The 72,089-nt window shown below is 46.5% G+C and overlaps 1 protein-coding gene and 2 pseudogenes across 3 annotated transcripts; 1 reads left to right on the plus strand and 2 right to left on the minus strand.

Annotated features, from left to right (window-relative positions):
• Positions 1–4,084: 4,084 nt before the first annotated feature.
• On the minus strand, positions 4,085–4,627 carry LOC308536197 (protein SPO16 homolog; the record flags this gene model as incomplete). The annotated part of the gene is made up of 1 exon (XM_081115277.1): positions 4,085–4,627. One exon carries the CDS (start codon positions 4,625–4,627, stop codon positions 4,085–4,087), a length of 543 nt encoding a protein of 180 aa, XP_080971403.1.
• Positions 4,628–18,908: 14,281 nt separating this feature from the next.
• LOC308511783 (elongation factor 1-beta-like) lies at positions 18,909–24,464 on the plus strand (annotated as a pseudogene). The gene is made up of 4 exons: positions 18,909–18,967; positions 21,209–21,385; positions 22,900–23,572; positions 24,390–24,464. The product of its transcript is annotated as an elongation factor 1-beta-like (transcript).
• Positions 24,465–41,858: 17,394 nt separating this feature from the next.
• Positions 41,859–42,638, minus strand: LOC308511194 (ER membrane protein complex subunit 10-like; annotated as a pseudogene). The gene has a single exon. The product of its transcript is annotated as an ER membrane protein complex subunit 10-like (transcript).
• Between the last annotated feature and the right edge of the window lie 29,451 nt (positions 42,639–72,089).

Consider the following 72,089-nt stretch of genomic DNA (forward strand, 5'->3'; position numbering starts at 1 on the left):
TGCATGTCTTCACGCCTCTGGATCTCCTAGGCTATAAAGGACCTGTCAGGGTTGGCGAGGAGCAAAGGGAGACCACTTGATGGCAGTATGGTACCGCTGATGTGAATCTCGCCTTTTCCTGGCACCATCCGCTTGTATTCCCTCCGCCCTTCGCTACCACAAAAAATGATACACAGGTATCATATCTGAACCACAGGCCAGGGCTCACCCAATTGGCTTCTCTGAGGGTGATTGGGAAGAGTACACACAGTGCCAAGTGAACTTTCATGAATGGGCTACTGAACAAATGAACGTCACGGAGACTTTGTGACTCAGCTGTCAGGGGGTCCATTGGATTGAGTGCTGCACGTGATAATTAAAGTGCTGCGCCAAGGTTGGCCTGAGCGCCCGAAACCCCTGGATGTGGGAAGGGGCCGGGCCCTGTGCCCTGAATGCTGACCAAGGCCGCCTGAAGAGAACAGAAGACAGGCCAGGGTGCCAGGAGAAGAGGGGACCATCAGATCCCTCTGTCCAGAATAAGCCGTGATCCATGTCGCATGGCCTTTGAGCATTGGGGCAAGATCGGAGAAAACCCTTGAGGATACCCAGAGAAGACCCCTGAAAATACCGTTCACTAGTGGGCTGAGAGGGCAAAGTTCCCTCTCCCTGGGTGGGAGAATTTGGTGGCCGAGAGAGATGAAGAGATGGATCCGAGATGCCAGTACTGCTTTGGTGGCCTTTCCAAGCCCCTTTCTCCTGGGGACAAGACCCCAAGTGCTCCCCAACATCCCAAGTCAAACAAAGGTGCTGGATAGACTTGTAAGGCTCTGGCGCCTCTTTGCACCTTTTTTGATCCACAAAGGGCGGAGGGAGAGGACAGGCTCCCCGAAGGATGGATCTGTGGAGCCACAGTGCCATCCAGCGGAATCCAATTCCAGTTGCAGCAGCAGCGCAGGGCCCCTGCGTCTGCGGAAGGCCTATGGCGGGTCGTCAGGCGGGCTGGGTCTGGAAACCACAGAGCACTGTGGGCCGGGTCCGGGTGACCGGCACACCTGCAAGTGGCCAAGAAAGCCACAGGGTGGGCTCTGGAAGCAGAGGTGCTCGCCCTACAGGGCGCCTGGGCTGCCCTGGGGTGAGGGGCGTGGCCTCGGCGGCAGCCATGTTCTCAGCTCAGCTGCTCCAGCTCCTACTGAGGATCGTGTCAGGGGGCTTGTACTGGTTGCGGGAGCCAGGTCTACCTGTGGGCTCCAAGTTGGGAGCGCCCTCCAGAGGCCTGGGTCCCGACCAACATGGATTTGGGGATAGGAGAGGAGGCGGGATCCCAGTGAGGACACCCTATTCTTGAGTCTCTGGAGCAATTTCCCTGGGCTGGTATGCGTGTGCGCGCTCACGAGGGTGTTGGTCCCAGACAAGGCAGAGTCCAGTATGAGCAGGGCAGGTTAGAATGAAGAGGTGTGTGTGGCATCTTTGGGCTCGCGCCTAAAAGTGATTCTTCGTCCCTGGCCACACAGTGTCCCACACGGGCCCCTCCTGTTCCGTGGGACAGAGAGTTCCCACGCCCACTGGGCACTGAGTGCATACCTTTGGATCAGGTCACAGGCTGCAAGGATGCGTATTTGGATAGGAAATCATCCTCTGGATTAAGGTGATAGACATCAGCTCCCTCACTTCACTGCCAGAACGCCCCGTGCGTAAGCGCTCCGCGCACCGCCTCCCTTGGAAGACACCCCTCCTCCAAGGACGCCCTTGGGGACACACACACACACACACACACACACACACACACTCAGGACCATGCGCTCAGCAGGTTCTTGATCTACAATGGTGTGCCCTGACTAGAGGGTCAGTCTGAGACCACTTGGGGCTGAGGTCCAATCCGAATCTCCAGCTCAGCACCTGGCTGTAGGACTTGGCACATGACTCTGGTACGGACCTCAGGAAGGACTTAGAGCACTTGATGCACCACCTGTAGGAAACCCACAGGACAGGCCAATGGCCTTTCTGACAGCTTTCTCTAATCCCGCCCAGACATGGCGGCCGCCATGGTCCTGAGTCCTGGCTTCTTATCAGGGACTGGGACCCGAGAGCCCTATTTCTTGTGGTCAGAAGTCCGTCTCTACATCTTTCTATGTTGGCCATCACCTGGCCAACCTCTTCACCTCCTGGACAGGAACCCATAGACTCTGTGCATGTCTTCACGCCTCTGTGGATCTCCTAGGCTGTAAAGGACCTGTCAGGGTTGGCGAGGAGCAAAGGGAGACCACTTGATGGCAGTATGGTACCGCTGATGTGAATCTCGCCTTTTCCTGGCACCATCCGCTTGTATTCCCTCCGCCCTTCGCTACCACAAAAAATGATACACAGGTATCATATCTGAACCACAGGCCAGGGCTCACCCAATTGGCTTCTCTGAGGGTGATTGGGAAGAGTACACACAGTGCCAAGTGAACTTTCATGAATGGGCTACTGAACAAATGAACGTCACGGAGACTTTGTGACTCAGCTGTCAGGGGGTCCATTGGATTGAGTGCTGCACGTGATAATTAAAGTGCTGCGCCAAGGTTGGCCTGAGTGCCCGAAACCCCTCTATGTGGGAAGGGGCCGGGCCCTGTGCCCTGAATGCTGACCAAGGCCGCCTGAAGAGAACAGAAGACAGGCCAGGGTGCCAGGAGAAGAGGGGACCCTCAGATCCCTCTGTCCAGAATAAGCCGTGATCCATGTCGCATGGCCTTTGAGCATTGGGGCAAGATCGGAGAAAACCCTTGAGGATACCCAGAGAAGACCCCTGAAGATACCGTTCACCAGTGGGCAGAGAGGACCAGGTTCCTGCTCCTAGGGTGGGGGAATTTGGTGGCCCAGAGAGATGAGGAGAGGGATGCAAGATGCCAGAACTGCTTTGGTGGCCTTTCCAAGCCCCTGTCTCCTGGGGACAAGACCCCAAGTGCTCCCCAACACCCCAAGTCAAACAAAGGTGCTGGGTAGACTTGTAAGGCTCTGGCGCCTCTTTGCACCTTTTTTGATCCACAAAGGGCGGAGGGAGAGGACAGGCTCCCCGAAGGATGGATCTGTGGAGCCACAGTGCCATCCAGCGGAATCCAATTCCAGTTGCAGCAGCAGCGCAGGGCCCCTGTGCCTGGGGATCCTCTGCGGAAGGCCTATGGCGTTCGTCAGGCGGGCTGGGTCTGGGAACCACATAGCACTGTGGGCCGGGTCCGGGTGACCGGCACACCTGCACAGTGGCCAAGAAAGCCACAGGGTGGGCTCTGGAAGCAGGGGTGCTTGCCCTACTGGGCGCCTGGGCTGCCCTGGGGTGAGGGGCGTGGCCTCGGCGGCAGCCATGTTCTCAGCTCAGCTGCTCCAGCTCCTACTGAGGCCTGTGGCCTTGGCACATGAGCTGATTGTGGGAGCCAGGTCTACCTGTGGGCTCCAAGTTGGGAGCGCCCTCCAGAGGCCTGTGACCCGACCAACAGGGATTCGGGGAAAGGAGAGGAGGGGGGAACCCAGTAAGGACACCCTATATTTCAGCCTCTGGAGTCCCGTTCTGGTGTGTGCGTGCGCGCTCACGAGGGTGCTGGTCCCAACAGGGCAGAGTCCAGCATGTGCAGGGCAGGTTAGAGTGAAGAGTTGTGTGTGGCATCCTTGGCTCGCGCCTAAAAGAGAGCCTGTGTCCCAGGCCACACAGTGTCCCACAGAGGTCCTTCCTGTTCCCTGGGACAAAGTGCCCACGCCCACTGGGCACTGCCTGCTTTCCCTCAGTTCAGGTCACAGGCAGCAAGGATGCCTATTTGGAGTGGGAATCATCCTGTGGCTTAAGGTGATAGACATCAGTTCCCTCACTTCACCGCCAGAACCACCCGTGCATAAGCACTCAGCACACTTCCCCCATTGGAAGACACCCCTCCTCCAAGGACTCCCATGTAGACACACACATGCAGGCTCATGTGCTCACTAGGTTCTTTTCTTTTCTTTTTTTCCCCCCAATTTTATAACTATATATTTTATTTTTAAATCTTTAAATCTTTAAAGTAAATATATATATTTGAACATTATAATTCAACAAGTCTAACTTTAATAATCTTTCAAAAGAACATTTATTATTGATACTCTAATTTGGGTTAAATGAGTCACTGAGATTTATCTGTTGAAGTGTTTTCCAAACAGGACTTTGCTCAATGATGTAAGCTTTAGTTGTTATCATTCTGTAGCAGATGCTATCTATGTATGGTTTGGAGGCGATCTTAGCTATAGTGCACATAAGATCAATAGCATTTACTGCGTTGTGCACTGGAAGTATCCATAAGTTACTACCCAGGAATCTCTGCTGAATCCTGAACATCAGTTTCCATTCCTCAAGTCCATGGAGGGCAACAGACAGAACCAAAAAACTATTTTGGTGAATGTTAATAAACTTCTCAATTTTGGCTAGAAATGTTTCTTCAGCTGACATAAAGCATTCTTTAGCATCCATCAATAAAAATGCAACTCCAGTACAAGAAAATATAATTGATCCATTTTCCACTGAAGCTGAATACCGAACCTTGTGACTTCGGTTTTCCAGAGCAGTTGCAATTTCACAACTCTTAAGAGATGAACTAATAATAATGGTGGTTGTCCATTTTATATTTTCTTCTTCAGCACTTTCAGCCATCTGTCTTTTGATCAATCCGTTTTCTAATGGTACCACAAACAGGTCCGTAGGTCCTTGAAGCCAGCTCGCTGCTCCCAAGCTTCCAGAACTTTCTATTGGAGCGAGAAGCACAGCCTGCGGAGCAGAGAGGCCGGAGAGCCTCTCTAGCCCACGGAGCGCCTTCTTCACTCCTCACTAGGTTCTTGATCTACAATGGTGTGCCCTGACTAGAGGGTCAGTCTGAGACCACTTGGGGCTGAGGTCCAATCCAAATCTGCAGCTCACCACCTGTCTGTAGGACTTGGCACATAACTCTGGCACAGACCTCTGGAAGGACTCAGAGCACTTGAAGGGGCACCTGTACCAAACCCACAAGACAGGCCAATGATCTTTCTGGCAGTTTTCTCAAATCCCGCCCAGACATGGCGGCCACCATGGTCCTGAGTCTTGGCTTCCTATGGGGGACAGGGGACCAAGAGCCCTACGCCTTGTAGTCAGAAGCCCATCTCTATAGCTTCCTTTGCCAGGAAGAACCTGGCCAACCTCTTTACCTCCGGGAACCGGAACCATAGACCTTGTGCATGTCTTCATGCCCCTGTCAGTCTCCTAGGCTGTAAAGGACCTTGCAGCATTTGCGAGGAGCAAAGGGAGACCACTTGATGGCAGTATGGTACCGCTGATGTGAATCTCGCCTTTTCCTGGCACCATCCCCTTGTACTCCCTCCGCCCTTCGCTGCCACAAAAAAAGATACACAGGTATCACATCTGAACAACAGGCCAGGGCTCACCCAATTGGCCACTCTGAGGGTGATTGGGAAGAGTACACACACTGCCAAGTGAACTTCTCTGGAATGAGTTACTGAAGAAATGAATGTCAGGGAGACCTTGTGACTCAGCTGTCTGTGGGTCCATTGGATTTCGATCTGCATGCGATAATTAAAGTGCCCCGCCAAGGTTGGCTTGACCCCGCGAAACCCATGGGGACCACAGAGCACTGTGGGCCGGGTCTGGGTGGCCGGCACACCTGCACAGTGGTCAAGGAAGCCACATGGTGGGCTCTGGAAGCAGGGGTGCTTGCCCTGCTGGGCTCCTGAGCTGCCCTGGGCTGAGGGGCGTGGCCTCGGCAGCAGCCATGTTCTCAGCTCAGCTGCTCCAGCTCCTACTGAGGACTGTAGCCTGGGTGCTTGTGCTGGTTGCAAGAACTAGGTCCGCCAGGGGGCTCCAAGTTAGGAGCGTCCTCCGGAGGCCTGTGACCCGACCACCATGGGGATGGGGAAAGGGGAGTTGGCTGGAGCCCCATGAGGACACTCTTTTCCTGAGCCTCTGGAGCATTTCCCCGTGCTCCTGAAGAGTGCTGCTCCTAGACAAGGCAGAGTCCTGCAGGAGCAGGGCAGGTTAGAGTGAAGAGGTGTGCGTGGCATCCTTGGGCTCGCCCCTAAAAGGGATACTGCTTCCCGGTCCACACAGTGTCCCACACGAGCCCTTCCTGTTTCAAGGGACAGAGAATGCCTACGCTCACTGGGCACTGCCTGCTTACCCTCGGATCAGGTCACAGGCGGCAAGGATGCTTATTTGGAGTGGAAATCATCATCTGGATCAAGGTGATAGACATCAGTGTCCCTCACTTCCCCTCCAGAACGCCCTGTGCCTAAGCACTCCACGCACCGCCCCCCCCCCGCCCCGGGAAGACACCACTCCTCCAAGGGCGCCCTTGGAGACACAGACACACAGACACACAGACACACAGACACAAACACACACAGACACACACACACAGACACAGGCTCATGCGCTCAGCAGGTTCTTGATCTACAATGGTGTGCCCTGACTAGAGGGTCAGTCTGAGACCACTTGGGGCTGAGGTCCAATCGAATCTGCAGCTCAGCACCTGTCTGTAGTACTTGGTAATGACTCCTGCACAGACCTCAGGAAGGACTTAGAGCATTTGACAGGGCACATGTACCAAACCCACAAGACAGACCAATGGCCTTTCTGGAAGCTTTCTCTAATCCCGCCCAGACATGGCGGCCGCCATGGTCCTGAGTCTTGGCTTCCTATGGGGGACAGGCGCCTGAGATCCCTACGCCTTGTGGTTAGAAGCCCGTCTCTAAATCTTTCTATGTTGGTCAGCACCTGGCCAACCTCTTACCCTCCCGGACCCGGACCCATAGTCCCTGTGCATGTCTTCACGCCCCTGTCAGTCTCCTAGGGTGCGAAGGACCTTGCAGCATTCGCGAGGAACAAAGGGAGACCACTTGATGGCAGTATGGTACCGCTGATGTGAATGTCGCCTTCTCCTGGCACCATCCCCTTGTACTCCCTCCGCCCTTCGCTGCCACAAAAAAAGATACACAGGTATCATATCTGAACCACAGGCCAGGGCCCCACCCGATTGGCCACTCTGAGGGTGATTGGGAAGAGTACACACACTGCCAAGTGAAGTTCTCTTGAATGAGCTATTAAAGAAATGAACGTGCCGAAGCCAGTTTGGCTCAGTGGATGCAGTGTTGGCCTGTGGACTGAGGGGTCCCAAGTTGGATTCTGGTCAAGGGCATGTACCTGGGTTGCAGGCACTTCCCCAGTAGGAGATGCGCAGGAGGCAGCTGATCGATGTTTCTCTCTCATCGATGTTTCTAACTCTCTATCTTTCTCCCTTCCTCTCTGTAAAAAATCAATGAAATATATTTAAAAAAAAAGAAAAAGAAATGAATGTCAAGGAGACCTTGTGACTCAGCTGTGTGCGGGTCCATTGGATTTTGAGCTGCACGCCATAATCAAAGTGCTCCGCCAAGGTTGGCCTGACCGCGCGAAACTCATGGGGACCACAGAGCACTGTGGGCCGGCTATGGGTGGCCGGCACACCTGCACAGTGGCCAAGGAAGCCACATGGTGGGCTCTGAAAGCAGGGGTGCTCGCCCTGCTGGGCGCCTGGGCAGCCCTGGGCTGAGGGGCGTGGCCTCGGCAGCAGCCATGTTCTCAACTCAGCTGCTCCAGCTCCTACTGAGGACTGTGGCCTGGGTGCTTGTGCTGGTTGCAAGAACTAGGTCCGCCCCGTGGGCTCCAAGTTGGGAGCGCCCTCTGGAGGCCTGTGACCCGACCACCATGGAGACGGGGAAAGGGGAGGTGGCTGGGGCCCCATCAGGACACCCTCTTCCTGAGCCTCTGGAGCATTTTCCCGTGCTCCTGAAAGGTGCTGGTCCCAGACAAGGCAGAGTCCTGCAGGACCAGGGCAGGTTACAGTGAAGAGGTGTGTGTGGCATCCTTGGGCTCGCGCCTAAAAGGGATCCTACTTCCCGGTCCACACACTGTCCCACACGAGCCCTTCCTGTTTCAAGGGACAGAGAATGCCTACGCCCACTGGGCACTGCCTGCTTACCCTCGGATCAGGTCACAGGCGGCAAGGATGCTTATTTGGAGTGGAAATCATCATCTGGATCAAGGTGATAGACATCAGTGTCCCTCACTTCACCGCAAGAACGCCCTGTGCCTAAGCACTCCAGGCACCGCCCCCCCCCCCCAAGACACCCCTCCTCCAAGGGCGCCCTTGGAGACACAGACCCACAGACCCACAGACACACAGACACACACACAGAGACACAGGCTCATGCGCTCAGCAGGTTCTTGATCTACAATGGTGTGCCCTGACTAGAGGGTCAGTCTGAGACCACTTGGGGCTGAGGTCCAATCCAAATCTGCAGCTCAGCACCAGTCTGTAGGACTTGGTAATGACTCCGGCACAGACCTCAGGAAGGACTTAGAGCATTTGACGGGGCTCATGTACCAAACCCACAAGACAGACCAATGGCCTTTCTGGCAGCTTTCTCTAATCCCGCCCAGACATGGCGGCCGCCATGGTCCTGAGTCTTGGCTTCCTATGGGGGACAGGGGACCAAGAGCCCTACGCCTTGTGGTCAGAAGCCCATCTCTACATCTTTCTATGTTGGTCAGCACCTGGCCAACCTCTTGACCTCCCGGACCTGGACCCATAGTCCCTTTGCATGTCTTCACGCCCCTGTCAGTCTCCTAGGGTGCGAAGGACCTTGCAGCATTCGCGAGGAACAAAGGGAGACCACTTGATGGCAGTATGGTACCGCTGATGTGAATGTCGCTTTTTCCTGGCCCCACCCCTTGTACTCCCTCCGCCCTTCTCTGCCACAAAAAAAGATACACAGGTATCATATCTGAACCACAGGCCAGGGCTCACATGCGATAATTAAAGGGCCCTGCCAAGGTTGGCTTGACCTTGCGCGAAACCCATGGGGACCACAGATCACTGTGGGCCGGGTCTGGGTGGCCGGCACACCTGCACAGTGGCCAAGGAAGCCACATGGTGGGCTCTGGAAGCAGGGGTGCTTGCCCTGCTGGGCTCCTGGGCAGCCCTGGGCTGAGGGGTGTGGCCTTGGCAGCAGCCATGTTCTCAGCTCAGCTGCTCCAGCTCCTACTGAGGACTGTAGCCTGGGTGCTTGTGCTGGTTGCAAGAACTAGGTCCGCCAGGGGGCTCCAAGTTGGGAGCGCCCTCCGGAGGCCTGTGACCGGACCACCATGGGGATGGGGAAAGGGGAGTTGGCTGGAGCCCCATGAGGACACTCTCTTCCTGAGCCTCTGGAGCATTTCCCCCGTGCTCCTGAAGAGTGCTGCTCCAAGACAAGGCAGAGTCCTGCAGGAGCAGGGCAGGTTAGAGTAAAGAGGTGTGTGTGGCATCCTTGGGCTCGCGCCTAAAAGGGATCCTACTTCCTGGTCCACACAGTGTCCCACACAGGCCCTTCCTGTTCCAAGGGACAGAGAATGCCTACGCCCACTGGGCACTGCCTGCTTACCCTCGGATCAGGTCACAGGCGGCAAGGATGCTTATTTGGAGTGGAAATCATCATCTGGATCGATATGATAGACATCAGTGTCCCTCACTTCCCCTCCAGAACGCCCTGTGCCTAAGCACTCCAGGCACCGCCCCCCCCCCCCGGAAGACACCCCTCCTCCAAGGGCGCCCTTGGGGACACAGACACACAGACACACAGACCCACAGACACACACACACACAGACACACACACACACACAGGCTCATGCGCTCAGCAGGTTCTTGATCTACAATGGTGTGCCCTGACTAGAGGGTCAGTCTGAGACCACTTGGGGCTGAGGTCCAATCGAAATCTGCAGCTCAGCACCTGGCTGTAGGACTTGGTAATGGCTCTGGCACAGACCTCAGGAAGGACTTAGAGCACTTGACGGGGCACATGTACCAAACCCACAAGACAGGCCAATGGCCTTTCTGGCAGCTTTCTCAAATCCAGTCCAGACATGGCGGCCGCCATGGTCCTGAGTCTTGGCTTCCTATGGGGGACAGGGGACCAAGAGCCCTATTTCTTGTGGTCAGAAGCCCGTCTGTACATCTTTCTATGTTGGTCACCACTGGCCAACCTCTTGATCTTCCAGATCCGGACCCATAGTTCCTGTGCATGTCTTCATGCCCCTGTCAGTCTCCTAGGCTGCAAAGGACCTTGCAGGGTTCGCGAGGAACAAAGCGAGACCACTTGATGGCAGTATGGTACCGCTGATGTGAATGTCGCCTTCTCCTGGCACCATCCCCTTGTACTCCCTCCGCCCTTCGCTGCCACAAAAAAAGACAACAGGTATCATATCTGAACCGCAGGCCAGGGCCCCACCGGATTGGCCACTCTGTGGTGATTGGGAAGAGTACACACACTGCCAAGTGAAGTTCTCTCCAATGAGCTACTAAAGAAATGAACGTCAGGGAGACCTTGTGACTTAGCTGTGTGCGGGTCCATTGGATTTCGAGCTGCACGCCATAATTAAAGTGCTCCGCCAAGGTTGGCCTCACAGCGCGAAACCCATGGGGACCACAGAGCACTGTGGGCCGGGTATGGGTGGCCGGCACACCTGCACAGTGGCCAAGGAAGCCACATGGTGGGCTCTGGAAGCAGGGGTGCTTGCCCTGCTGGGCTGAGGGGCGTGGCCTCGGCAGCAGCCATGTTCTCAACTCAGCTGCTCCAGCTCCTACTGAGGACTGTAGCCTGGGTGCTTGCGCTGTTTGCAAGAACTAGGTCCGCCCGCGTGCTCCAAGTTGGGAGCGCCCTCCGGAGGCCTGTGACCCGACCACCATGGAGACGGGGAAAGGGGAGGTGGCTGGAGCCCCATGAGGACACCCTCTTCCTGAGCCTCTGGAGCATTTCCCGTGCTCCTGAAGAGTGCTGGTCCCAGACAAGGCAGAGTCCTGCAGGAGCAGGGCACGTTAGAGTGAAGAGGTGTCTGTGGCATCCTTGGGCTCGCCCGTAAAAGGGATCCTGTGTCCCAGGACACACAGTGTCCCACACGGGCCCTTCCTGTCCCAAGGGACAGAGAGTGCCCACGCTAACTGGGCACTGCCTGCTTACCCTCGGATCATGTCATAGGGAGCAAGGATGCCTATTTGGAGAGGAAATCATTGTCTGGATTAAGTTGATAGACATCAGTTTCCGTCACTTCACCTCCAGTTCGCTCCGTCCCTAAGCGCTCCACGCACCAATCCCCCCGGAAGACTCCCCTCCTCTAAGGGCGCACTTGGACACACACACCCACACTCCCACACAAACACACATACGCTCAGCAAGGTATTGGTCTACGCCCTAACTGGTTTGGCCCAGTGGATAGAGCGCATCCTGTGGACTGTAAGGTCCCAGGTTCGATTCCAGTCAAGGGCATGTACCTTGGTTGCTGGCACATACCCCAGTGGGAGTTGTGCAGCAGGCAGCTGATTGACGTTTCTCTCGCAACGATGTTTCTTAACTCTCTATCCTTCTCCCTTCCTCTCTGTGAAAAATCAAAAAAAAAAAAAAAAATATATATATATATATATATATATATATATATATATATATATATATATAATGATCTTGATCTACAGTGGTATGCCCTGGACTAGAGGGTCAGTATGAGATCACTTGAATCTGGAGCTCGGCACCTGGCTGTAGGACTTGGCACATGACTCTGGCACAGACCTCAGGAAGGACTCAGAGCACTTGACAGGCCAATGGTCTTTCTTGCAGCTTTCTCTGATCCCGCCCAGACATGGCGGCCACCATGGTCCTGAGTCTTGGCTTCCTATGGGGGACAGGGGCCCCAGAGCCCTATTCCTTGTGGTCAGAAGCCCGTCTCTACATCTTTCTATGTTGGCCAGCACCTGGCCAACCTCTTCACCTCCGGGACCCGGATGCATAGACTCTGTGCATGTCTTCATGCCCCTGTGCGCCTCCTAGGCTGTAAAGGACCTTGCAGGGTCCGCGAGGAGCAAAGCGCGACCACATGATGGCAGTATGGTACCGCTGATGTGAATCTCGCCATTTCCTGGCACCATCCCCTTATACTCCCTCCGCCCTTCCTTACCAGAAAAAAGGGTACACAGGTATCATATCTGAACAACAGGCCAGGGCTCATCCAATTGGCCACTCTGAGGGTTATTGGGAAGAGTATACACACTGCCAAGTGAACTTTCCTTGAATAGGCTACTGAACAAATGAACTTCATGGAGACCTTGTGACTCAGCTGTCTGTGGGTCCAATGCATTTCGCGCTGCATGTGATAATTAAAGTGCTGCGCCAACGTTGGCCTGAGTGCCCGAAACCCCTGCATGTGGGCAGGAGCCGGCCCTCTGAGCCCTGAAAGCCGACCGAGGTCAACTGAGGAGAGCAGAAGACAGGCCAGGGTGACAGGAGAAGAGAGGACCTCCAGATCCTTCTGCCCAGAATGAGCTGTGACTTCTTGTCGCATGGGACTGGAGTGCTGGGGCAAGTTTGGAGAAGACCCCTGAGGATACCGTTCACCAGTGGGCAGAGAGGATAAGGTTCTGGCTTCTTTGGTGGGAGAACTTGGTGGCCCAGAGAGATGAGCAGAGGGATGCGAGATGCCAGAACTGCTTTGGTGGCCTTTCCAGGCCCCTTCCTGCTGGGGACAAGACCCCAAATGCTTCCCAACACCCCAAGACAAGCAAAGGGGCTGGGTAGACTTGTAAGGCTCTGGCGCCTCCTTGCACCTGTTTTGATCCACAAAGGGCGGAGGGAGAGGCCAGGCTCCCTGAAGGATGGATCTGTGGAGCCACAGTGCAATCCAGCGGAATCCTATTCCAGGTGCAGCAGCAGCCCAGGGCCCTTGCGCCTGGGGATAAGCTGAGGAAGGCCTATGGCGGTCGCCAGGCGGGCTGGGTCTGGGGACCACAGAGCACTGTGGGCCGGGTATGGGTGGCCGGCACACCTGCACAGTGGCCAAGGAAGCCACGGGGTGGGCTCTGGAGGCAGTGGAACTGTCCAGCTGGGCGCCTGCGCTGCCCTGAGCAGAGGGGCGTGGCCTTGGTGGTCGCCATGTTCTCAACTCAGCTGCTCCAGTTCGTACTGGAGCCTGTGTTCCTGGGGACTCCTCCTGGTTCAGGGAGCCAGGTCCACCCGTGGGCTCCCCGTGGGGAGCACCCTCCAGAGGCCTGGGACCCTACCACCAGGGAGACGGGAAAAGGGAAGGGTGAGGGAGCCCCGTGAGGACACCCTCTTCCTGAGCCTCTGGAGCATTTCCCCTAAGCTTGTGCGCTGGCGTATGGTCAGGAGGGTGCTGGTCCCAGACAAGGCAGAGTCAAGCAGGCGCAGGGTAGGTTAGAGTGAAGAGGTGTGTGTGTCATCCTTGGGCTTGCGCCTAAAAGGGATCCTGCGTCCCAGGCCACAGAGTATCCCAGAAGGGCCCTTCCTTTTTCTTGGACATAGTGTCCATGTCCATAGGAACTGTGTTTGTACCCTCGGATCAGGTCACAGGGGGCTAGGATCGCTATGTGGAGAGGGACCTCATTCTCTGGATGGAAGTGATTGAGGTCCATTTCCCTCACTTCTCCTTCACAAGGCGGAGTGCCTCAGCACTCCATGTCCCTCAGAGGCACTCCAACACACAAATATAGGGGTACACGCAAACACACACACTGACTTGTGCAGTGGGTCCTTGTTCCGTCTGGCGGGTCCTTGATCTGGGGATGCAGCAGTTGGTCCTGGCCAGAAGGGTACACTAACACCCCTGGGGCTGAAGGCCAATTTGAACACTTAGGTCAGGACCTGGCAGGGCTTGGCTCTGGACGCTGGCCTCCAGGGCCTCTGCCTGCACAAGGACTAAGTCCGCTTGGCAAAAGGTCAGGGGACTCAAAACTGAGAAAACAAGGGACAGGGAACAAGGGAGCTCATTTTGGCACCCTTCCTGGAGACATGAATGCAAAGGGTGTGATCTCAGCCAGGAGGTCAGCCTGGAGATGAGCTCCCAGATACCAGCTGACACCCAGCAGGGAAGAGCTCGCCAGGGCCCACAAAAGAGCCACCCCAGGAGTTCTTCCCTGCAGAGGCTCTTCGGACCCTTGGGGTCTAGATGGAAATACTCCTCATTCCTGGCTTTGGCAGACAGGCTGCCCCTGTGGTGGGCAGGTAGACAAAGGGGGTGAGCGAGGTGAGGGGTTCCTTTCTGTCAACCCAGCTGCTTTGAGCTGGAGGCAGCATCTTCACACTTCATCTGGCTTTAATGGAGACCTGGAGAGTCAGTGGTGAGTACAAGCCAGGGCCTTTCCTTCTCTTCGCCCAAGTGCTGCTCAGGGCCTCTTGATGGAAGGTGGCCAAGAATACCCAAGTCTTAAAATCAGTGTATGGCCGGTCGTCTGTTCCCTCAGCTTGGGTCTGCTGTTTACCAAAAGGTCCTCTCCCTTCAGGAAGGCGCATCCAGGTTCCTTCTGGGCTGGCCTGGGTTGGAATCCTGGAAACCCTGAGGATTGGCACCATGCCTGCCTCACTTCGATTCTCAGGGGTGGGGGTGGGGGGCAGGAGGGCAGGGGGAAGAGGGTTGAAACGGGTGGCAAAGGACTCCTTCTGCCCTGCCTCCTTCGTCTGGGTGAGGGCCTTGGTGAGGGGCACTATCTTATGCGCCCTCTAGCTGGGTTTCTGGGTCCCCTGGCTCCGGGAAGGCGGGGTTTCACGGGTGCTCCCTGAGAATGTCACTGGCCTGCCTCTCAGGCCTCCAACTTCCAAGGAACTCCTGTGCCCACTTTGGAGGGGGCTGGAGGGTGGGGAGGTGTCCCTGACCAGGCCGCACCTGCTCTCGCTCCCAAGGAGAAGGGGAACCAGGCCAAATGCCCAAAGGCCCCTGCCTAGGCTCAGTTGCAGCAGCCGCAGCTTCCTTTGTCCCTTCCAGTCATGGCGGCCACCATGGTTCCCAGAGTGTCTTGGCTTCCTGTGAGCTAGAGGCCGAGCGCCCTGTCCTCAAGAAGCCCATCTCAACAGCTTCCTTGGGAATCACCAATGCCTTGCCAAGCTCTTGACTTCCCAGGATCCCGATAACTGTCTCCCTGTCGGAAGCCTCACAGTCTCGTCACTCTCCTCAGCTGGAAGGGACAGCACAGGGCTCATGAGAGCACAAAGCCATTCCACTTGATGGCAGTATGGCACCACAAATGCCAACCTATCCTCTTCCCTCCTCCCTTCAAGAAGGAAAAAACTGTCAACTGGTGTCCCAATGGCATAACAGGGCCAAGCTGGCTCAGGCTTCTCAGGCCCAAAAAGGGAGAGTGGCCTTTCTTGAGCATCCATTCCAATGGAGAAATTCTGGAAGAAATGGGTCCACAATCCATTCATGGCATGCCACGGGAAAGGGTAGGCCTTCAAAATAAAAACAACACAAGAAAGTGGTGTATTTCTCCACACTACCAGTGTGGCAATAGCCGGGCATATTGACAAGGTGAACTGGAGGGCCTCAGTAAAAGCAAAGACACTCAGAGTCCCAGGCAATGAATGGGTTGGCATGAGGGCACCACTCTAATAAAAGGAACCCCAAACAAACAGGCCGAGGCTCACCCACTGGGCCACTGTGAGGGTAGCAGTGTGCCTCCAGGTCTGGGGCTCCAGCCTGCAGGGACTCCCTCCTCTTGGTTGGGTTCCTCTAAGGCCCCTTCCTGACCCCAAAGCAGCAACTCCCCATCCAGGGGCCTTAAGGGCAGACCTGATGGTACCCACAGCTCTAACTTTAGCAGTCCAGGTCCCCCCCACCCCCAGACCAGGGGGAACTGGCAGACACAGTCCGCCAAGCCACCCCAACTAGTGTGTGTGTGGTTGCAGGTGCGGGGAGTTGGTGGGGGAGGAATGAGGCACCTTCTGAACAGGGCATGCTTGACAATCACCTAAGGGCCAGCCCTTATGCCTGGTCTCAAGCAGTGGGATGTAAATGGTAGCCACATATCAGCTTCATCCTGCCTCCCCACCCCACACACACACATCTACTACCTCCACCTCACCCCCACAAGCAGCACACCCTCACAATATTCCTGCATCAGCAGTGCCCAAGTGTTCCCCAGCCTGGTGAAGGCGCAAGGTTCAGTGAGCAGGGCCCAAGAGCGAACGGGAGCCTACAGGACGAGACCAGTGTGTACAGAGGGCAGCATTCATGCAACAGGAGGCTAAAGGTCTCCAGGGCCTGGCCTTCCTTGACAGAGCAGCTACCCTGACAGGGAAGGTTTCGCCTGGGGCCAGGACTGCTGCTTCTCCTGGACCAGGTGGGGAGACTCAAAAGGTCATGTCAGCAAAGGCTGGCTTGATGGAGCTGAGGCCTGAAACAGGCCCGAGCCCAGACCCTCAACCCACCTGCAGCTGGTCTGACTGGCAGGTCAACAGGCACCAGCCATCTCCTCTCTGGCTCCACACACAGTTCCACGGGACTCACCGACCATCTGTCTTGGGAGGAGGGCATCTGTCCCGGGATGGGCCCACGTGACAATGTAGCAACCTTTTCCTCTGGGCAGACGCAGGTCACGCACACTGACACTGTGGTCCCTATAGGTCTGGAGGCCGCCTCCTCGCCAGGTGGGCCAAAGACAGAAGAGAGGAGAGCAAGAGAGCAAGGGGAACCTGATGTCCCAGGAGAAGGGACACATGAAATGCTGTAGGCTCCTACCCCGAGGCAGGGACAAGGCCAGCCCAGCCGGCTAGCTGTCACCAAAGAGACGGAGAAAATCAGGCGGTGGGACCAGAGGCCCACTCTGCACACATTTATCACCGCCAGGGGAACCATATACTTTGACTGAGGCCCAATGGAGAGGGCCCTCAGACCCTGCCTGTTGGCTTTCATTTGCACTCAACCCCAGAAGCACCCGGATAAAGCAACACGGAACTGCGGTGGGCGCTGCAGGGTGCCTGTGGGAAAACGCAGCTGCAAGGTGGGTGCCCTCATGGTGAGGGGCTTCTGTGTTCCTGGGGAGGAACTCTTTATCTATAGAGGCATGGCCGGGGCCACAAGGAACAGGAGGGAGACAGGAAACGGACTACGCGTGTGCGCATGCATGCACACTCGCGATGCACATGTGTGCAGTGACTGCTACATTGGTATTCATGAACGAATGGATGGATTAAGATGAGCAAGAATGAATACTTGCACCAATGGATGCACTGGACGAATGACTGACAGCATGAATGAATACGGGGGGGGGGGTGGTGGTGGTGGTGGTGTGATACCCGTAGAGTGCACACACACTGCCAAAGTGAACTCCCAGGAAGGGGCTACTGAACTGATGGCCCTCGCCTAGGTCTTTTGACCGTGTGGGTGGAACTGCTGGTGTCTCCACCGGGTCCGTGGACCGCACCGCCACCCGCCACCTTTCCACTGGGCACCCAAGGTTGGAGTGACTGCCTGAAATCCCTGGAGGTGAGCAGGGGCTGGCCACCTAAGCCCTGGAACCTGACCCAGGGGCCCCGAGGAGAGCAGAAGAGAGACCAGGGTGCCAGGAGAAGAGGGGAAGTCCAGATCCCGGTGTCCAGGGCCAGCTGTGAACCCGTGTTCCTTGTGTCTGGAGCACTTGGACGGATGAGGTCTGGCTGGTCGGACAGAGAAGACCCCTGGTAGAGAGGACAAGATCTCTGCTAGCTGTTTAGGGGGACAGGAAGGTCCAGAGAGAGGTAGAGAGGGATCCCAGATGTGAGAATTACTTTGGTGGCATTTGCAGGCCCCTTCCTCCTGGCTACAAGAAGGCCAAAGGCAAAGATATGGGCTCCCTAACACCCCAGCCCAGGCAATGGGGCTGCTTGTGCTTGGAAGGTTTCTGGTGCCTCCTTGCACCTTTTTTGATCCACAAAGGGCAGAGGGAGGCCAGGTTCATGGGGACAGACAGATCTGTGGAGCCACAGTACCATCCAGTGGAATCCTTTTCCAGCTGCACCGGCAGCACAGGTTCCCTGCGCCTGGGGATCAGCTGGGAAATGCCTGTGGTGGTTGGCAGGTGGGCTGGGTCTAGAGACCACAGAGCATTGTGGGGCGGGTCTGGGTGGCCAGCACACCTGCACAGTGGCCAAGGAAGCCACAGGGTGGGCTCTCGAAAGAGCCGTACTGCCCAGCTGAGTGCCCAGGGCTCTAGGACTGAGAGGCATGGCCTCGGCGGCAGCCATGTTCTCAGCTCAGCAGCTCCAGCTCCTACTGGGGCCTGTGCCCCTGAGGGCAGGCTCTGCCCGTGGAAGCCAGGTCCACCTGTGGGCTCCCTGCAGGGAGTACCCTCTGGAGGCCTGGGACCTGACCATCAGAGATGGGGAAAGGGCATGAGGCGGCAGCCCGGTGAGGGACAGCCTCTTCCTGAACCCCTGGAGCTTTTGCCCTGCGCTTGCGTGTGTGCTCACGAGGGTGCTGGTCCCAGACAAGGCAGAGTTCAGCAGGAGCAGGGCAGGTTAGAGTGAAGAGGTGTGTGTGGCATCCTTGGGCTCGCACCTAAAAGAGAGCCTGCATCCCAGGCCACACAGTGTCCCGCAACAGGCCCTTCCTGTTCCCTGGGACAGAGTGCCCACGCCCACTGGGCACTTTGTGCGTACCCTTGAATCAGGACACAGGGGACACAGGATGCCTATGTGGAGAGGACATCATCCTCTGGATTGAGGTGACAGAGATCAGTTTCCCTCACTTCACCTTCAGAATGCCCCGTGCTTAAGCACTCCGCGCACCGCCGCCCTAGGAAGACACCCCTCCTCCAAGGGCGCCCATGGACACACACACACACACACACACACACACACGCAGGCTCCTATGCTCAGTAGGATCTTGATCTACAATGGTGTGCCCTGACTAGAGGGTCAGTCTGAGACCACTTGGGGCTGAGGTCCAATCCAAATCTGGAGCTCAGCGCCTGGCTGTAGGACTTGGCACATGACTCTGGCACAGACCTCAGGGAGGACTCAGAGCACTTGAAGGGGCACCTGTACCAAACCCACAAGACAGGCCAATGGTCCTTCTGGCAGCTTTCTCTAATCCCGCCCAGACATGGCTGCCGCCATGGTCCTGAGTCTTGGCTTCCTATGGGGGACTGGGGCCCGAGAGCCCTATGCCTTGTGGTCAGAAGCCCGTCTATACAGCTTCCTTGGCCCGGCCAGCACCTGGCCAACCTCTTGACCTCTGGGACCTGGACCCTTAGTCCCTGTGCATGTCTTCATGCCCCTGTCAGTCTCCTAGGCTGCGAAGGCCTTGCAGGGTTCGCGAGAAGCAAAGCGAGACCACTTGATGGCAGTATGGTACCGCTGATGTGAATCCCAGGATTTCCTGGCACCTTCCCCTTGTACTCCCTCAGCCCTTCAACACCACAAAAAAAGATACACAGGTATCATATCTGAACCACAGGCCAGGGCTCACCCAATTGGCCAATCTGAGGGTGATTGGGAAGAGTACACACACTGCCAAGTGAACTTTCCTTGAAAGGGCTACTGAAGAAATGAATGTCTGGGAGACCTTCTGACTCAGCTGTCTGTGGGTTCATTGGATTTCGGGCTGCACGCAATAATTAAACTGCTGTGCCCAAGGTTGGCCTGACTGCCTGAAGCCCATGGATGTGGGCAGGGCCTGGCCCCCTGAGTCCTTAAAGCTGACCCAGGTCTCCTGAGAGCAGAAGACACTCCAAAGTGTCAGGAGAACAGGGGACCTCCAGATCCCTCTGCCCAGAGCGAGCTGTGACTCCATGTTGCATGGGACTGGAGCGTTCAGGCAAGGTCGGAGAAGACCCCTAAGAATACCCAGAGAAGACCCCTGAAGATACCGTTCACTAGTGGGCAGAGAGGACAAGGTTCCGGCTTCTTGGGTGGGGGAATTTGGTGGCCCAGAGAGATGAGGAGAGGGACCCGAGATGCCAGAACTGCTTTGGTGGCCTTTCCAGGCCCCTTCTTGCTGGGGACAAGACCCCAAATGCTCCCCAACACCCCAAGACAGGCAAAGCGGCTGGGTAGACTTGTAAGGCTCTGGCGCCTACCTGCACCTTTTTTGATGCACAAAGGTCGGAGGGAGAGGCCAGGCTTGTGGGTTTGGAGGGTTCTTTGGAGCTGCAGTGCCATCATGTTCACAGCTCAGCAGCTCCAGCTCCTACTTTGGCCTTTCGGTCTGTGGCACAGCAGTGCCATTCAGTGGATTTGTTTTTTATTAGGGCCTGCAGCACAGGGCCTTTTGCCTGGGGAATCCATGGGACAGATCTGTGGTTGGCAGGCGGGCTGGTTCTTGAGCCCAGAGTGTATTCTGTGGAGAGTTCAAGGCTGGATACATCTTGAGGAACATGAGGACACATCACCTTCTCCTGACAGAGCATACACCTGTGAACCGCTAGAGTACTTCAAGTACCTATTTTTATTTTCAGAAACCAGAATGCCTTTAACATGCCAAATATGTGTGAGTAATCTCCTTTGTCAATTACCCTTTTATTACTTCACCCTGGCCAGCAAGAACAGTGCCTGCCAATTGGCCAATCTCACTGCTGATGCTTTACAATTCAATATCACCTGCTGGCTTAGTTTCTAATCTTGCAACTGGGGATATATAAAACCTTTATCTCTCTGGAATTGCGGAATACTTCCTAGTGATCTACCTTAACACACTTTTCTAATGCATGGAGTACCTCACTTCTTCCAACCTAAAGAAATGTCAGACAACACTGATGGATCTTCTTGCTCACCCCTTCACCCAAAACTCTAGCCAGACACTCACAGGCACACTCTTCTCTTACCTGGCTAATTACTAAATTTTGGCTTCCCTTTGCTGTGCCCATATATTTTCATACTACTATTAATATTTGGACGCATAGTAATTAGTTAAAACAATTCATTCTCGTATAGCATCCATACAGCTATAAATGGTACTGTCTGAAGGACACCAAGCCCTCAGTCTTACAGAACAAACTTGTTATTTTGGGCCCTTGGACAGACATCGGCAGCAATCTTCGTCAGCAAGGAACAAGTATGGGAGCTACCAATTTCTTGGAAGGCGCCTTAGAGCAGCAGTCCCCAACCTTTAGGACCTCATGGGTCACCAGTGGTCTGCAGACCAGCGGCTGGTGATCGCTGCCTTAGAGCAAGCATGTCAAACTCGTGGCCCACGTGCCGCATGCGGCACACAATGAGTATTTTTGCAGCCCGGCCAATATAACGGTATATAAGAAACATTTTAATAAAAATTTTGTAACTTAATTTTTACAATATCCTGTAATATATAATTATTAATAATGAACTACAACGTTCGCTAATGACTGATTAATGCTGTTGCATGCACTTCCCTTTCGCGGCTTACTCGCTCTTCCCTCGCCCCTGGCTCCTCCCAAGCGCCGCCGTACGCGCCTCCGCGCCGTACGCGCCTCCGCGCCGTACGCGCCTCCGCGCCGTACGCGCCTCCGCGCCGTACGCGCCTCCGCGCCGTACGCGCCTCCGCGCCGTACGCGCCTCCGCGCCGTACGCGCCTCCGCGCCGTACGCGCCTCCGCGCCGTACGCGCCTCCGCGCCGTACGCGCCTCCGCGCCGTACGCGCCTCCGCGCCTTACGCGCACCGTTTCTCTCCACTAATACTAGCAACGAATATTTTAGTAGTCGATTGCCATGTCATTAGTCTTGGACTGACTTGTTTGGTGTGCGCAACAGGAAATATTTTGCTTTTGGAGAACAAGAAAAATAGGTTTATTTGGGTTATGCTTATTAATTTGTGCAGTTATTCAGTGTCTGGTAAGTTAATGTTCAAGAAAAAATATTCATTTTTATTAAAATGTTCTATTATTTTATGTTAACGATGACTCATTTATTTCAGCCCTTTGTATTCAGCATGCCTCTATCGAAATAAACCTAGGTTTCTATGAAAAGTGAGGGTTTTTTTTTTTGTGGCCCAGATAAACTTAAACCTTGTTTATTTAGTCCGTGTTAGCTTTTGAGTTTAACATGCTTGCCTTAGAGCAGCGGTTGCCAACCGGTGGTCGCCAACCGGTGGTCCGTGGACCACTGGTGGTCCGTGTGGTCCGAAAGCTTGGCGACCGCTGCCGTAGAGCAGTGGTCGGCAAACTCATTAGTCAACAGAGCCAAATATCAACAGTACAACGATTGAAATTTCTTTTGAGAGACAAATTTTTTAAACTTACACTATATAGGTAGGTACATTGTTACTAACTTAATTAGGGTACTCCTAAGGCTTAGGAAGAGCCACACTCAAGGGGCGAAAGAGCCGCATGTGGTTCGCGAGCTGCAGTTTGCCGACCACGGCCTTAGAGGATCCTACCCAGAGGAGGGAGGCCCTGCAGTTAACTCCAACACATACAAATATGAGAGTTAACAAGTATGGGAACCCAAAGCCCCACAAAGATCCGATCAGCTTGAAAGCAGTCAGAGTGGTCTTCGCCCAGAAGTCCCCAAAGAATTGGGTTTCCATATCTTGAGAGGGGTGACTATTAGGTAGGAAGTTAGCCATGAGTGGCTGATAATGAAGCCCGCCCTGGGGTCCTGAACATGGGTTGGGCCAACATTGCCTTCAGTCCGCCTCTCTTATGGGCTGCTCAGCTGAGCGCCAGGAAACCTCCAGCAGGCAAATTTGGAGCCAGCCAATCCTTGGCGCAAGCTCAGAGGAGGAAAAGAATATGAGCTCATTGCCAATGTGACCACACTAGGACCCTGGGCTAATTAAAATGAAATTTGCATTTCAGCATGCCCAGAAGAAATATTATTTCTATCAATCATGCCTGAATGCAGATGAAAGGCTCCATCAAGAAAATCCCCCTTTAAACCCAGGAATTTGGGATCTCTCTCTCTCTCTCTCTCTCTCCCTCCCCCCCCCCATTCCTTCCTCCCTCCCTCCCTCCCGCCCTTTGGACAGGCCCACTCCTTATTTGGCAGGGATCTTCAATAACCCCCATTTTATACTACTTGTATTTTTGTTGACCGTGAAAACTTTTCTGCATCGATAAAAAGAACCGAGGTCCCAGCCAGTAACCCCAATCGATAACACCTGCACTGCTCTTTGCTCTGCTGCCGCCCAGCTCCGACATCAATGGCCGCCATGGGTTTCGGAGACCTGAAAAGACCCCGCAGCCTCACCTCCAGATGCTTGGCGACTACCAGGTGCTACATGGAGCGGTAGGTGCACCACCAGCAGATGTGGCAGTATTTGAAGCAGTCCTCGACCCACCACTTGCCGACTCGTATCATCCCCCATGTTGGTATAACCGTCACATCACGTCTTATGAAAAGGAAAGGTCAGCCTGCCAGGAGTGAGGAAAGCTTTGGGCAAGTGTGGCCCTTGCTCATGTGGACGATGCCACAGGAAGTGCAGCTACAGAGAGTAAAGAGGTAGATGACATTGCTCTCTTTGGAGATGTTGAGGAGGAAAGCAGAGGCTAAGAGGAGAACGCCTTGCACAGCCTGAGTCAAAGAAATCCAAAAAACCTGCACTTGTTGCCAAGTCTTCCATCTTACTGGATGTGTAAGCTTGGGATGAGACACAGATATGGTAAAATTAGGGGAGCTCCACGGGAGCATTCAAGCAGACTGCTTGGTCTGGGGCTCTTCTAAACAAGATTGGTTGTGATATGGAATTAAATTCAAATACAGTGTGTAATAGAAGACAATAAAATTGGAACAGATATGCTAGAGGCGCGGATCACTGCTTTGGAGGACTCTGTGCAATCCATGCACGTGGCTGCTTTCAACAAGGTTTAAAATCCACCACACACACACACACACACACACACACACACACACACACAAATAAATAAATAAATAAATAGTAGCAAGCCAACAGAAAAAGACATCAACAGTTCACAGAAAATAACAATAAATACATATCTATCATCCATGTTCATTGCAGCATTATTTATAATAGCCAAAATATGTAAGCAATCTAAGCGTCCATCAATAGATGGAGAAAAAAGTGGTGTATACATACAATTTGTGAATAAGACTCAGGAATAAAAAATAAATAAAACATTGCTATCAGCAACAACATAAATAGAACTAGAGGGTATTGTGCTGAGTGAAATAAATCAGAGAAAGACCAGTAGTAGCCACCACAGGCCCAGGTCAATGGGCTGCCCCCTCGCTGCAGAACCGGCAAGTTCCGTCCGTGCCCAGCCCCGCGTCCACCCCGCGTGCACCCCGCATCACGGAAAAGCTGGGAAAGGCAAAGGGAAGAGGGCGGAGCGCACCCACCTGGCTGAGGCCACGCTGCATGGAAAGACCTGGTCAGCACTGCTCCTCGCGCGGGCCGGCGGGCCTCCACTGCGACCCCGGCTGCTCCACCCGACCAGTTCTTCGGTTCCGTGGGATGGGTGGGGGTGAAGTGGGGATTGCAGGTAAGGTGAGGAGGCACTGAGGTTCCCGCGGCGTTGGCCCCGCCCCGGGGAGGGGTGGGAGGGCCTCAGACCGTCCACAGCGCGAGAAGGGGCGGGGAGAGGTGGGCTTGGGAAAGTCGGAGGGGAAACCTCTAGTCCTGGGCCATTTCCTCAGGAGAACCTATTTGCCCCCCTTGTAGGTTCCCTGCGGGCAAGGGGGCCGACGGCGAATGCGAAAGAAGGAACACCACAACGGAAAGTTTACCGCTCGATAGTCGCAAAACTGGAGGGAAAATTGTTTAAACAAGTGATGCTTTCAAACGATGTTGATGTTGCAAGTTTGCATCATTCATTTGCCCGAGGGCATCAGACTTTCACTGTTCCCTCCGCAGGTGAGAGGCAGGTTCCCAAGAGCAGCGCTCCCGGCGCCCCGCCACCGCCTGCTCTTCCCCCAGGACCTGCTGGGGCGCCCCGCCCCGTCCTGGGTTTTCCCGCAGCTGCAGCCCTGGACGTCCACACCGCCTGGCAGGGGGCGGGGCGGGGAGGCGCTGGGTCCGAAGTCAGAGCCGCTCGCAGGTTTCTCCCGCCTGACCCGGGCCTGGATTTACTCCTTCCCTCCGACTGAGAAAAGAACGCGCTCCTCTTGCAAAATCATGTTCACATGAGGGAGCCGCGTGTGGGGCAGAGAGGGAGGGGAAGACCGCAGCACCACGGGCCTGCTGGCCCCGACTCCTGGAATCTCCCGCGGCTCCTCTCCTGGCCACAAAGGACCTGCTCGAGCCCAGGCTTCCCCAGCCGCTGCTGTCGGCTGCTCCCAGCCGTGGGCTCGGGCTCCTTTGCCACTCATTCCCTTGCAGTTTGGGCAGCGGTGGGCGGGATTATTCAGGGAAGGAGGGAGGGGGACAGTGAGGACCCCGAGGTGCTTTGTCCGGGCCAGGCGGCTGCCTTTTTGCATTTCAGGTCAACACAGGAAATCGCACAAAACCCAGCTGCCTTCAACTCCCAGGGGGTGAAGGGACGGGACGGCTTAAGGCTCTGCCACAACTTCCCTACCTTTAAAGTGGAGCCTGGAAGGGCTTCCGCCTCCTTCCAGGTGGAATTACCTGACCAATCCCAGGGCCCTGGATCTCGGCTGCCCTGCTGGATTCCTCCCAGTGTTTCTTGTCGTTCACTTTAGGGAGTAGTGGCCACTTCCCCATGCAGAGATCCACGTCAAAGCCCCTTTTCTGTCCCCATTCCCTGGACTGACACAGGTTTAATAACTGCTCATTGTGCCAGGACACCAAAGTCTAAATGGCGTAGGCATTGTGAAGCAGGCGGGCACAGGATGGAGTCACACACAGGGGTGCTCCTGCTACAACCCCATTGCTCTCTCCTTGCAACTAGCCAATATTCTGTGGCAGAATGCATGGGAGAAGGATCAGCCAGAATTCTGAGGGAGGAAAGTTTAATCTTTATTTCACAGATCTGCTAGTCCAGGGGAATTCCAGATTCAAAGCCTGAACTGAACTCATGGGGAGGCTCTGACCTATATATCTTCTCCTGTGGTGGCCCCTGAGTGTCCCGGCAGCTCCACCCAAGTCAGTCTTGGCAGGGCCCTGGGGTTAGGCTCTGCAGATCCACCCAAGTCAGTCAGAGTGGGGAAGTAAGACTACAGTTTTAACCTGATGCTGAACTAGGTTGCAAGCCCCCCCATTTTCCTTTTCAAATAGGCACATCAAAAAGATGCCCAAATCCGTAGTCATTGCTAAATCAAAATCATGGGACTACTAAAATTAAAAAAATGCAAAATAACATGTAAGAAACATGCCTCTGATTTATCTTCATAGAAAAGAAACGGCATGTGGCCAGGCAGCTACTGAATTTTCCCAGAGCAAACAGGATTTGGGGGTAGGGAGGGGGTATGAGAGATGTACACCTGGCTGATAGCACATGTCCTAGGAAGATTTCCCTAGACCAGTGACGGGGAACCTTTTGAGCTCCACGTGTCAGCATTTTGAAAAACCCTAACTTAACTCTGGTGCCGTGTCACATATAGAAATTTTTTGATATTTGCAACCATAGTAAAACAAAGATTTATATTTTTGATATTTATTTTATATATTTAAACGCCATTTAACAAAGAAAAATCAACCAAAAAAATGAGTTCTCGTGTCACCTCTGACACACGTGTCATAGGTTTGCCATCACTGCCCTAGACAAAGGGAGGTGGCCTCTTGGCCTGAGCCCCATCTCCCCTTGGATGCCATAAAATAGGCCCTAGACTATTTTTCTTAGGAAGATGGCGAAAACAACACAAAGGGGATATACTAACATTTGCCAACCAGGCAAGCCACATGCATGGGCCAAAATGGTAAATTGGACTAAGTGACGTTTTGGTGGTTGGGTATCCCTGGAGATCGGGTATATGTGACTGGGAAAGGTCTGGGACATAAAGTGAGTGTGGAGTTCTGATATGTGGTTCTGTTTTACGACAAAGGAAATGGCCAGAGAGGGGCAAAGTGGATCTCAGGGAGTGTGAGACATCTCCAATATGGGGGTTGGGGGTTGAGCACGAATGTACAGTCACTACAGACCTGCCGAGGATGGGAAACGGAAATTCTAAGTCTAGGGAATACATTCTCCCATAGTCTACTGGGGAGAATGCTGAGGTTCTGGGGAGGGCAGTTCCTGTACCAGGGGTAGGAGACATTGCTCTGCTGTGTTGTTGTTTTTAATGTAGCACGTTGTGTTGTAATTTTAGTACATTGTGCACGCCTGTATAAGAGTGTTTCTGTTGATGTTTTGTGTCTCTGTTGTTTGTTTAAAGATGGGGCAAGTCCCGCTTTGGGAAGCCCAGTTATGTGTGGTGAGGCTGAACACATGACAGAGATGGCAGGAATGTCTTAGCAGCAGCCAAGAATTCTTAATCTTGGGGACTCTTCCTGCTCTACCTCTCAGGGCGTCAGCCACCTGAAACTCTTAGCTACTGAGATTTCTGTCTGTGTTGTACTTTTGGCTTTCTATCTTTTGGGGACTTTAGTTTGCTCTTCCCTGCTTTATGAATATAGGGACAAAGATTAAATGGGAAGTAGGAATTACAGGCATGGAGAAGTAAGCAATGCAGGCTGGGTTGGGACTCCATTGTTTGGGCAACAAGATTAATGTTTCCCTGATAATGGGCAGTTCTTGAATGAGAATGGACCATATCCCAAGGTTGAATCCCAGGTCCAGGGGGCATATGACTCCCAGCCATGTTGGTATGTCCAGAAAAAGCAATCATGGCTAACAGAACATGATTGATATTTGCCATAACTGTAACTAGTCCCCAATGTTCTATTTTTTCCTATAACACTGGAAGGAACAGATCAGTAGAAATACCCTCCAGCCGGCTGCAAAATAGCAGTGGTGGTGGGGGGGGCACTCCTGTTTTTATAAAGGAAAATAAAATAAAATGGTACTTTCACATCAAAGCCACTGAAGGCCGATGAGTTATCCATGTTACAAAATTTGCCAAGAAAATGCCTGGGATAATAAAAATTGGCTTCAAAATCTCAAGGTTGTTATAAATATAACAAAAGTAAAGGTTATATGATAAAGTTTTTTTAGAGTTTTCCAAAATTTTTGGTAACCTAAAACTGAAGTTTGCCAGTGAAACGTGGTGTTTAGGGTGCAGATTTTCTTCCTGTGGGTTCTTGTCCTCAGGAAGTTTGAAGAATAACTCGAGGACAAAAAGGCTTCTTTAATAATAATTAAAAAAAGTAGAAATATATTGGAAGCATATACAAACTCCATCTGGGCAAGGGTGTCCCAACCCACACGCACATGCCCGCTGCCCACACAGCATTTTGATGATCGCTCGTTGTGGCGTGAGGGCGTCACAGCATGAGGACACCGTGACCACATAGGCTTTTATTATATACTAGAGGCCTGGTGCACAAAAATTTGTGCACTGGGGGGGGGGGGGTCCCTCAGCTTGGTCTGTGCCCTCTCACAGTCTCCCCGGGTCACAGATCAGAGGCCCGGAACCCCCGGGCAGCATCTGGCGCTGCCTGCCCCGCCTCCCCGGGTCACGGATCAGAGGCCTGGATCCCGCGGGCAGTGTCTTACGCTGCCCGCCCCACCTGCAGTATGCAAATTTAACGGCCATCTTTGTTGGGTTAATTTGCATACTCTTCTGATTGGTGGATGGGTGCGAAGGTACGGTCAATTAGCATCTTTGTCTTTTATTAGTGTAGACTAGTAGCCTGGTGCACGAAATTCGTGCACATTGAAAGGGAATTAATTAGAGGAACGTAATTTGGACTCACTAATATAAATAATATGTGAGCGTGAGGCAGTCCGTGTTTCTGAAATTCAATGACATGAATTTTAGCTATTACTTTGCCAAATAAATGGAATTTACAGATATCATTTAAAAGAGCATTCAGCTTAATATTAAAAACTCTGGCTACCAAGTCAGGTCTGTTTTCAACTTTTTGCCAGCGTTGTAAACTGTTTGCAATATCTGCCCATTTGGGATTGCATGTCATGGTTAGGAATAAATTGGGCTTGTCATACTTTGTTACAATTACCATAGCATCCTGATATTGTTGCTGCATATTTCCGGGACTACCCTCAGAAGATGATGGCACATTGTCATTTTTAGATCTAGATTTGAGATAATCCATCAAACCATTATATTTTTCAACTCTCAACTTAGATTGGTTTGCTTTGATGAAATTTATCCAATTGGCCTCCATTTTTGAATACGAATCCACGATAAACTGGTGAGTTAATTTTCCTGCATTTAAAATAGGATTAAATGTGTCTTGCACAGAGAGATGAAATCCATAATACTGCATTTGTGTGACTCGTGTCCTTACATTTTGTCTAGTATTATTGTTGATTACACTGTTGTCTCTGAGTCTTAATGCAATATCTGTTCCCCAGCCTTTTTCACCATGTGGAAAAAGAATAGGATATGTCATTGCATCTAATGTAGGAAGCAGGATACTGATTTGTTTCATTTTAGTGGCATTTGGATTATTGGGATCTGGTTTACAATGAATGAGCAAGTGCCTTTCAAAAGGAGGTTCTCCATCTTCATTTCTGAATATGACAGCAACCTCAGTTATACGTGGAGAATTATATCTACCTGGGTCACTGTTACGATCATATTTAATTGCCATTGTTACTTCTGTGGGAGCAATACCTTTTGCTGTTGCTTCAGATTGAGTTTCCTTTTCTACCTTATGTAGCATCTTGTATGATTTTGTTAATTCATTTATTTCATGCATCAGGTTGTTGATGTTGATCATGAGTCTTTCTGAGCAGCCCTGGTTTTCTGGCATTGCTAATCTTTTACTTGTAGCTGTATCCAAAATATAGAGTTGAGCACACTTCCAAGAAACACCATCCAAAGGATGTAAAGTTCCAGTATGGTGATAAACTTGTCCGTGTATTCTAAAACAGTATGGCCCATATCCTGATGGTGATGCAATATTTGCACCCATGGAAGCAAAAGCAAAAGAACTATTTGTGGGGAAAATATTTTCCATGAAATTTTTACTGTCAGAATCTTTGTCATTAATCTTTTTAAATATGCCGGGTAATCTGGAAAATGTATATCATTTGGACAGACTTTCTCTTTGCTACAACATCGAGTTAATTTCCCATTGGATGGTTTTTCACCAGAGAAATTTAGTGATAGGCAAAATTCACATTGAACAGTCACTCCACCACAACTATGTTCGAGAATTACATCCTCATGTACTCCATTTTTGCTGAGAAGGCAGTTCCTACCAGTATTGGTAGTACTTGTTGATGACTGTTCTCTAGACAAATCAAAACAACAATGAAGTATCATCTCACACCTGTCAGAATGGCTATCATCACCAAGTCAACAAATGACAAGTGCTGGAGAGGATGCGGAGAAAAAGGAACACTTGTGCACTGCTGGTGGGAATGCAGACTGGTGCAGCCACTATGGAAGACAGTATGGAGTTTCCTCAAAAAAATAAAAATGGAACTCCCATTTGACCCTGTGATCCCACTTCTAGGAATATATCCCAAGAAAACCAGAAACACCAGTCAGAAAGGATATATGCACCCCTATGTTCATAGCAGCACAATTCACCATAGCTAAGATTTAGAAACAGCCTAAGTGCCCATCAGTAGATGAATGGATTAGAAAACGGTGGTACATCTACACGATGGAATACTATGCTGCTGTAAAAAAGAAGGAACTCTTACCATTTGCAACGTCATGGATGGAACCGGAGAGCATTATGCTAAGTGAAATAAGCCAGTCAATGAAGGAAAAATACCACATGATCTCACTCATTCATGGATAATAGAGACCATTATAAACTTTTGAACAATAATAGATACAGAGGCAGAGCTACCTCAAACAGATTGTCAAACTGCAGCGGTAAGGCCGGGGAGGGTTGGGGGACAGGAGGGAGGGGGCTAAGAGATCAACCGAAGGACTTTTATGCATGTATATAAGCATAACCAATGGACATAAGACACTGGGGGGTAGGGGAGGCCGGGGGATTGTCAAGGGTGGGGGAAAAAAAAGACACATATGTAATACCCTTTGTAATACTTTAAGCAATAAAAAAGAATTAAAAAATAAATTAAAAAATAAAATAAAATGCATCTGTCAGCCCTAAAAAAATAAAAAAAAAATAAACAAATAAATAAATTCTCACACTCTAAAAAAAAAAAAAAAAAAAAAAAAGAAATAGCCCTAACCGGTTTGGCTCAGTGCATAAAACGTCAGCCTGCAGACTCAAGGGTCCCAGGTTTGATTCTGGTCAAGGGCATGTACCTTGGTTGCGGGCACATCACCAGCAGGGGGTGTGCAGGAGGCAGCTGATTGATATTTCTCTCTCATCGATGTTTCTAACTCTCTATCCCTCTTCCTTCTTCTCTGCAAAAAATCATTAAAAATATATATATATAAAAGAAATGAAAGGCATCCAAATTGGCAAGGAGGAAGTAAAACTGTCACTATTCACAGATGACATGATACTGTACATAGAAAACCCCAAAGACTCCATCGAAAAAACTACTAGACTTATTAAATGAATACAGCAATGTAGTAGGATACAAAATTAACATCCAGAATCTATGGCTTTTTTTATACACCAATAATGACCTCACAGAAAGAGAAACAAACAAACAAAAACCAATCCAATTTACCACTGTATCAAAAAAATTAAGATACCCATGTATAAATTTAACTATGGAGGTAAAAACCTGTATTTGGAAAACTATAGGATGTTGACAAAAGAGATAGAAGAAGATATAAACTAGTTGAATAATATATCATTTTCATGGATTGGTAGAATTAACGTAATTAAAATGTCCATACTACCCAAAGCAATCTATATATCCAATGCAATCCCTATTAAAATACCAGTAGCATATATGACAGATCTAGAACAAATACTCCAAAAATTTATATGGAACCAAAAAAGACCCCCATTAGTAGCAGCTATTCTGAGAAATAAGAACATAGTTGAAGGGACCACAAAATCATATATTAAATTATACTACAAAGTCACTGTAACCAAAACAGCTTGGTACTGACACAAGAATATGCATATAGATCAATGGAACACTACAATGAATCCAGAAATTGATCCAAGCCATTACTCAATATTTGACAAAGGAGGCAAGAACATATAATGTAGTCAAGACAGTTTCTTCAATAAATCATGCTTGGAAAATTGACAGATACATGCAAAAATATGAAACTAAACCACCAACTTACACCCTACACAAGAATAAACTCAAAATGAATACAATATTTAAATGTAAGTTGTGAAACTATAAAATTCCTAGAAGAAATTGCCAGAAGACGGTCCACCCTTGCTGCTTGACACAGTCACTGCAGGGAATAAACATCTGCACAGTTTATGTTTCAAGGGACCTGGTGTATATGGCATATGTTTGCTCCCCCTCCCAGCGCTATGTGTTTTAACCAGGGCCACCTCCCCGAGAAAGGTTGTTTCCCCAGGTAGGGATTTTTCTCTGGAGTTAGGAATTAACAGGACTAAGGAAGGGAATGAATCAGTAAGATCCCCTAGTGTTACAGAAATACCATGTACTACTTATGAAGTACTTGGACTAAAACTGTTGGCAATAAATTAGGGACTTGTTGGGCCCACATCCCCAGGGCTCTGCCCACCAGGGAAAGCACCAAAGCCTATACCCCTGGAGACCCACCGACACAGGGCAGTCCCAGGGAAGGCAAGCAGCGGGGATGGGAGGACATAACTTTTACTGAGTAGGATAATCTCCTTTAGTCACTTCCTTGTAGCTTATCAGTAGAGCAGTGACCTTGGAATAGCCCTTACAATGGAACACAGAGATTAACCAAACAGGACTAAACTCAACAGAACCAGATTGACAAACGCCCTAACCTTTGGAATAGAATGGATAGGATTAAAATCAACAGATATAAATACAGATGTAACACGACAATAAAGACAGAACTTGGTTGAAGAACCTAGCTAGAGAACCTGGCAAGAGAACCTGGACAGAACCTGGCTGGAGACCCTGACTAGATAACCTGGCTAGGCTGCTGATCAACTGAACGCTGCCTCCATGTCATTCCTTCTTCACCAACTCCGTCCACACCTTTGGGGAACCCCTGGACCTGCTGAGGCTGGACCCCAACAAGAAATCATAGGCACCAGTATCTCAGACATCTCTCATAGCAATATGTTTACCGATACATCTCCTAGGGCAGTGGTTCTCAACCTTGGCTGCACATTAGAATCACCTGGGAATCTTTTTAAAATCCTGATTTCTGGGCCTCATCCTCCGGAAATTCTGTTTCTTTGTTATTCGGTGGGGCCATAACATTAGTAACAAAGAAACAGAATTTCCGGAGGATGAGGCCTAGAAATCAGGATTTTATTTTTTTAAACTATATTTTATTGATTTTTTACAGAGAGGAAGGGAGAGGGATAGAGTCAGAAACATCGATGAGAGAGAAACATCGATCAGCTACCTCAGGCAACCAAGGTACATGCCCCTGACCGGAATTGAACCTGTGACCCTTGAGTCTGCAGGCCGATGCGCTATCCACTGAACCAAACCGGTTAGGGCAGAAATCAGGATTTTAAAAAGATTCCCAGGTGATTCTAATGTGCAGTCAAGGTTGAGAACCACTGTCCTAGGGCAAAGGAAACTAAGGAGAAAATAAACCAATGGGACTACATCAAAATAAAAAGCTTCTGCACAGCAAAAGAAACCATCACCAAAATGAAAAGGGACCTAACTATATGGGAGAACAGATTTGGCAATGATATATCTGATAAAGGGTTAATATTCAAAATATATAAGGAACTCCTACAACTTAACAACCTGGCTGGGAGTTGCACCTGGGACCTGGGAGCTCACTTGGAAAAGTGGCCCATCCTCCCCATCTGGGAGCTGCCTATTATCATGGAAAGATGAACAAACCTTGTTGCAGAAACCAGAGCTGCCAGCCCTTTGAAGACCCCCCCCCAGCCTTTGCACACCCGCAGGCCTAAGCAGATCTCCAGCCTGCATTACCTATAAACTGCCCATTTGGCATACCCTTTTGCTTACTTCCCCTTGTAATCTTTGTCCTGCTACCCGATATAAGCAGTTGGCTTATGGGGGCAGGTGCGTAGAGCAGATTTTTGTGGATGACCTGCTGCTCTCCCATACTGCCGGCAGTAGTGGAATAAACGCTCATATATGATTCAACCCTGTGTCTGCTTAATTGGCTCAAGTATTGACAAGCAGTGCAGACCCATTGATTGTCTGATTACGTAACGGCATCAGTAAGAAGCACAGGATATTCGCTCTCATAGCAACTTTCATCCCCACACCTCCACAGGGCAATCCCTTCCCCTCACTTCCTTTAGGTCCTTATTTCAACTTCTCAGTGGGACTTTTGCTGCACAACACACCTGAAGGTTCAAATCCCCACACCTTCCCCATGCCCTGTTCCACCCCTTGCCTTTGGTTTCCTGCATAGCACATATCATTATCTACCATGATATTCATGTCTTATTGGTCTTATTTTTCTGTCTCTCCCACTAGAATGTGAGCCCATCTGAACAGGTACGTTTTTGTCTTTCATGGTTGTATTTCCAGCATTAAGAAACTGTTTGGGTGCTGTCCCGTCCCCTCCCCTCCCCGCAGGCATGCTACTATTAGCTTCCTCACTCACAAGCTTCAAGGGCCCTTCCTTTACCTCCATAACTTGTTTCCTAAGCCTATTTCTTCTGGGAATTACTTTTTCTACATCTGTAATTTACCCAATAAATGTTCTCTTAGTTTGGGTCTTGCTCTGATTCTTTCCTAGCGAGAATTCAAGTACGGAGGTTACTGAACCCAGGTTTCACCTGACTCCACCGGTCAGCCATGTGGTGCCTGTTTTCACTGCCTACAAAAAATTGGATGCTGCATGACTCGGAGTGTTCTTGTTCGTTTCCTCAATGGTAAGCCAGTTGTCCTCGCCACCTTGGCTTGAATGACATGACTGCGTTCTATTTCCTCCTGCGTCTTTTCCTCTGGCCATGGCTTTTTTTTTTTTTTCTCAATCTCTGTGTATGGCTGCACTGTGAGGGCATGGGTTGAGCATTTAAAAGCCATTATGGTGCTTGCGGATAGAAGACTCCCATGACAGGATGAGTTGGTCATGCACCTGGGAAGTTTGCACTAGGCACCCCACCCTCTGCAAGACAATGTCCATGCACCCAGGAGCACTGTGAAATCACACAAGGCCCTTCCCTGCGGCTGTTCCCTGTCAGGTTACTAGTTACAAGGGAGAGAGAGAGGGGGGCGGGGAGAGAGGGAGTGAGGGAGAGAGAGAGGGAGGGAGGGGAAGAGAGAGAGAGAGAGAGAGAGAGAGAGAGAGAGAGAGAGAGAGAGATTCTTGCCGTTTGACTGGAAGGATGTTCTTTTCTTCCCTTTCTTTTCCTTTGTGTCTTGGTTAAGTTCAGGCTGATTTTCTTGGAGCTTTTTGAAATCCCCAAGGTTAAGAGTTGAGACCCTAGGCCAGGGGTGGGCAAACTTTTTGACTCGAGGGCCACAATGGGTTCTTAAACTGGACAGGAGGGCCGGAACAAAAGCATGGATGGAGTGTTTGTGTGAACTAATATAAATTCAAAGTAAACATCATTACATAAAAGGGTACGGTCTTTTTTTTTTTTTTTTAGTTTTATTCATTTCAAACGGGCAGGATCAGGATCTGGCCCACCGCTGTAGTTTGCCCACGGCTGCCCTAGGCTATAGATAAGGGTCAAGGTAACTAAGGACAGAAAACAGAAAGAAAAATGGGTGGCTGCTTTTTTTTGCTTTGGCTTTTTAATTGGGATTGCTTTCTGAGGATCTGAGGAGGACCTTTTGCTAGATCAGTGGTTCTCAACCTTGGCTGCACATTAGGATCACCTGGGAATCTTTTTAAAATCCTGATTTCTGGGCCTCATCCTCCGGAAATTCTGTTTCTTTGTTATGGGGTGGTGCCACAACATTAGTAACAAAGAAACAGAATTTCCGGAGGATGAGGCCCAGAAATCAGGATTTTAAAAAGATTCCCAGGTGATTCTAATGTGCAGCCAAGGTTGAGAACCACTGTGCTAGATAAATGAGAGCCTAAACTCATCCAGCTGGGAAAATAAGGGACACCTGGCAGTTTCCAATTTTCCTAAAGAAGGTCAACAAAATTTTCCTTCAAAGCCTGAGGTGCTGCCTATGTCTGGCTGGCCCAGACACAGGTCACTAGGAATCTTTTCTGATCCCTGTAGGCCTCTTATCTTTTTTTAAAAAAAATGCATATTTTATTGATTTCGTAGAGGAAGTGAGAGGGAGGGAGAGATAGAAACACCAATGATGAGAGAGAATCATTGATAGGCTGCCTCCTGCATGCCCCACACTGGGGACTGAGCCTGCAACCCGGGCATGTGCTCTGACTGGGAATCCAACCGTGACCTCCTGGTTCATAGGTGGACTCTCAACCACTGAGCCACGCTGGCTGGGCAAGGGCTCCTATCTTTTAATACACCTTTTCTGTATACTTCTTAAGGTCCCTGAAACCAGGAAGGGGACCACTCTCAACTTCTACACTCTTTTAACCACCCTTTCTTTATTTCCAACTTCTATGAGAACCTCAGGGATAGCTTAATAGCGACTCTTTCTTCCCTTTGAGGGACAGCTGCTCTCCTAGGCCTCTTAAGGGATCAGGATTTTGGGGACATGAAAGGCAGGACTACAGATTGCAAACTAGAGTTGTAGGACGAGTGTTCCATCCAAGACCATGGAGATATTAGGTACCTCTTGTACTGACAGATACCATAGGGGGGACCTCCAGTAAGGCTAACTAAGTCCGGAGGCTGGCAAGCAGGAACGCCTCGCTTGGGATTTTTGTAGAGTGGAGTCCACATGTCTGAGCAGAATAAGTCCATTGTTCCTGTGCCCAGTCATCACTGCAACCATAGGTAAGTCTGTCCTCAGGACACAGGGAAAACCTATACGGCTGGGTGGCACCCGAATGCCAGGATATCCCCGTGGAGTGGAGTCCACTTGACTGAACGGAGTGAGTCCATCCTCCCCGTGACTGGCCATCATGGGAAGTGTTGGCAAGTCTGCCCTCAGGACACAGGGTAAAATTTCACGCCCCAGGTACTGTATTTGCCAGGTGAAAAGGGACCTGGGCTACTGTGGTATTCAGACCATAGGACAACAATGACCCAGGACAGCCCAGAGGCTAGCTGGGCCACTTCTAACTCTCCACTGGGAATTTATATGTCTACGTAGATGGGGAACCGGTGTACAGTGCCTTGAAATGCCCCTTTGGGTGAAATTTGACCCTGAATCCCTCCTATAATGTGGGCAAAGGAGAGGTTTGGCCAGTTAGTGGCACCATTAAGTTTCATGCTATCCTACAGTTAGACCTGTTTTGCTGTTTCCCAGGGGAAGTGAATGGAGAATGAGGCCTCCTTAGAGCAGTGTCTTTTCCACACTTGCAAGCCATTTGGATGCTCAGAAATGACCCTCAGTTATATGCTACGTGTAAACTAGATCTCTCTCTAATTGCTACAGAGCCTGAAAGAAAATACATCCAAAAGGAAAGAAACATTCCAAAAACTGGATGAATGAATTTTAGTCCTTTGCCAACATTTGCCTATCCTTAAGTTACTAGAAATGACTTCCCTTGTTTTACAGATAAAATCTTCACAGGGTCAGAGGTGTGGCTCCAGAAACAATTCAAGCCAGCAAATGCTTTTACCTTTCTAAAACATTCCTATGGGGCTCAAAATGCTTATAGATAATTGACTTTATGAAACCAAATTCCTAGGACCTTTGAAATGCAAGTACCTGGTCTAAAACTTTTATCTAGGCTATCTTTTAAATTGCAAGTTTTGGGGAGGTAACCCTTATTGAAAGGAAAAAACAAAACAGAAAACCCTTAGCCATGTGAGCAAATAAAATTAACTCACTTCAGCTATTAAACATTAAGTGTACCTACTTTGAGCTTCTTAATACAAAAAAGCTAGAAAACAGATTTGGAACTCTTGGTATATTCTTTCTATTTGGTTGAAAATGTGTTGCTTGAAAATAAGAGCATGTTTAACCCATTGTGTGCCATAAGCGCCTGTAGACACAAGCAGCAGACCTTCCCAGCATGCCATGCGCGTCTATTAAAAAAAAAGTTTTCTCTAAATGGCAGCCCTGACCAACTTTAACATCATTTTTCGTGAGAATTTTTAGCTGAAAATATTCAAATACACCGAATTGTGAGTAATATATTAATTTTTATAATATTCATTGCAAATTGATATTTTAAATTAAATTCAAAATATCATGGTGTGTGGGGATGGTTTCCGTTTTGGACACGTGGCAGTAATGTGCTCATAGCCCTAGCTGGTTTGGCTCTGTAGATACATTGTCGGCTGGTGGACCAAATGGTTCCGGGTTCGAGTCCAGTCAAAGGCACATACCTTGGTTGCAGTCTACTCCCTGGCTTGGGGCCTGGTTGGGGGCTCATGTAGGTGGCAACCATTCGATGTGTTTCTCACACATGGATGTTTCTCTCTCCCATCGATGTTTCTCTCTGTCTTTCCCTCTCTCTTCCACTCTCCATAAAAATCAATGGAGCCCTGGCTGGTTTGGCTCAGTAGATAGAGCATCAGCCTGTGGACCAAAGGGTCCTGGGTTTGATTCCAGTCAGGGCATATGCCTGGGGTTGCCTGCTCGATCCCCAGTAGTGGGTGTGCAGGAGGCAGCCGATCAATAATTCTCTCATCACTGATGTTTCTAGCTCTCTTTCCCTGTTGCTTCCTCTCTGAAATCAATAAAAATATATTTTAAAAAAATCAATGGAAAAATATCCTTGAGTGAGGCTTGACATAAATAAATAAATAAATAGTGCTCATTAAAGTCAATCTAAGGAATGCTGGTCATTTACTTTGGTTATTATTGGAAATTGAGGTTTCTAAGAGTTAAAAGTTCAAATTAGTTGTGTGGACAAAAGGGCCACATGACCTGACAAGCTCAGAGAAGGCCTGCATGGCAGTTTAACCACAAGGATGGTCAGAAATGAAAACTTAACTAAAAGCAGTTATGGTAGGTAGTCATCTCCTAGGCCTGTATTGTTTTTTGGCAAGGTCAATCTTAACTGAGCTCATTATCTTTTTGCATCTATGATAACATATCATGGAAATATCAGGGTAACTTGTAACTTCCTTTTTTTTGGACCCCTCAGGGCAAAAGCAATGCCCTGGGCAACAGGACAGATACTACAAATTCCTTCATTGTTATTGTTATCATGTTTTTTTTTCAGGTGTTGTTTTAAAATTATTTTTTTGTTTGTTTTTGTTTAGATGCTGGGTTTTTAATTTTTTTTATTGTTTATTTATTTTTCTTTATTGATTAAGGTATTGCATAAATGTCCTTATCCCCCCCATTGCCACCCCCCACCCCACTCCCGTTCATGTCCTCACACCCCTGGTGTCTGCGTCCATTGGTTATGCTTATGTGCATGCCTACAAGTCCTTTGGTTGATCTCTCCCCCTTACCCTCACCCTCCTCTACGTTCCCTCTGAGGTTTAAGCACCTGATCGATGTTTCTCTGTCTCTGGATCTGTTTTTTTTTTTTTATTCATCAGTTTATGTTGTTCATTATATTCCATAAATGAATGAAATCATGTGATATTTATCTTTCTCTGACTGGCTTATTTCACTTAGCATAATGCTCTCCAGTTCCATCCATGCTGTTGAAAATGGTAAGAATTCCTTCTTTTTTACAGCAGTGTAGTATTCCATTGTGTAGATGTACCACAGTTTTCTAATCCACTCATCTGCTGATGGGCATTTAGGCTGATTCCAAATCTTAGCTATGGTAAATTGTGCTGCTATGAACATAGGGATGCATATATCCTTTCTGATTGGTGTTTCCAGCTTCTTGGGATATATTCCTAGAAGTGGGATCACTGGGTCAAATGGAAGTTTCGTTTTTAGTTTTTTGAGGAAACTCCATACTGTTCTCCACAGTAGCTGCACCAGTCTGCATTTCCACCAACAGTGCATGAGTGTTCCTTTTTCTCCGCATCCTCACCAACACTTGCCATTTGTTGATTTGTTGATGATAGCCATTCTGACAAGTGTGAGATGGTACCTCATTGTCGTATTGATTTGCATCTCTTGGATAATTAGTGACTTTGAACATGTTTTCATATGTCTTTTGGCCTTCCTTCTGTCTTCTTTTGAAAAGTATCTATTTAAGTCCATTGCCCCCCTTTTTTTTTATTGCTTAAAGTAATACAAAGGGTATTACATATGTGTCCATCACCCCCCCGCCCCCGCCCTAGACAGTCCCCTAGCCTCCCCTATCCCCCAGTGTCTTATGTCCATTGGTTATGCTTATATACATGCATACAAGTCCTTTGGTTGATCTCTTACCCCCCTACCTCCTGTCCCCCGACCCTCCCTCGCCTTCCCGCTGCAGTTTGACAATCTGTTTGAGGCAGCTCTGCCTCTGTATCTATTATTGTTCAAAAGTTTATAATGGTCTCTATTATCCATGAATGACTGAGATCATGTGGTATTTTTCCTTCATTGACTGGCTTATTTCACTTAGCATAATGCTCTCCAGTTCCATCCATGCTGTTGCAAATGGTAAGAGTTCCTTCTTTTTTACAGCAGCATAGTATTCCATCGTGTAGATGTACCACAGTTTTCTAATCCATTCATCTACTGATGGGCACTTAGGCTGTTTCCAGATCTTAGCTATGGTGAATTGTGCTGCTATGAACATAGGGGTGCATATATCCTTTCTGATTGGTGTTTCTGGTTTCTTGGATTGCCCATTTTTTGTTTGGGGTGTTTATCTTCCTTTTGTTAAGTTGTATGAGTTCCCTGTAAATGTTGGAGATTAAACCCTTATCAGTGATAACATTGGCAAATATGTTCTCCCATGCAGTGGGCTTTCTTGTTGTTTTGTTGATGGTTTCCTTTGCTGTGCAAAAGCTTTTCATTTTGACATGGTCCCATTTGTTTATTTTCCCTTTAGTTTCCATTGCCCTAGGAGCAGTATCAGTGAAGAAATTACTTAGGCATATGTCTGAGATTTAGCTGCTTGTGGATTCCTCTAGTATTTTTATGGTTTCCCATCTTATGTTTAAGTCCTTTATCCATTTTATTTTTGTGTATGGTGTAAGTTGGTGGTCTAGTTTCATTTTTTTTGCATGTATCTGTCTAATTTTCCCAACACCATTTATTGAAGAGACTGTCTTGACTCCATTGTATGTTCATGCCTCCTTTGTTGAATATTAATTGTGCATATTGGTTTAGGTCGATTTCTGGTTTCTCTATCCATTGATCTATATGTCTGTTTTTTTTTTTTTTTTTTAACATTGGGGACCAGTTTAATCAACTGCCACACAGCATGGAGGAGTGTCCTGCAGCCATGACAACAACAAGGGCCATCTTCTGGGGTTTCTGCATAATTCACAACGTGAACATGGAGATTCAGCAATGCTACACACATATACACACACATGCACCAGGAGCCAAGTCCACAGTGCACTTGGCTGCTGGAAGTGGTAACTTTCAAACCTTCAAATATTTCAGTAAATTCTCTCAATGGTTTTAACTAGATAAGCTGGGGGCTGGGGGGTGTAAAGGCAGAGGCCCAGTGTCCTCACCGGGAGCCCGCGGGAGTGACGGCCGGGCCTACGCACACGGAAGCCGTCTGCTCTGTGATGACGTAGACACGGGGCCTGGCATCCTGGGCAGAAAAGGGGCAGAGCAGGCCCGAGGGCAGGGCCAGGGAGGAGCGGAGCCAGGCACCCACACCCACGCCAGCCCGTCCTGCTGTTCCCTCAGGGTACAGGGACAGGCGTGTTGCCATTGAGGTAGGGGCCATGGAGCCCAGCCGGAATCAGGGTGAGAACAAAGGCGTGGAGCTGGAGAGCTCCCGGACTGCAGGGCTTGGGGGCGCTGGGGGTGACGGGACACGGGGTCAGAGGGAAGCCTTGGGGCCACGGGGTCAGGCAGGGGGCAGAAGGGCCAAGAACCCCACCGGCCTCCAGACAGGAACACAGGGGTCCCTGGGGAGAGGCTCTGGGGGAGCGGCCAGCGAATACTTTTGGGATGAAAGGATCCCTTTGGGATGAGCAAGGCCCGGCTCTCTGGGCAGGAGGGAAGGCCCGCGCCCCTCACCGGCCACTGCCCCCTCCGCCACCCCCACCCCCACTCCCCTCTGGCCCCTGGCATCCGGTGCTCCCGACATCATGAGGAACAGGACGACAGGAATGATGTACATACAATATTTGGCGAAAAAGGACTTCTGCTCCTGCCGGTTCTTGGCCTTCTGGGCCTGCTCCATCTCCAGAAGCTCGATGAAGGCCGCCGTCTCCGGGCCTGGGGCCGTGACCAGCGGCTGCAGCTGCACAGACGTGTTGAACAGCTCCAGGACTACGTCCTCCACCTCCTGGCCCCAGCAGCCCCCGGGGTGCGTCACCACCCACAGGCCCACCACGTTGCCGGCCACATCCACATCAGCTGCAGCGTCAGCTGATCCGAGAGGTGCAACTCCACCAGGGAGCACGTGGGGACGAAGGAGGAGACGTAGCAGCCAGCTTCTGGGCCGTCAGGGGCGCAAGGCCGCCCCGGAACCCGGACCCGGTACAGGCCGTTGAGGGCTGCCACATCCCGGAGTCGGCACCGCTCCTCCTCTTTGAGCTGCTGCTGCGACAGGGACAAGCTGCTGTCCCGCTGGTTCCAGAGTATGGAGCCGCGCTGTCATCGATCTCAAATGAGTGCTTCAGCAGCAGCCCCACGGTGCCACAGGCCTCGTCTCGACCTTCCACTCCGGCCTCCCGCGCAGCGGCCCGGGACCGGCAACCACTGCCCCGCGCCCGGCTGGGGGCTGCGGCTGTCATGAGCAAGAGCAGGAGCAGCTGAGTGGCCCTGGCGCCGGCCGCCGCCATTTTGGCCCCTTCCCACCAGCCCACGGGCCAGAGTGCGCCAAGCGCCGTGGAGCATTCTGGGAGGAACAGACCTCATCCAGCACGCCTGCGCCTGCGCCAGCTCCTCGGGTCTGCACACTCTATATGTCTGTTGTTGTGCCAGTACCAGGCAGTTTTGAGAACAGTGGCTTTGTAATACTGCTTGATATCTGGCATTGAGATCCCACCTACTTTGTTCAGCTTTCTCAGGATTGCTGTAGCTATTCGGGGTTTTTTTTCATTCCAGATGATTTTTTGGAGAGTTTGTTCTAGGAGTGTGAAATATGCCTTTGGTATTTTAATGGGGATTGCATTGAATTTATAGATTGCTTTGGGCAGTATGGACATTTTAATGATGTTGATTCTACCAATCCATGAACATGCTATGTTCTCCCATCTGTTTATGTCTTCCTCTATCTCTTTTTTCAACGTCCTGTAGTTTTCTGAGTAGAGGTTTTTTGCCTCCTAAATTAAGTTTATTCCTAGGCATCTTAATTTTTTGGTGCAATGGTAAATGGGATAGCTTTTTTAGTCTCTCTTTCTGTATGTTCACTATTGGTGTATAGAAATGCCATAGATTTCTTGGCATTAATTTTGTATCCTGCTACATTGCCGAATTCATTTATTAAGTCTAATAATTTTTTGATGGAGTCTTTACGGTTTTCTATGTACAGTATCATGTCATCTGCGAGTAAGATCAGTTTTACTTCTTCTTTTCCAATTGGGATGCCTTTTATTCCTTCTTCTTGTCTAATTGCAATGGCTAATACTTCCAGTACTATGTAGAACAGGAATGGTGAGAGTGGGCTTCCCTGTCTTGTTGTTGTTCTTAGGGGAAATGGTTTTAGTTTTTGCCCATTGAGTATGATGTTGGTTGTGGGTTTGTAATATATAGCTTTTATTATGTTGAAGTATGATCCTTCTATTCCCACCTTGCTGAACGATTTTATCAAGAAAGGGTGTTGGATTTTGTCTAATGCTTTTTCTGCATCAATTGATATGACTATGTGATTTTTATCCCTCAATTTGTTTATGTGATGTATCACGTTTATTAATTTGCGGATATTGTACCATCCTTGCATTCCCAGGATAAATCCTACTTGGTCATGGTGTATGATTTTTCTGATGTACTGCTGAATCTTATTTGCTAGAATTTTGTTGAGGATTTTGGCATCTATGTTCATGAGGGATATTGGCCTGTGATTCTCTTTCATTGTGTTGTGTTTATCAAATTTTGGTATTAGGGTGATGCTGGCTTTATAGAATGAGCTTGGAATTGTTCTTCCTCTTGAATTTTTAAAAATAGTTTGAGGAGAATAGGTTTTCTTTCTTCCTTGAATGTTTGATAAAACTTCCCGTGAAGCTATCTGGCCCCGGGCTTTTGTTTGCTGGAAGCTTTTTGATGACTGCTTCAATTTCTTCCAACGTTATCGGCCTATTCAGGTTTTTAGATTTTTCCTGATTGAGTTTTGGAGGGTTATCTTTTTCTAGGAATATGTCCATTTCCTCCAGGTTGTCTAGATTGTTGGAATAGAATTGTTCATAGTATTTTTTAACAATCCTTTGTATTTCGGTGGGGTCTATTGTTATTTTGCCTGTTTAATTTCTGGTTTTGTTTATTTGGGTCCTCTCTCTTTGCTTCTTGGTGAGCCTGGCTAGAAATTCATCAATCTTGTTCATCCTTTGGAAGATCCAGCTCTTGGTTTCATGGATCTTTTGTATTTTTTTCTCTATTTCATTTATTTCTGCTCTGATCTTTAGTCTCTCATTCCTTCTGCTCATCTGGACTTTTCTTGTTCTACCACTTGTTTAAGCTGTAAAGTTAGACAATTTATTACAATTTTTTTGAGGTAGGCCTGTAGAGCTATGAACTTCCCTCTGAGGACTGCTTTTATTGTGTCTCATAGATTTCGGATTGTTGCGTTTTCATTGTCATTCATTTCCTGGATGTTTTTGTTTAAAAATATATTTTATTGATTTTTTACAGAGAGGAAGGGAGAGGGATAGAGAGTTAGAAACATTGATGAGACAGAAACATTGGTCAGCTGCCTCCTGCACACTCCCTACTGGGGATGTGCCCACAACCAAGTACATTCTCTTGACCAGAATCGAACCTGGGACCCTTGAGTCCGAAGGCCGATGCTCTCTCTGCTGAGCCAAACCGGTTAGGGCTCCAGGATGTTTTTAATGTCTTCCTTGATCTCTTTGGTAACCCAATCATTGTTTAGTAGCATGCTATTTTTTACTTTTATTTTTATTTTTGTAAGTTGAATTTGTTGCACTTTTTATTTGTTTTATTGCTTAAAGTATTACAAAGAATATTACATGTCTCCTTTTTTCCCCACCCTTGACAATCCCCTGGCCTCCCCTACCCCCCGCCCCCCCAGTGTATTATGTCCATTAGTTATGCTGATATGCATGCATACAAGTCCTTCGGGTGATCTCTTACCCTCCCCTCCTGACCCCCAACCCTCTCCGGCCTTCCCGCTGTAGTTTGACAGTCTGTTTGAGGTTGCTCTGCCTCTGTATCTATTTTTGTTCATAAGTATATAATGGTCTTTATTATCCATAAATGAGTAAGATCATGTGGTATTTTTCCTTCATTGACTGGCTTATTTCATTTAGCATAATGCTCTCCAGTTCCATCCATGCTGTTGCAAATGGTAAGAATTACTTCTTTTTTACAGCAGCATAGTATTCCATCATGTAGATGTACCACTGTTTTCATTTTTTTAAATTATCTACTCTGCATGTTTCATAATAGCATAATAAATTATAATACTACTTTTATAAACAATGTAAATAAACATAATTTGGGAGTATATGCTTAAATAACATTTTAAAATTGGAGTATTACTCTGCTCAATCTTTTTTATTTATTTATTTTTTTATTGCTTAAAGTATTACAAAGGGTATGTGTCCTTTTTTTCCCCCCTGCCCTTGACAGTCCCGTGGCCTCCCCTACCCCCCAGTGTCTTATTTCCATTGGTTATGCTTATATGCATGCATACAAGTCCTTCGGTTGATCTCTTACCCCCCTCCCTCCTGCCCCCCAACCCTTCCCGGCCTTCCCGCTGCAGTTTGACAATCTGTTTGAGGCAGCTCTGCCTCTGTATCTATTATTGTTCAAAAGTTTATAATGGTCTCTATTATCCATGAATGAGTGAGATCATGTGGTATTTTTCCTTCATTGATTGGCTTATTTCACTTACTATAATGCTTTCCAGTTCCATCCATGCTGTTGCAAATGGTAAGAGTTCCTTCTTTTTTACAGCAGCATAGTATTCCATCGTGTAGATGTACCACCGTTTTCTAATCCATTCATCTACTGATGGGCACTTAGGCTGTTTCCAAATCTTAGCTATGGTGAATTGTGTTGCTATGAACATAGGGGTGCATATATCCTTTCTGATTGGTGTTTCTGGTTTCTTGGGATATATTCCTAGAAGTGGGATCACAGGGTCAAATGGGAGTTCCATTTGTAGTTTTTTGAGGAAACTCCATACTGTCTTCCATAGTGGCTGCACCAGTCTGCATTCCCACCAGCAGTGCACAAGTGTTCCTTTTTCTCCAAATCCTCTCCAGCACTTGTCGTTTGTTGATTTATTGATAGCCATTCTGACAGGTGTGAGATGGCACCTCATTGTTGTTTTGATTTGCATCTCTCGGATGATTAGTGACTTTGAGCATGTTTTCATATGTCTCTTGGCTTTCTGAATGTCCTCTTTTGAAAGGTGTCTATTTAGATCCTTTGCCCATTTTTTGATTGGATTGTTTCTCTTCCTTTTGTTAAGTTGTATGAGTTCACTATAAATATTGATAGGGAACATTTATACCCTTATCGGTGATAACATTGGCAAATACATTCTCCCATGCAGTGGGCTTTCTTGTTGTTTTGTTGATGGTTTCTTTTGCTGTGCAGAAGCTTTGTATTTTGATGTAGTCCCATTTGTTTATTTTCTCTTTAGTTTCCAATGCCCCAGGAGCTGTATCAGTGAAGAAATTGCTTCGGCATATGTCTGAGATTTTGTTGCCTTTGCATTCTTCTAGTACTTTTATGGTTTCCTGTCGTATATTTAAGTCCTTTATCCATTTCGAGTTTATTTTTGTGTATGGTGTAAGTTGGTGGTTTTGTTTCATTTTTTTGCATGTATCTGTCCAATTTTCCCAACACCATTTATTGAAGAGACTATCTTGACTCCATTGTATGTTCATGCCTCCTTTGTTGAATATTAATTGAGCATATTGGTTCGGGCCAATTTCTGGGCTCTCTATTCTATTCCATTGATCTATATGTCTGTTCTTGTGCCAGTACCAGGCCGTTTTGAGAACAGTGGCTTTGTAATACAGCTTGATATCTGGTATTGAGATCTCACCTACTTTGTTCTTTCTCATGAGCACTGCAGCTATTCGGGGTCATTTTTTATTCCAGACTAGTGGCCCGGTGCACGAAATTCATGCATGGGAGGAGGGTGACCCTCAGCCCACCCTACACCCTCTCCAATCTCGGACCCTTTGGGGGATGTTGACTACTGGTTTAGGCCTGATCCCAGGATGTCCGACTGCCGGGATCGAGTCTAAACCGGCAGTTGAACATCCCTTTCACAATTCTGAACCGCTGTCTCCTAACCACTCACATGCGTGCCTGCCTGATTGCCCCTAATTCGTGCACGGGAGCGGGGAGTTCCTCAGCCTGGCCTGCACCCTCTCCAATTTGGGACCCCTCAGGGCTGCTGGCACCTAACTGCTCACCTGCCTGCTGGCCTGATCCCTCTAACTGCTCTCCCCTGATGGTCTGATACCCTTAACTGCTCTCCCCTGCCATCCTGATCCTCCTAACTGCTCTCCCCTGCCTGCCTGATCACCTCTAACCGCCTCTGCCTCAGCCCTGCCACCATGGCTTTGTCCGGAAGGACGTCCGGAACCTCGTCTGGATGATGTTCAGTCTAATTAGCATATTACCTTTTTATTAGTATAGATGCCACCTTGCCTAAAAATGCAGGTTGTTAGCAGGTTTTCCCATCATGGAAGGAGAGCCCACAGTAGCATCCTGGGTTCTGACCAGGGCTTATGCACTCGTGCTTTATCTCAGCAGATGAGATTCCTAGAAGAATCTTTGATGTACCTTGAACATTTTTATCGATTTTGCCAAATCATCCTCCAAAAATGTTGAACCACTTTAAACTCCCACCAGCAACCATGCATGTGCCCTCTGTCCTACTTTGATGCCAGTATCATTGATTTCCCCCTAGAAGCTTCCCTCCCCTCAGCTGGGACTGCTTGGCACTTGAGCCAAACTCACTGTTCAGCCCAGGACTTGATTTCCTGAGATAGAATTATGGAAGAGGAAAAATAGTTTTCCTCTACCCTTCTGAGTTCTTAGCGGAGGCCCTTGTAATGAAAGACAGGTTACCAAGAGAAAAACCAAAGTTCATTAACATGTGTACCTCGTGTATATGTGGGCAATCCCAGGGAAAAATGAATAACTTCCCAAAGTGGTTTAGAATCTAGATTTAAATACCTTCTTTCTACGGAAAGGGGACGGATATGTAGGCTTCTTAGAGGAGAGTACATGATTTTTAGGAAAGATGTATGGGGGTGGGGGAGATAGTTTGTAACAAAGTTTGGATGTGATGTCAACTTCTAGTCTCCTGTCCTGTGACAGGAGTCAGTCTTTACTGGCTGATGGCACTTTTCCCATCAAGGGAACCTTTTGCGGGGTCCGATTTTAGGCAGATCAGGAGACTTCAGTGAAAACCTCTCCTTGCATTTGCTGTTTTTCAAGCATCTGCAGGTCAAGATCGTCAATATAACAACATGGCATATGTTGGGGTGGTCTGTTCTCTGACCTTCAGAATAAACCCAACAAAAGCTTGTTTCCTCTCTTAGATAATTTGCCACAGTAGCGTTATTCTCTGGAAACAGTATTCTGACCAGTATTCTGATCACTTCCTGGGAGTGATCATAACATACCCTGTGCTTGTAGAAAGGTGTGGGCCATATCACTAAATAATCAGGGTCAGTTTTCTCATCTTGTGGAAAGGGAGATAAAGTTATGATAGTTTATCTCCCTTTCCACAGGTTTCCTGCTGGTTTGTGTCTCTGCTGCAGCCCCAGTGGCCCCAGAGCCTCTGCGGCCTTGGGGTTATGGGCTGCTGGGTGCCCGTCCCCCTGCAGGCTGTGTCTGTGCTCCTCTGACCCCAGCGCCCAGGTGGGGCTTGAGGCTGCTGGGTGCAGGTCACCCTGAGGGCTGTGTCTCTGCTCCTCCAACCCCAGCGCCAAGGCGGGGCTTGGGGCTGCTGGGTGCTGGGCCCTGCTGCAGGCTTGTGTCTCTGCTCCTCTGGCCCCAGCGTCCCCAGCAGCCCCAGCAGCCCCAGAGCCTCCTCGGCCACGGGGCTTGGGGCTGCTGGGTGCTGCCCCCCGCCCCCTGCAGGATGTGTCTCTGCTCCTCTGACCCCAGCCGCGAAGTGGGGCTTGAGGCTGCTGGGTGCCCGCCCCCCTGCGGGCTGTGTCTCTGTTCCTCTGACCCCAGTGCCGAGGCAGGGCTTGGGGCTACTTGCTGCAGGGACCCCTGAGGGCTGTGTCTCTGTTCCTCCAACCCCAGCGCTGAGACGGGGCTTGGGGCGGCTGGGTGCTGCCCCCCTGCGGCCTGTGTCTCTGCTCCCCCAACCCCCAGGCAGTGCTGACCAAGCAGGCCCAGAGGCCCTCCACCAGCGGGTTGAGGCAGAACGCCTGCGTCCTCAACAGGCTTCGCTCTGCCACTTGGAGCCTATGTATGCAAAATAGCCACCATCTTGGCTGGCAGTTAATTTGCATATCACACTAATTAGCCAATGGGAAGGGTAGCGGTCAGAATACTGTTTCCAGGGAATACTGTTTCCAATTACCATGTTTCTCTTTTATTAGATAGGGTGAATTTTTGGAGAGTTCTTTCTTGGTCTGTGAAATATGCCATTGGTATTTTAATGGAGAGTGCATTGAATTTATAGATTGCTTTAGTTAGTATGGACATTTTAATGATGTTGATTCTACCAATCCAAGAACATGGTATGTTCTTCCATCTGTTTATGTCTTCCTCTATCTCTTTTTTCAACGTCCTGTAGTTTTCTGAGTAGAGGTCTTTTACCTCTTTAGTTAAGTTTATTCCTAGGTAGCTTAATTTTTTTGGTGCAATGGTAAATGGGATTGTTTTCTTAGTCTCTCTTTCTGTAAGTTCACTATTGGTGTATAGAAATGCCATAGATTTCTTGGTGTTAATTTTGTATCCCGATACATTGCGGAATTCATTTATTAAGTCTAATAGTTTTTTGATGGAGTCTTTATTGTTTTTTTAAGTATAATATCATGTTATCTGCAAATAAGGACAGTTTTACTTCATCTTTTCCAATTTGGATGCCTTTTATTTCTTCTTCTTGTCTAATTGCAATGTCTAATACTTCCAGTAGTATGTAGAACAGGAATGGTGAGAGTGGGCTTCCCTGTCTTGTTCCTGTTCTTAGGGGAAATGGTGTGAGTTTTTGTACATTGAGTATGATGTTGGCTGTGGGTTTGTCATATATGGATTTTATTATGTTGAGGTATGATCCTTCTATTCCCACCTTGCTGAGAGTTTTTATCAAAAATGGGTGTTGATTTTTGTCAAATGCTTTTTCTGCATCAATTGATATGACTATGTGTTTTTTTTCTTTCAATATGTTTATGTGATGTATCACGTTTATTGATTTGCGGATATTGTACCATCCTTGCATCCCTGGGATAAATCCTACTTGGTCATGGTGTATGATTTTTCTGATGTACTGCTGGATCCAATTTGCTAAGATTTTGTTGAGGATTTTGGCATCTATGTTCATGAGGGATATTGGCCTGTAATTCTCTTTCATTGTGTTGTTTTTACCTGGTTTTGGTAATAGGGTGATGCTGGCTTCATAGAATGAGCTTGGAAGTGTTCCTTCCTCTTGAATTTTTTGTAGTAGTCTGAGGAGGATAGGTTTTAGTTCTTCCTTGAATGTTTGGTAAAACTCCCCTGTGAAGCTGTCTGGTCCTGGGCTTTTGTTTGCTGGAAGCTTTTTGATGACTGCTTCAATTTCTTCCATAGTTATTGGCCTATTGAGATTTTTAGATTTTTCCTGATTGAGTTTTGGAATGTTGTATTTTTTCTAGGAATATGTCCATTTCCTCCAGGTTGTCTAGTTTGTTGCAGTAGAGTTGTCCATAGAATTTTTAAACAATGATTTGTATTTCTATGGGGTCTGTTGTTATTTTGCCTCTATCATTTCTGATTTTGTTTATTTGGGTCCTCTCTCTCTGCTTCTTGGTGAGCCTGGCTAGAGGTTCATCGATCTTGTTTATACTTTCAAGGAACCAGCTCTTGGTTTCATTGATTTTCTGTATTGTTTTTTTGGTCTCTATGTCATTTATTTCTGCTCTAATCTTTATTATCTCCTTCCTTCTGCTCACTCTGGGCTTTTCTTGTTGCTCTCTTTCTAATTCTTTGAGATGTAGATTTAGATGATTTACTACCATTTTTATTTGTTTGTTGAGATAGGCCTGTAGAGCTATAAGCTTCCTTCTCAGGACTGCTTTCATTGTGTCCCATAGGTTTTGGATTGTTGTGTTTTCATTGTCATTAGTTTCCAGGATGTTTTTAATTTCTTCTTTGATCTCATTGGTAACTCAATCAATATTTAATAATATGCTATTCAGCTTCCAAGTGTTTGAGTATTTTGAGTTGTTTTTATTGTATTTTATTTCTAATATTATGCCCTTGTGGTCTGAGAAGATGCTTGGTATGAATTCAGTCTTCTTGAATTTGGGGAGACTTTGTTTGTGACCCAATATGTGGTCTATTTTTGAAGATGTCCCATGAGCACTTGAGAACGTATATTTCATGGCTTTGGGGTGAAATGTTCTGAAGATGTCAATTAAGTCCATCTGATCTAGTGAGTCATTTAGGATTGCTGTTTCTTTGCCGATTTTTTTTCTAGAGGATTTGTCCAGTGATGTCAGTGTTATATTAAAGTTCCCTACTATGATTGTATTGTTGTCAGTCTCTCCCTTGATATCTTCCAGGAGTTTTTTTTTTAATGTATTTGGGTGCTCCTGCATTGGGTGCATATATGTTTATCAGGGTTATATTCTCTTGTTGTATTGATACCTTTAGTATTATGAAGTGGCCTCCCTTATCTCTTTTTATGGCCTTCACCTTGAGGTCTATTTTGTCTGGTATAAGTATTGCTATCCCAGCTTTTTTTTTCATTTCCATTTGCCTGAAATATATTTTTCCATCCCTTCACTTTCAGTCTGTGTGAGTCCCTTCTAATGAGGTGGGTCTCTTGTAGACAGCAAATATATGGGTCATGTTTTTTTATCCATTCAGCCACTCGATGTCTTTTGATTGGACCATTTAGTTCATTTACATTTAAAGTTATTATTGAAAGGTACTTGTTTGTAGCCATTTCTATTTTTTTTGTGTGGCTGTTTTCTTTCTGGGCTTTTTAGTTCTACTTTTTACACCAGTCCCTTTAGCATTCCTTGCATTGCTGGCTTGGTGGTGATAAACTCCCTTAGACTTTTTTTGTCTGTGAAGCTTCTTATTTCCCCTTCAATTTTGAATGATAGCCTTGCTGGATAGAGTATTCTTGGATTCAGTCCTTTGCTTTGCATCACTTTGTAAATTTCTGTCCATTCTTTTCTGGCCTGATGTGTTTCTGTTGAGAAATCATTTGATAATCTGATGGGGGATCCTTTGTAGGTAACTCTCTGTTTCTCTCTTGCAGCCTTTAAGATTCTCTCTTAGTCTTGTACATTTGCCATCGTTATTATGACGTGTCTTGGTGTGGGTCTTTTGGGGTTCATCTTGCCTGGGACTCTCTGTACTTGTGTAACTTTTTTCTTCCCCATATCTGGGAAGTTTTCTGACATTATTTCTTCAAATAGATTTTCTAATCCTTGCTCCTCTTCTTGTCCTTGTGGCACCCCTATTATATGTATGTTACTTCATTACATTTTGTCCCAAAGCTCCCTTAGGTTCTCCTCCTGCTTTCTAATTTTTTTCTGCAATAGCTGTTCAGATTTTGTGTTGTTTTTTTTTCAACCCTCTCTTCTAACTCACTAATTTGGTCCACCGCTTCTTCCAGCCTACTGTTGAAACCTTCCATTGTGTTTTTTATTGTAGCTATGTCATTCTTGATTTCCTCTCTATTCTTACATAAGTTGTTGATTTTCTAATCCATCAAGTTTATTAAATGTATGACCTTTACTCTGAATTCTTTTTCTCACATACTGCATGCCTGCATTTCATTTAGTTCCTTTTCTGATGATTCATCCTTTTCTTTCCTTTGGGGGTTGTTTTTTTGTCTCCTCATTTTGCTGTCTCTTTCTGTCCCTGGGCACACTGCTTGTGGTTTGAGAGGTTGAAGACCCTATCTTTGCAATGGTCTAGAAATTGTTAGCCCAGAGACTGGGTCTACCTAGAGTCTCATGCCTTTATTGTCTCTGAGTTGTATCCCCTTCTCCCACAGATCTGGTCCCTCAGTTGTCTTCTTCAGATGCTTGGGGTGGTGGGAGCACATGCACAGTTCCTCTGTTTTGTGAGACACTGTGATGACCCAGAGCCTTCTGGCATGCAATTCGCTGTGTGGCCCTGGCATCCATGGCAGGGTGGTGCCCTAGGTCCCTCTGGCAGTGCATTTTTGGCATAGTCCTGTTGCATGTAGCTGGTCACCCTGGCAGTGCTCTCCTTTGGCCTGGAGTGAGGTGTGTGCTGGGTTACTCCTGGTAGCCCTGCAGGACTGTTCCAGGGACCAGGGAGAAGTGGGTGTGGGATGCTGTGGTTCACACATTCAGAGCTCCCCTGTGTCCTGAGTGGTGCGTGTGCTGGATTATTCCATGTTGTCCTGGCAGCAAGACCCTGGGCTCAGGGTGGAGTGGACGCAGGTTGCTCTGGGTCGCATAGTCCCTGCTTTCTTGTAGCCCGGAGTGAGACGTGCGCTGGGTTGCTTCAGTTCACCTCTACTCAGTGTGGAGCAGAAGTGGGTTGCTCTGGTTTACAGAGTCAGAGCTCCCCTGTTGCCTGGGGTGAGGTGTGCATTGGGTTGCTCCGGATGGCCCCAGCAGGACTGTCCCGAGGGCTGGGGGTAGCTGCCATGGATTGCTCTGTGTCACATAGTCAGAGCTCCCCTGTGGCCCAGACTGGGGCATGCTCAGTGTTGCTCTGGGTTGCCCTGACAGCAGGTCCTGGTGCTGGAGGTGGAGTGGGTGCTAGGTGGCTCTGGATCAGGCTAGCAGCTCGGTTCTGGTGTCTGGGGCAGCATTGGGGCACAGGGTTCCCCCTGGCTTGCACTCACTGTGTGGTCTTGGAGCCGGATCCTAGGATGCTCAGTCCCAGAGGCTGGTGAGGAGGCCTGGTGTGGGAGCCCACTCTGGCAGCATGTACTCTCTGCAGACATCTGTGAGCCTGCTGGGAGGTACTGTGCCACTCACTGCCACCATGGTGGTAGTTCCACGCAGGTTATGACTTGCAAGCAGCATTCCCTAGGTGTCCTCTGCTCTTCCTTGCTAAAAATGGTCTCCTCAGCTGTGTCTAATTTGTTAATTCAGGGTGGATGTTCTCTGATTTAGTTGCTTTTCTCACCTGGCCCTAGGACAGCGGTTCTCAACCTGTGGGTCGCGACCCCTTTGGGGGTCGAATGACCCTTTCAGAGGGGTCGCCTAAGACCATCAGAAAACACATATATATTGCCGAATCCGGTTTGGCTCAGTGGATGGAGCGTCGGCCTGCGGACTGAGGGGTCCCGGGTTCGATTCCGGTCAAGGGCATGTGCCTGGGTTGCGGAGGGATGGTCAATTTACCTGTTTCTATTTTATTATATAGGATAGATATTTCAATCACAACATTATTTTTTAAAATTGTAGAATAACATTATCCTGAAAAGTTAGAAATAAACCTACATGTTGAATATAACTATTAAATCCATTATAGTATATCCATTTAAAAATCATGTTTTCTGCAATTATTTGAAAAATGGTAACATTAAATTTCTTAAAGTGAGATTTAAAAAAACTGTAGATAAAGTATTACTCTAAGCCCTGCCCAAGTAGTTCACTTGGTTAGAGCCATGGTCGGCAAACTGCGGCTCACGAGCCACATGTGGCCCTTTGGCCCCTTGAGTGTGGCTCTTCCTAAGCCTCAGGAGTACCCTAATTAAGTTAATAACAATGCACCTACCGATATAGTTAAGTTTAAAAAATTTGGCTCTCAAAAGAAATTTCAATTGTTGTACTGTTGATATTTGTCTATGTTGACGAATGAGTTTGCTGACCACTGGGTTAGAGCATTTTCCTATTATGCCAATGTTGTGGGTTTGATCCCCAGTCAGGGCACATGCAAGAATCAATCAATGAATATATAAATAAGTGGAGCAACCAACTCATCGATGTTTTCTCTCTGTGTGTGTCTTCCTCTTTCTAAAATCATTCAATAAAAAATGAAAATTAAAAAATTATTGTAGCCCTGGCTGGTATGGCTTAGTTGGTTGGAGAATTTTCCAGTACACCAAAAAGTTGTGGGTTTGAATCCCAGTCAGGGCATGTACCCAGGTTGTTGGTTCAAAGCCCTGGTCGGGGCACTTGTGGGAGGCAGCCAATTTATGTTTCTCACATCAATGTTACCCCTCTCTCCCTTCCTCTCTCTAAAATAATCATATAAAAAAAATCACCCTAATTTTGTGTGTGTGAGTATATACTTCTTTTGTCCACAGCCCCTAGAAGATGCTAGTAAAATATCAGGCTTTGTTGCTCTATCCTTCATGGCATGGCTCCCCTGTTTTCTAAGCACAAGGCTCTTTTTTACTAGAACAGCAGTTCTCAACCTGTGGGTCGTGACCCTTTTGGGGGTCGAACGACCCTTTCACAGGGGTCGCCTAAGACTATCGGAAAACACATATATAATTACATATTGTTTTTGTGATTAATCACTATGTTTTAATTATGTTCAATTTGTAACAATGAGATTAGGGGTCACCACAACATGAGGAACTGTATTAAAGGGTCATGGCATTAGGAAGGTTGAGAACCACTGGACTAGAACCTCTGAAAATGCAACACTTATTTCTACCTCAGGGCTTTCCAACTGCTTCTTCTTGCTTCCTGAAATCCTTTCTCATTTAATTTATTTTTATTCTTAATTTACCTCTTTAAAATTTACTTTTATTGAAATACTGGAGGCCCAGTGCACAAAATTCATGCACTTGGGGGGTGTCCCTCAGCCCAGCCTGCACCCTCTCCAATCTGGGACCCCTTGGGGGATGTCTGACTGCTGGTTTGGGCCCGATCCTCCAACTGCCTGTCAGACATCCCTCTCACAATCCGGGACTGCTCGCCTGCTTGCCTGCCTGCCTGATTACCCCTAACTGCATCTGCTTGCCAGCCTGAACACCCCCTAACCATTCCCCTGCCAGCCTGATCGATGCCTAACTGCTCCCCTGCCAGCCTGATTGACCCTAACTGCCCCCCCCACCATCCTGGTTGCCCCTAACTGCCATCCACTACAGGCCTGGTCCCACCCAACTGCCCTCCCCTGTGGGCCCGGTAGCCCCCATCTGCCATCCCCTGCTGGCCTGGTTCCCCCCAACTGCCCTCCCCTGCCAGCCTGGTTGCCCCTAACTGCCCTCCTCTGCCAGCCTGGGTAACCCCCAAATGCCCTCCCATGCTGGTTTGGTCACCCCTAACTGCTCTCCTCTGCTGGCCTGGTTGCCCCTAACTGCCCTCCCCTGCAGGCCTGATCACTCACAACTGCCCTCCCCTGCTGGCCATCTTGTGGCGGCTATCTTGTGACCACATGGGGGCGACCATCTTGTGCGAGGGTATGATGGTCAATTTGCATATTACCTCTTTATTAAATAGGATAATTGACATTGGGTAAGGTTAAAGTGTACAATGCACTGATTTGATACATTGATATATTGCAATATCATTACCACCCTAGGAACACATCACATAATTATTATTTCTTTTCTGTGGTGAGAACAGTAAAGATCTAGTCTCTTAGCAACTTTTGAAGTTTATAATACAGTATTGTTGTCTGTAATCACTAGGCTGCACATTAGATCTTCAGGGTTTATTTATCTAATAGTTGCAAGTTTGTACCCATAAACAACATCTTCTCAATTCCCCTAACCTCAGCCTCTGGTAACCATCATTCTACTCTCTGGTTTTACAAGTTAGGCTTTTAAATTTATTTTTAATTTTTTCTTTTTATTGAATTTATTGGGATTGACACTGGTTAACAAAATTATATAGGATTCAGGTACACAATTTTACAACACATCATTTATATACTGTATTGTGTTTTCACACCCCCAAGTCTCCATCCATCACCATTTATCCCCCTAACCTTCCTTCATTTTCCTGCTCCCTGACTCACCACCCCAGCAATCACCACACTGTTGTCTGTGTCCATGAGTTCTTTCTTTTTTTTTGTGGTTGGGGGCAAGTTAGGCTTTTTTTGGTTCCACACCTATGTGATATATTTTTTGTCTGCCTCATCTCACTGAGCATAGTACATACTATCCTCAAGGTCTATTTTGCAAATAGCAGAATGACCTTCTTTTTTGTGACTGAATAATATTCCATTGTATATGCATGCCACATGTTCTTTATTCATTTATCTGTTGACAGACACTTAGGTTGTTTGCATATCTTGGTTATTGTGAATAATGCTAGAGTGAACATGGGGGTGCAATTATCTCTTCAATATCCTGTTTCCATTTTATTTTGTTATATAACTAGAAGTAGGATTGCTGGATCATATGGTAGCTTTTTAATTTTTCGAGGAACCTCCATACTGTTTTCCATAGTGGCTGCACAATTTGCATTCCTACCAACAGTACACAAGAATTCCCTTTTCTTCACATCCTCCTAGCTTGCTATCTCTTACCTTTTTTAAAATAGCCATTCTAATGTGTGTGAGATAATATCTCACTGTGGTTTTGATTTGCATTTCCCTGATGATTAGTGATGTTGAGCATCTTTTCATGTTTATTGGCCATCTGTATGTCTTCCATGGAGAAATGTCTATTTAGTTCCGCTGCTTATTTTTAAATCAGATAATTTGTGGTTTTTTTCTGTTGAGTTGTATAAGTTCTTTTTAAAAAATATATATTTTTTTATTGATTTTAACAGAGATGAAGAGAGAGTGATAGAGAGCCAGAAATATCGATGAGAGAGAAACATCAATCAGCTGCCTCCTGCACACCCCCCACTGGGGATGTGCCTGCAACCAAGGTACATGCCCTTGACCGGAATTGAACCTGTGACCCTTAAGTCTGCAGGCTGAAGCTCTATCCACTGAACCAAACCAGTCAGGGCTATATAAGTTCTTTATACATTTTAGTATTAGTCCCTTATCACATATGTGGTTTGCATATATTTTCTTCTATTCTGTAGGTTGCCTATGAATTTTGTTGGTTGTTCTTTTGCTGTGAAACAATAATTTAAAGTATTTTCTGAGACTGGTAAAAAGTATTAGAGATGAGGTTCTTTGGTGAGCAACACCCTAAGCATTGTGAGCAAAAAGAAGAGGAAAGAGAAATGTTAACTTGTGCTTGATGATATTTCAGGTTTAATAAAGATGTCGAATTGCGTTATCACCGATAAGGGTTTAATCTCCAACATTTACAGAGAACTCATACAACTTAACAAAAGGAAGATAAACAACCCAATCAAAAAATGGGCAATGGACCTAAATAGACACTTTTCAAAAGAAGACAGAAAGAAGGACAAGAGACATATGAAAACATGCTCAAAGTCACTAATCATCCGAGAGATGCAAATCAAAACAACAATGAGGTACCATCTCACACCTGTCAGAATGGCTATCATCAACAAATCAACAAATGACAAGTGCTGTAGAGGATGCGGAGAAAAGGGAAGACTCGTGCACTGCTGGTGGGAATGCAGATTGATACAGCCACTATGGAAGACAGTATGGAGCTTCCTCAAAAAACTAAAAATGGAACTCCCATTTGACCTAGTGATCCCACTTCTAGGAATATATCCCAAGACACTAGAAACACCAATCAGAAAGGATATATGCACCCCTATGTTCATAGCAGTGCAATTCACCATAGCTAAGATTTGTAAACAGCCCAAGTACCCATCAGCAGATGAGTAGATTAAAAACCGTGGTACATGTACACAATGGAATACTATGCTACAGTAAAAGGGAAGGAATTCTTACCATTTGCAACGTCATGGATGGAACTGGAGAGCATTATGCTAAGTGAAATAAGCCAGTCAGAGAAAGATGAAAATCCCATGATCTCACTCATTTATGGAATAGTAGAGGCCTGGTGCATGAAAATTTGTGCACTCAGGGGGTCCCTCAGCCTGGCTTGCGCCCTTTCGCAGTCCGGGCCCCCTCGGGGGATGTCCACCTGCCGGCTTAGGCCTGCTCCCTGGGAGATCAGGCCTAAGCTGGCAGTCAGCTATCACTCTGGCTACCTGTGACCCTCGAGGGATGTGCAACGCATGCAGGGAGTGGACCTAAGTTGTAGTTGGATATCCTTAGCGCTGCGCAGGAGGCGGGAGAGGCTCTTGCCAATGCCGCTGTGCTTGTAGCCGTGAGTCTGGCTTGTGGCTGAGCAGAGCTCCCCCTGTGGGAGCACACTGACCACCAAGGGGCAGCTTCTGCATTGAGCGTCTGCCCCCTGGTGGTCAGTGCATAGCATAGCGACCAGTTGTTCTGGTTGTTCCACCCTTAGGGTCAATTTGCATATTACCCTTTTATTATATAGGATAATGAATAACATAAACTGATGAACAAAAACAGATCTAGAGACAGAGAAGCTTCAATCAGACTGTCAAACTTCAGAGCGAAGGTAGGGGAGGGTGGAGGTAAGGGAGAGAGATCAACCAAAAGGCTTATATACATGCATATAAGCCTAACCAATGAACACAGCCAACAGGGGGGTGAGGGGATGAGTGGGGGGAGGGCGGGGGGGAGGGAATGGGGAGATAAGGACACATATGTAATATCTTAATCAATAAAGAAATTTTTTTAAAAAGATGAAATATCAATGATGAGAGAGAATCATTGAGTGGTAGCATCCTGTATGACCCCACTGGGGATCAAGCCTGAAACCTGGGCATGTATCCTGACTAGGAATTAAACCCTGACCTCCTGGTTCATGGGTTGATGCTCAACCACTGAGTCATACCAGCTGGGCAAAAATGTGCATATACTTTAAGTCTCCATCCTCAGACACTTCCATAAGAAGACAGTCAAAAATTTTTGCACAAAGATATTCATCCAAGTGTTATTTAGAAAGGTGAAAAATTGATGCCGAAACCGGTTTGGCTCAGTGGATAGAGCATCGGCCTGCGGACTGAAGGGTCCCGGGTTCGATTCCGGTCAAGGGCATGTACCTGGGTTGCGGGCATATCCCCAGTGGGGGATGTGCAGGAGGCAGCTGATCGATGTTTCTCTCTCATCGATGTTTCTAGCTCTCTCTCTCTCTCCCTTCCTCTCTGTAAAAAATCAATAAAATATATTAAAAAAAGAAAAAAAGAAAACACATATATAATTACATGTTTTTTTTTGTGATTAATCACTATGCTTTAATTACGTTCAATTTGTTAACAATGAGATTGGGGTCACCACAACATGAGGAACTGTATTAAAGGGTCGCAACATTAGGAAGGTTGAGAACCACTGCCCTAGGAGGAGATGCACGACACTGCTGCCTATTCAGCCTACATTTTCTTTCAGCTCCAGTTTTTATTTTCAGTTTTTTTTAATGGTTTCCATTTCTTCATTGAATTTCTCATTTTGTTCTTGTATTGTTTTCTTTTTTGTTTTTGTTTTGTTAATCCTCTTCTGAGGATATTTTTTTACCATTGAGTGGGAGGGAAGGAGAGAGAGAGAGAGATAGGGAGAGAAAGAAACATCATGTGAGAGAGACATATGATTGGTTGCCTCCCAAACATACTCCAGGGGTGCTGAGATCGAACCTGCAACCCAGGTAGGTGCCCTTGCCTGGGAATTGAACTTGTAACACTTTGGTGCTTAGGTCAATGCTCTAACCATTTAGCAATACTGGGCACTGGACAGGGCTTGTATTGTTTTGTTAATTGTGTTAATTGTATATCTATGTTCTCTGATAGCTCACTGAGTTTCCTGAAAACAGTTATTTTTAATTTCTCATTATTCAATTCATATATCTCCATTTCTTTGGGGTCAGTTACTCAAAATTATTGTGTTCCTTAGGTGGTATCATGTTTCCTTGATTTTTTTCTTGTTCCTTAAAAGTGTGGGATTTTTCCTCGTCAGTCTATAGTTGTATAGGTTAAACGAATCCATAAACACCCTCACAGAAGCACTCAGAATAACATTGACCAAATATCTGAGCACCCCATGTCTAGTGAAGTTACATAAAATTAAACCCTCCAATACTATAATTGGTAAAGTTGATATTTGTAAAGATATAGATGGTGGTAATGAATATTATGGTTATTATGATGATCTTTTTTTTTTTTTTTATTGCTTAAAGTATTACAAAGGGTATTACATATGTGTCCATTTTATCACCCCGCCCTAGACAGTCCCCTAGCCTCCCCTATCCCCCAGTGTCTTATGTCCATTGGTTATGCTTATATGCATGCATACAAGTCCTTTAGTTGATCTCTTACCCCCCTACCTCCTGCCCCCCAACCCTCCCCTGCCTTCCTGCTGCAGTTTGACAATCTGTTTGAGGCTGCTCTGCCTCTGTATCTATTATTGTTCAAAAGTTTATAATGGTCTCTATTATCCATGAATGAGTGAGATCATGTGGTATTTTTCCTTCATTGACTGGCTTATTTCACTTAGCATAATGCTCTCCAGTTCCATCCATGACGTTGCAAATGGTAAGAGTTCCTTCCTTTTTACAGCAGCATAGTATTCCATCGTGTAGATGTACCACAGTTTTCTAATCCATTCATCTACTGATGGGCACTTAGGCTGTTTCCAGATCTTAGCTATGGTGAATTGTGCTGCTATGAACATAGGGGTGCATATATCCTTTCTGATTGGTGTTTCTGGTTTCTTGGGATATATTCCTAGAAGTGGGATCACAGGGTCAAATGGGAGTTCCATTTTCAGTTTTTTAAGGAAACTCCAAACTGTCTTCCATAGTGGCTGCACCAGTCTGCATTCCCACCAGCAGTGCACAAGTGATCCTTTTTCTCCACATCCTCTCCAGCACTTGTCGTTTGTTGATTTGTTGATGATAGCCAGTCTGACAGGTGTGAGATGATACCTCATTGTTGTTTTGATTTGCATCTCTCGGATGATTAGTGACTTTGAGCATGTTTTCATATGTCTCTTGGCTTTCTGAATGTCCTCTTTTGAAAGGTGTCTATTTAGGTCCTTTGCCCACTTTTTGATTGGATTGTTTATCTTCCTTTTGTTAAGTTGTATGAGTTCCCTATAAATTTTGGAGATTAGGCCCTTATCAGATATGACATTGGCAAATATGTTTTCCCACACAGTGGGTTTTCTTGTTGTTTTGTTGATGGTTTCTTTTGCTGTGCAGAAGCTTTTTATTTTGATGAAGTCCCATTTGTTTATTTTCTCTTTAGTTTCAAGTGCGCTAGGAGCTGTGTCAGTGAAGAAATTGCTTCGGCATATGCCTGAGATTTTGTTGCCTTTGGATTCTTCTAGAATTTTTATGGTTTCCTGTCGTACATTTAAGTCCTTTATCCATTTTGAGTTTATTTTTGTGTATGGTGTAAGTTGGTGGTCTAGTTTCATTTTCTTGCATATATCTGTCCAATTTTCCCAACACCATTTATTGAAGAGACTATCTTGGCTCCATTGTATGTTCTTGCCTCCTTTGTCAAATATTAATTGAGCATATTGGTTCGGGCCGATTTCTGGGCTCTCTATTCTATTCCATTGATCTATATGCCTATTCTTGTGCCAGTACCAGGCAGTTTTGAGAACAGTGGCTTTGTAATACAACTTGATATCTGGTATTGAGATCCCACCTACTTTGTTCTTTTTCAGGATTGCTGCAGCTATTCGGGGTCTTTTTTTATTCCAGATGAATTTTTGGAGAGTTCGTTCTAGATCTCTGAAGTATGCCGTTGGTATTTTAATGGGAAGTGCGTTGAATTTATAGATTGCTTTGGGTAGTATGGACATTTTAATGATGTTGATTCTACCAATCCAGGAACACGGTATGTTCTTCCATCTGTTTATGTCTTCCTCTATATCTTTTTTCAACGTCCTGTAGTTTTCTGAGTAGAGGTCTTTTACCTCTTTAGTTAAGTTGATTCCTAGGTAGCTTAATTTTTTTGGTGCAATGGTAAACGGGATTGCTTTTATAATCTCTCTTTCTGAAAGTTCACTACTGGTGTATAGAAATGCCTCAGATTTCTTGGGGTTAATTTTGTATCCTGCTACATTGCCAAATTCATGTATTAAGTCTAGTAGCTTTTGGATGGAGTCTCTGGGGTTTTGTATGTATAATATCATGTCGTCTGCAAATAAGGACAGTTTTACTTCCTCTTTTCCAATTTGGATGCCTTTTATTTCTTCTTCTTGCCGAATTGCAATGGCTAACACTTCCAGTACTATGTTGAACAGGAGTGGTGAGAGGGGGCATCCCTGTCTTGTTCCTGTTCTTAGGGGAAATGGTGTTAGTTTTTGCCCATTGAGTATGATGTTGGCTGTGGGCCTGTCATATATGGCTTTTATTATGTTGAGGTATGATCCTTCTACTCCCACCTTGCTGAGAGTTTTTATCAAAAATGGGTGTTGAATTTTGTCAAATGCTTTTTCTGCATCAATTGATATGACCATGTGGTTTTTTTCTTTCAGTTTGTTTATGTGATGTATCACGTTTATTGATTTGCGGATATTGTACCATCCTTGCATCCCTGGGATAAATCCTACTTGGTCATGGTGTATGATCTTTCTGATGTACTGCTGGATCCGATTTGCTAAGATTTTGTTGAGGATTTTGGCATCTATGTTCATGAGGGATATTGGCCTGTAGTTCTCTTTCATTGTGTTGTCTTTACCTGGTTTTGGTATTAGGGTGATGCTGGCTTCATAGAATGAGCTTGGAAGTGTTCCTTCCTCTTGAATTTTTTGTAGTAGTCTGAGGAGGATAGGTTTTAGTTCTTCCTTGAATGTTTTTTAAAACTCCCCTGTGAAGCCGTCTGGTCCTGGGCTTTTGTTTGATGGAAGCTTTTTGATGACTGCTTCAATTTCTTCCATAGTTATTGGCCTGTTGAGATTTTTAGATTCTTCCTGATTGAGTTTTGGAATGTTGTATTTTTCTAGGAATTTGTCCATTTCCTCCAGGTTGTCTAGTTTGTTGGAGTAGAGCAGTCCATAGTATTTTTTAATGATCATTTGTATTTCTGTGGGGTCTGTTGTTATTTCGCCTCTATCGTTTCTGATTTTGTTTATTTGGGTCCTCTCTCTTTGCTTCTTGGTGAGTCTGGCTAGAGGTTTGTCAATCTTGTTTATCCTTTCAAAGAACCAGCTCTTGGTTTCATTGATTTTCTGTATTGTTTTTTTGGTCTCTATGTCATTTATTTCTGCTCTAATCTTTATTATTTCCTTCCTTCTGCTCACTCTGGGGTTTTCTTGTTGCTCTCTTTCTAATTCTTTGAGTTGTAGAGTTAGATGATTTACTACCATGTTTTCTTGTTTTTTGAGATAGGCCTGTAGAGCTATAAACTTCCCTCTCAAGACTGCTTTCATTGTGTCCCATAGGTTTTGGATTGTTGTGTTTTCATTGTCATTAGTTTCCAGAATGTTTTTAATTTCTTCTTTGATCTCATTGGTAACCCAATCAATATTTAATAGCATGCTATTCAGCTTCCAGGTGTTTGAGTATTTTTGGTTGTTTTTATTGTAGTTTATTTCTAATATTATGCCATCGTGGTCTGTGAAGATGCTTTTTATGATTTCAATCTTCTTGAATTTGGGGATACTTTGCTTGTGACCCAATATATGGTCTATTTTTGAATATGTCTTATGAGCATTTGAGTAGAATGTATATTCCCTGGCTTTGGGGTGGAGTGTTCTGAAGATGTCTATTAAGTCCATCTGATCTAGTGAGTCATTTAGGATTGCTGTATCTTTGCTGATTGTTTGTCTAGAGGGCTTATCCAGTGCTGTCAGTGGTGTATTAAAGTCCCCTACTATGATTGTATTGTTGTCGATCTCTCCTTTGATATCTTCCAGGAGTTTTTTTATGAATTTGGGTGCTCCTGCATTGGGTGCATATATGTTTACCAGAGTTATATCTTCTTGTTGTATTGATCCCTTTAGTATTATGAAGTGGCCTTCCTTATGATGATCTTAATAAAGATGAATTTGATGATAATTGTTATTATGTTGAAGATAATGATGATAAAGAAGATCCTTCTGTACACCTATTAGGGAGAATTCAGCTGTACATATTCTGTACTCTGAATGGAATGTCCATGGAACTCCTCTCAGGAGGTATCAGAATTAGTTACTATTGTATCCATTTAAAGAATGGAGCTATGATAGATAGTGGCAGTCTCACAACATGGTAGAAAACCACCCTGGGTTGAAACAAATTAATGCATTGTTTTAGGTCCTAGGGAATAACGATATTTGCTACATCCAAGATATAGACCAATAAAAATATTTCACCAAAGTGATAAACCATGTCCATATACAAAACAATATCGTTGTTGATAGTTCATTAAGATAAAATAAAAATAGCTTAAAATAGTTAGAATAAAAACAACAAGAAAGCCCACTGCATGGGAAAATGTATTTGCCAATGTCATATCTGATAAGGGCCTAATCTCCAAAATTTATAGGGAACTCATACAACTTAACAAAAGGAAGATAAACAATCCAATCAAAAAATGGGCAAAGGATCTAAATAGACACCTTTCAAAAGAGGACATTCAGAAAGCCAAGAGACATATGAAAACATGCTCAAAGTCACTAATCATCCGAGAGATGCAAATCAAAACAACAATGAGGTACCATCTCACATCTGGCAGAATGGCTATCCTCAACAAATCAACAAATGACAACTGCTGGCAAGGATGCACAGAAAAAGGAACCCTCGTGCGCTGCCGGTGGGAATGCAGACTAGTGAAGCCACTGTAGAGAACAGTATGGAGCTTCCTCAAAAAACTAAAAATGGAACTCCCATTCGACCCTGTGATCCCACTTCTAGGAATATTTTCCAAGAAACCAGAAACACCAATCAGAAAGGATATATGCACCCCTATGTTCATAGCAGCACAATTCACCATAGCTAAGATTTGGAAACAGCCTAAGTGCCCATCAGTAGATGAATGGATTAGAAAACAGTGGTACATCTACACGATGAAATACTATGCTGCTGTAAAAAAGAAGGAACTCTTAGCATTTGCAACAGCATGGATGGAACTGGAGAGCATTATGCTAAGTGAAATAAGCCAGTCAATGAAGGAAAAATACCACATGATCTCACTCATTCATGGATAATAGAGACCATTATAAACTTAAAAAAAAAGAATTAGAATAAAACAAGGAATAATTTTATTTATTTATTTATTTATTTATTCATTCATTAATTCATTCATTCATTCCTCACCTAAGGATATGTTTTTATTGATTTCTACAGAGAGGGAGAGGGAGAGGGAGAGGGAGAGGGAGAGGGAGAGGGAGAGGGAGAGGGAGAGGGAGAGAGAGAGAGAGAGAGGTGAGAGAGGTGAGAGATACATCAATAGGTTGCCTCCCCAATGGGCCTCAACCAGGGTTTGAACCCACAACCTAGGTATATGCTCTGAGCAGGAATGAAACCATCAACTTTTTTTAAAAAAACCTTATTTTATTTAATTAAAAAATATTTTTTTTGAAAGTATCACATATGTTTCATTTTTTCTCCAATTGACCCCCCTCCAGCCCACCCCACTCCCCAAACCCAGGCCTTCACTGCCCTATTGTCTGTGTCCATGGGTTATGCATATATGCATACAAGTTCTTTGGGTAATCTCTTTCCACCCACCCACCTTCCTCCGCCTTCCCTGTAAGATTCCACAGTCTGTTCTATGCTTCTGTGTCTCTGGAACTATTTTGTTCATCAGCTTATATTGTTCATTAGATTCCACATATGAGTAAGATCATGTGATACTTGTTTTTCTCTGACTGCCTTATTTCACTCAGCATGATACTCTCCAGGTCCCTCCATGCTGTCTCAAAGGGTAAGAGATGCTTCTTTTTTAGTGCTGCATCGTATTCCATGGTATAAATTTATGTGTCCAATTTTCCCAAAGCATTTATTGAAGAGTCTGTCTTGACTCCATTGTATGCTCTTGCCTCCTTTGTCAAATATTAATTAGCCGTAATGGCTTGGGTTGATTTCTGGAATCTCTGTTCTGTTCCATTGATCTATATGTCTGTTCTTGTGCCAGTACCAAGCTGTTTTAATTATGATGGATTTGTAGTATAACTTGTTATCTGGTATTGTGATTCCTCCACCTTTGTTCTTTGGCAAGGTTGCTGCAGCTATTCAGGGCCTTTTTTTTTTTTCTTTTACCATCAACTTTTCAATGCATGGGATAATGCTCCAACCAAGTGAGCCACACCAGCTAGGGCTGAAGAAGTACTTTTTATTTTAAAAATAATTTTATTGTGTTTATTTCAGACAGGAAGGGAGAGGGAGAGATAGAAACATCAATGATGAGAGAATCATTGACTGGCTGCCTCCTGGATGTCCCACACTGGGGATCAAGCCCGCAACCTGAGCATATGCCCTGACCGGGAATCGAACCCGTGACCTCCAGGTTCATAGGTTGAGGCTCAACCACTGAGTCATGCCGGCTGGGCTGAAGGGATAATTTTAAAAGGGATACATCATATAATGCTCCCATGCTTCCGTCCTGGCCTGCATGGTTCAGTGATTAGAGTGTCAGCTGTGCACCAGAGGGTCTCATGTTTGATTCCTGGTCAAGGGCATATATCTGGGTTGTGGGTTTGATCCCTGCCCCCAGTTGGGGAGCCTGTGGGAGGCAACCAATGGATGTGTCTCTCTTACACGGATGTTTCTCTCTTTGTCCTCTCCCCACACTCCCTTCCACTCTTTCTGAAAATCAATGGAAGAAATATGCTCACTCCTCCAGTGAAGATTAAAAACAAACCAATACTCCCATACTTCCAATAAAGAAGTAAATTAAATTTGATAAAGGTGGTTGACTATTATGTGGATTTGTGCAAGATCTTAGAAAACTAAAGAAATTTGTTGTTCCATGAACCCATGCAATTACTTTGACTTTAGTACTTTTGCCAAGTTTTTCTGATTTATTTTCTGCATATCTGGTAACGGTGGACTACAGTGAGGCTTATGTTGGTGATTACGATGGGATATAAATAGTGATGATGTTGATGAAGATACTGCTGCTGTGGCTGTGATGAATAATGTAAATGATGATGACTATGAGGTTGGTGAAGATGATGGGAGTATTACAATGGTGATGATGAAATGATGATAATAATGAACATGATGATGATGGCAATAATCATGGTAAGAGTACTGACAATGGCAATGATGAGTGTGATGAAGGTGGTTATAATATGGCAATGATGGTACTGAAAGTGTTGATGGTGACCATGATGTATATGACAATGATGGATATGATGGTGATGATAATGGTAAAGACAAGAGTAATGAGGTGCTGATGATGGTGATGAAGATGAGATGATAATAATGATAGTAATGATCATGAAAATAATGATAATGGTGAAGATATTGATGATGATGATGATATAAATAATTAAAATGATGGTGATAATCATAGTGATGATGATGATGATGGTGATGATGGGAAGGGAATGAAAGTTTTGCCTTCCTGAAGCTGCCTTTTGGGGATATTGATTTTAAGCTGTTTATTAATAAAAAAACTCAGAAAGAACTTTGACTCTACCCCTTTTTCTGCCCAAGAGATTAAGACAGAGAAATCTGCTTCAAGAAAAGAATCTAAGGATGTTGCCTTAGCCAGATTTGAATTATGTATGGTAAATAAGAGGGCTTTAGGCAGGAAACTATTAGCTAGATACTCCCTGTGTCCCATTGTTTCTGAGTTGCCTAGCAAGAATTTTCCTGCAATGTATGTTCTGTTCTTTCTCAGCTACCTGTAATTGCCTATTCTTACTCTGAAATCTAATACCCACCCCCCCTTTTCTTTTTTGTCCAAAGATGTCTTATCTACCCAATATTGCCTCATTAACTTTGGAATTTTCATGCCTATGTGAATCCCCCATATACATATGTTAAAAACTTAGATTTTCTTGTTAATTTGTATGTATTAATTTAATTATTATCCCAGACAGAAGAACTTAGAAGGTGGGAAAAAAGTCTTAATATATATATTTTTAGCTCCCACAGTGGTAACAATGAAGGTAGTGAGATAGTGATGATGATGGTCATCTGGTGATGATTATGGTGATAATGTGTGCAAAGCTGATGAAGATAATGGTAATGATGAAAGTGATGAGAATGGTGAGGAGAAGGGTGATGAAGGTGTGAGGAAGATAATGGTGATGGAAATATTGTTGATGATATGTTGATTATGATTACAATTATGATAATGGTGATAAAGGTGATGATGACTGTGATATGGTAATGTAGATTATGAAGAAGAAGAAGATTATGATTTTGGAGATGAGGATATTGATAGAGTATGAACATGATATATTTATGATAAAGATGATGATAGTGATTTGAATGATTATTATATAATGATGATTATGATGAAGAAGATAAAGATGAGGATGAAATGATGATGTTTATGATGGTGATTATGATGTAATAATGGTGGAAAAGATTATGGTAATGATTAAAAATGATGGTGATGATAATAAATATGATGATAACCATGATGATTATGAGGTTGCTGATGGTGGTGATAGTGATAATCATGATGATTGTGATGATAATTATGTTTTTGATGATCATGGTGTTGAGGATAATGAAAATAATTATGGTGATAATAGTGATGATAATAAAAATAAAAAAGTAGCTGATGGTGGTGGTGAGATAGAGATGATGACTTTGATTTTGGTGATCAAGAATACATAGATGGCAGAAACCGGTTTGGCTCAGTGGGTAGAGCGTCGGCGTGTGGACTGAAAGGTCCCAGGTTCGATTCCGGTCTAAGGCATGTACCTTGGTTGCGGGCACATCCCCAGTGGGTAGTAAAAACTCAATAAAATATATTAAAAAAAGAAGAATACATAGATGATGAAATTTATGAACAGGAAGATAATAGTGGTTCTTATGTGAGGAATATGGTGATGACAAAAATGTTGCTGATGGTGATGATGAAATGAGGATGATATTGTTCATCTAGGTAGGGGCAATGATAGTAATATTGGATATATTGTATGTATATGATGATGATTGTATGATAATTGTGATGAGAAGAGTGATGATGATGATGATGTCAATGATAATGATGGTGGTAATGGTAATGGTGTTGATGATGGGGATAATTAGGATGATGATGTTTAAAGATAGTGATAATGGCCCTAACTGGTTTGGCTCAGTGGATAGAGCGTCAGCCTGAGGACTCAAAGGTCCCAGGTTCGATTCGGTCAAGGGCATGTGCCTTGGTTGCAGGCACGTCCCCAATAGGGAGTGTGCAGGAGGCAGCTGATTGATGTTTCTCTCTCATTGATGTTTCTAACTCTCTATCCCTCTCCCTTCCTCTCTGTAAAAAATCAATAAAATATAAAAAAAATAGTGATAACGACTGATGAGGATGGTGATGATGAAGATGATGATAATGAGATTAATGAGCATGTTATGATAATAGTGATGATGAAGGTATTAGCATGGTATTGTTGATGAAAATGATAATGGTGACAATAACAATGGTGATGATAATAGTTAATGATGTTTATAAAAATGGTGATGTTTGTAATGATAGTAAAATTGATTGTGAAGATGGTGAGGGTAATTCTCCTGATAATGAAGCTGGTAATGATGGTGGTAGTGATAATAATGATGAAGATGAGGATGGTGAGAAAGATGAAAATTATACTGTTGAGATGATGGTGAGGTTCAAACTGTTGATTAAGGTTATGGTGATGGTGACAGAAAGATGGCAGTGATGTTGAGGATGACGATGGTGATGGATATAGTGATAATCATAGTGATAATGCTATTAGTGACGATGGTGATTTTACTGATGATGATGATAAGGATGGTGTGAAGATATGCGTAAAATTAATGAAGATGATAGTGACAATGAAGACGATGTTGTCAATGTACATGTTGGTGGTGATGATAGCCATGATGGTAAGAAATATGGAGAAAATAATATTGGTGATGGTAATGGTAAAGGTAATGATGTTGGTAATACTAATTGTGATGATTATAAGCATCTGGTAATGATATTAAATCTGATGATAGATATGAAGATGGCGATGTGATGATGATGGTGATAACAATAATGATTTTAATGATATTGGTGATAATAGTGATGATCATGGTGATGATTATGAAGATGATGCTGATTGTGATTATGATGACTGTGCTGATAATGGTGAGGATAAGGATGGTGGTGAAGATAAATATGAAAATGATGATGGATGATGATGAGGAAATGATAATAATGTAATGATAAATATAGTCATATTTCTCATGATGATGGTAATAATGACGATGATGCTAAGGGTGGAGATGATGGTAAATATGATTGCAGTGAAGATGAAAATGGTGATGGTGCTCATGATGAAAGTGAGAATTGTGGTGGTTTAGATGTTAAAGATGATAATAATGGTGTATTTGTTTGTTTAAGCTGCTATATGAAAATACCAGAGTGGGTGACTTAAACAATAGAAATGTATTTTCTAACAGTTTTGGAGGCTGGAAGTGCTAGCAAAGTTGGTTTCTGGTAAAGCCTCTCTCCTTAGCTTGCCATTGGAGCTTTCTGTTTCCTCACATGACTTTTCCTCTGTAGTATTAGGGCTTCAACACATGTATTTGGGAGGTGGCATGATTTAGTCCCATTACAGACAATACCACACCCACTCCCACACAAGCCCACCCTTTGCCATCCTTCCTCTGATGTTAGAAACAAGGCAGGCCTCTGAACCTCTACCTTCTCAGTGCAGATCACCTTCATCATTATATCCTCATCATCGTCCTCCTCATCATTATTATGATAACCAATATCATCATCATCGCCCCTCACCATCATCTTTTTAAAGACAACAGTGCAGAAACTTTTTAGTGTGACACAGCCCCATTCATTTATTTTTGCTTTTACTTCCCTTACCTTCAGGGTCAAGTTCACAAAATCATTATTACTTGCACAGACAACCTTTTTAGTGTGGCTCATTTATCTTTTTAACTAGTAACCTGGTGCACAAAATTCATGCACATTAAAAGGGAATTAATTAGAGGAAAT

The sequence above is a fragment of the Myotis nattereri genome, assembly GCF_964212035.1.
Source record: "Myotis nattereri genome assembly, chromosome: X".
Taxonomy (NCBI): domain Eukaryota; kingdom Metazoa; phylum Chordata; class Mammalia; order Chiroptera; family Vespertilionidae; genus Myotis; species Myotis nattereri.